Here is a 72,089-nt window from a genome sequence, read left to right as displayed (position 1 = left end):
CTGACCAAGACACGTGTCCCTGGGGCAGTAATGTAATCTGCTGCCCCGAACAGCCGGGTGTTGGCAAGTGCAGGGGCAGATGCAGCCAAAGACTCCCCGGTTGTGGGTCTGGCAACCAGGACAGTCACGGTCAATGACCCTGCCACAGCGGTTGTTGCTGCGCAGGGTCTATTAGAGGACACCCAGCTGCCACTGACACAAGTCAGGCCTTTGGTTGTCCCTCCACCTGCCACTCCCTTGGCTCAATCCACCGGTGCCACTAGCCATACTGATCAGGGTGGCATTTGCCAGCCAGGGTCTGCGCCACAATCCAAGAGGAGGAAGGTTGCACTTGCAGCACAGGCTGGGACCCCACACGCAGCCACAACCTCCTGCATGTCAAAGAAGAAGCCTTTCTGCAACCAGGAACTGGACTTCCTTGTGGACTACATGCGTGACCACAGCCGTGACATGCTAGTGGGTCCTAATTGTCAGACTACGGCTGCCCACCGTGATACCCACTGGAAGCAAGTTGCGGAACATGTGAGTGCATTCGGCCATGAAGTGCGCACAGCGCAAGAGTGCAAAAATCATTGAAATTACCTCAAACGCAGCGCTAAGGCTAATCGTGCCTCAAATTACAACTTGACTCTGGTGACTGGCGGTGGGCCTGCACCGGAGGAGGAAGACCTCACTCCGCATGAGTCACTCGTTGCGGAGTTCATACCATCAGAATCAGTCGAAGGAGTGGGAGAGATGCCGCACTTTGATGCCCAGTCCAATGAGTGTTGCTGCGTGTTTGTTGAGGACATGTGTGTTTTACTTGTGTGATATGTTGTGCATGACTGCCACTACATGTCACGTGTACATGGTTCTGATGTGCAAGTAATGCAATGCTTCCCTGATACATGGCTGCTCTGTTGGATGTGGACATGTGGAGCGGACGGGGACTGTCCACATCACCACTATTGCACCCTACTCACATGCTGGTCACCAGGATGCCCCTCCAGTCCATGTTCCAGCTCACTGGCCCTTCTGCATGTAGCGTGGGGTGACCTTCCTCTCAGCCTAGGGACTATGTCATAGCATGACTGACGTGCATGTGTCCTCTGCCTGCATGCGGGTACTCCATGTAGGCATGCTCCCTTGCGCTTCCACCCCCGATCTGCACCCCAATTACACCTTCGCACTGGTCTGCTTCAATTTTGCCCTTGAGTACTTCCCTGTTCATGGGTACTGTGTACATGCTAACTTCCAGCGGCCAATCTGCCAGACATCTGCTGTGTGGTACATCCTTTGTACTTTATGCAGGGTGTCTCACTTGGACTGTGCAGAGGTCACATGGCCCGCAGGTACATGAGTGCCCATTCATGGTCCATGTGTATTCCATGCATGCCCCTATGTGTCCTTGACTGGATGATCATTGTAGTACGAGTCCAGGGTGACCTACATTGCATGGCATTTCATCAGTCTTCCCATGTCCACTGTGGCTCAGTCCTGCGTAGCACACATGTTTAGGGTGTGAGAGTCTGTGTGGGTCACAGGCCTCAGTCTGTTTAATGGTCAATGACTCTGTACAACTGGTGTAGTGTCTTCTTCACACGTGGGTGTACACCAGAGGTTTCATCATGTGTCCTGCTTACTGTCCCATCATCATTTGCTGTGTTTTCACTTGACTCACATGATGCAGTTGATGCTAGTCAACACTGTCTGTCAATACACAGGTATATGGTCAGCCTTTTCATACCATGCTAAGCATCCCTGCATTTGCACTTGGGGGAGGGGTGGTTTGCTTGTAGCCATGCTACCCACTGAATACACAGTGCACGTGATGCCTGAAGTTGACCATGCACTGCCTTCACATTTTCTGACACACATCATGAAGTACTTGTACATGTAGATAGTGAGTAACGTACAAATTTGCTGCACTGCCTCGACCCACTTCTGTGCAAACTGACACCATTCTACATGCCTAATCACAGAAGCAATGTCGAGTTGACCCAGCATGCAAGGCAGGTTCTATTTTGTGTGTGATATGTCTGCTTGATGTGTTTGGTGTCTGTGTGATGTCTGTGTGTGTGTGTGTGTGTGTGTGTGTGTGTGTGTGTGTGTGCTTCTAACATGTGTAGTGACTTTTTTTCTCTCTACTTTTCAGATGATGACGCAATGGAGCCAGAGGATGGTGTAGTCATACCAGGCACAGGGTTGTTATCACTACAGCAACCCGGCACAAGTGGGGGCAGTGGGGTGGTAGGCCACAAAAACCCACATGTGCTACAGTCCATCTTGTCTCTGGCTGGCAATGAGTCCAGCCCTGATGAACACTCTGACGTCCATGTCGAGTTGGATGTGCATCAGGTCCATACAGGGGTGAGTGATTCTGATGTGGGCACTGCTCTGTCCGTGACACCTGCACTGAGGGGTCAGACAGTGTTGGAACCTCCGCCTGTGGTGGATCAGGACTCAGGGACACCCCCCACACCAGTCACTGATGTGCCTGGGACATCACGTCGACAGGGGCATGTAGTCGTGCAGCCGCGGGCAGTGCCAACAAAACAAGGACAGCCAGTCCTTGGTTCCCGAAGGGGTAAAGCCCAGCAACGTGGTCGCCGCGCGCAACTGCAGTATACTGAGTGGGAGCAAGACATGACTGCCAATTCTGAACGGCAGGGGGCAGTAATGGAGAACATCGCTGAGTGCATGGAGCGTGTGGCCCAATCCGTGCTCCCCCCTGCTAGGCATGTGCTTCTCCAGCAGCAGGCGGCATGGTCCACGGCCCGCTCGCTCAGGCTGGGCATGGTGACCTCAGACAGGGCACGCCAGGCTGAAATGTTGTCTCTGCGTAAAGCAATTGCTGCTCACGCAGAGGCACACATGGAGGCCCTGAGGCAGGAGTATGCTTCCCTTAGATCCACTCGGGGTATCCTTATTAGGTCCCAGAGGGAGTGGGCAGAGGAGAGGTTTGCACAGCTTGAGCGTACCTTCTCGGCTGAGCTACATGCTTGCCGGGAGGTGCAGCAGTTGTCCAGCCAGGCCTTGCAGGAGGAACTCCGTGTTACACATGCTACCTTGCAAGAGGAAGCATGTGCATCACGGGAGGTTCTGCATGCAGACCTACGTATCATCGCCAAACAGAACCAGGCTCACCCGTCCGGCAGACTTGCTCCTGACGAGGGGCAAGCTGTGGCTAGGTGTGGTGAGGCTCCTGTGTCATGTCCTCCTTTCCAGGAAGAGCCAGACTCAGACAACAATGTATCTCCCACATAGGTCGGGCTGTGCAGGCGTTGAGCCCATGGAGGTTGGAGGTTTTTTTTTTCCTCAACATCTTTGCATGTGGGTGTTGAGTAGCACCCTGTACCTCCCCCCTCCTGGGTGCCTTTCCCTGGGTCGTATGTGGCCATTTTTGATTTTTCTTTTAGTTTAGTTAGTTTAGTTTCAATTTGATAGTTAGTTTAATTAGGTAATGAAGGTTTTTCATAGTTAGTGTAATTAGTTAATATAGTTTAAAATTGCTTGTTTATTGTACTTTCATGTGACGGTGTGGTGCTTTGTGGCTTTTGAAAGCATCCGCTGTCTGTTCCAGCTGGGCCCTTCAAGCTTGTCTTGTGTATGTGTTTGCAGCTTGGAGTCGTGACTCACATATGCCACTCCTGCTTCCCTTATCCATGGGCTCGCAAGGATGGTTCGGTGTAACAGCCTATTACACAAGGGCTTTGGACTGTCATATCTGTAGCATGTCTGCTGCTGTCCAACTTGTGTTAACACCCCTAGTGGGGATGATAGGGGTGTTATTGACCACTGTTCTTCTTTCGGTAGATGGTGGGTTTCATGATTCATGTGTACCTTAATTGCTATGCATTGTGTAGTATGTTTTGTATCTTTACTGTACATGTGCTTGTTGCAATTCATGTCGTAGATAGTGTGTACCACACTTTGCCTGTGAAAGACGCACTGATGGTGTGATTTCTGATGTACGTCTCTGACATGGTCCAGTCATGAAATGCCTGAAGAGATACACAGATGATTTTAAAGCATTAATCATGTGTTTCATGCCCTTTCTGCAGGGGGATGAGCCTCCAGACGACATTTGCCAGCAGACATGGCCCATCGGACGTCTGGAAGCTGGACACGTTTGGTGGTGCCGACATGCGCATGTGTGCGCAAGCAGAGGCACAGGGATTGCGCTCATACATCCAAAAACAGCTGATGTGTTTCAAAGGACTCCAGGCAAGGTGAGCAGCACAGGGGGGCGACAACGCAGCAAACCTTTCACCAGGCCAGTTGCACATGCATGCTTAGTAGCAGCACTGATGGTGAGCTTGGACAAATATTGTGGTGAAGCACACAATACAGCTGAGATGCGTTGGTGGACTAATGGCTAGTTGATGGGAAAGTTGTCTGGGGCACCTGCAGGGGCAGTGGAACATACCCTCCGGTCCAATATGGTCCATTGAGGCACTTGTATTAGCCATGTAGCATTCCAAGACATGGAAAGAAGCAGCTCACATGGACAGACAGCGAGGGACAGACTCATGTGCAGTGCATTTCATTCCCTTGTCGAATTTGACACATGCACTACCTACTTTATTTCGGTCATGGTGGAACACGACTTGTTCTGAAGTCATACGTTGCTATATGCGTCTGGCTGCTTACCCTGGGAACATTGCATGTTGTGTGAATCGTGACACATTGGTCTTCCATTTGCCAGGCACCCACCGGCGCCTGACTTACTGCATTGACTGTGTATGAACCATCACAGGGGTAATGTTACGTATGGGTACGAAGGATCCACACCAGATTGTTTGTTTGTAGAGTAGTTTGTTACTTTGAGGCATATATGGTGGTGTGTTGTCCCGACTGCATATCCCTGACCCTTCTTCCCCACCAGGGTCTCAGAGGCCTGTGTGAGTTTGACCTTGCAGGCACACAGACAACGGTGGGGGTGGTTGGTTTGTGCCACTCCTGCGCTTGTACACGGGAGTTGTGACAGTACACATCAGTTCGTGTTGCATCATTCTGTGTTATGTACCACACATGGTACACATCCTGTTGTGACATTGTTTTACTGTGCTACCTTGGTTGTTACGTCATTGTGGTAGTTCTTGGGCTTTGTGACGTACTGCTACTTTAAGTCATCTACTGGAGGCTCTTCTGGTTTGTTTTTCTGCCTGCACGCTTTTTGCTTGGCTTCTGTGTTGGCCTGCTTTGAGTTTTCTTTGATTTGGTGTTTTTGCAAGTCAAGGTGGCCTCTGAGGGTGCTGGACACTTTTTAGACACAAGGTGGAAGATGGTGACATAGGGGAAGGGTGATCCTGTGGCCAGGTGAACTTCAAGGATGAAGGCTATATAACCCAGGTGCAGTTGTTCAGTGGGTCATGGTGATTTGTGAGGGGGGGTGTTTTGTTGTTGACAGTTGCCTTGCCCTACAGTGTGATGCGCACCCTGACATTGTAATTGTGGTATCCTATGTACATGATGTATTCTGCTGATCAATGCCTGCTCATGTGTTGTGTTTACCTTTCAGGTGTGAGGGAATAGTTGTGGCTTGACATGCTGGGGTGTACACATGGTCAATTTTCACATGTGATGTGTAGAGGACACTGATGGTCACTTGATTGCACAAGCATATATTGAGTGCATGTCCCTACTAACCCACACACTTGCACTATGGTCCACTACATGTACAACCACCCTTCCATGTCCACATGTACACTCTGTTTGCCTTCTGGTGCCCACTGTGTCCCTGCAGCACATGATCTATGACCAATTGTGGATCCTGTACTTGCGTAATTTGCTTTTTGATGTAGTTTGTCGCTTAGATGTGATGCTCAGGGTGTGCGTCTCACACACAATGGCTGATTATGCTGTGCGCTGAGCAGTGTGTTGCAGGAGGTGGACACGGCACACAGAAGCTGCAGTGTTGATTTTGCAATGCACAATATGCATGTAGACAGGCATTCGGCCAGCCCGGCTGGCTCCTGCACTTATCCCCTCCGGTCGGGCACCTTAAGCACACCCCCACTGCGTGGGGGCTTAATAGTCGGCAGGGAAGTGTTGTCTCCCGGGCCCGAGCGTGCAGGAGGTTGGTGCCTTAAGCCCCCGGACCGGGCCTGGAAGAGAGAGGCGGCTTAAGCCCCCCCACCCCGGAGCGGGTGGAACCGCAAGCCTGTGCCCCACAGACGGTGGGGTCGGGGCAGGCACGGCTGACGGGCCGGCGGGCCATCTAGCCAGGGGAGCAGGACCAGATTTGGGTATGACTTGTTTTGGGTGCGAGGATGTTGGTCAGTCATTTCATCTGATTCCATGTCAGGCATCATTGTCTGATGCCACTTTACATTTTTCTCATGTCAATGTGTACCTTATTGGTACTGTGTTGGTGTATAGCTATTGCTTGCCATGTCATGTTGTAGTTTGGGAGGGTTTGGGTGACGTACCAGTGATAGTCATGGCCTGTTTTGCAGGTCTGTGTGATTCACACCTTGCATATGTGCCTTTTGGACACACTGGATTGCTTATGTTTAAGTAGCTAGGGATGCACACAATGTGGCACTTCCATGGCAACATTCTCAGGGTGGTAAGGTTTTGACAGTTGATTGTCTCTTTGTCATCATCGATTGTCACCTGGTATGTGCCAGGCCTGCATGCACTCCGCAGGGGTCGGAGTTTAGTTGAAAAATGTGGCCAAAAGCTGTGCCCGGGCTCCCTCGCCACATGCCCTATCCCCTCCCATGGGCAGCACCTGTGCCTGTGGTTGGGGATGTGGGGGCACCACCATGTCCACCGGTATGCCCTGCCGTGTTGCAACATTGTGCAGGACACATGCTGCCACAATGATCCTGCACACTACTGGGGGTGCATAGAGTAGCTGCCCACCAGAGGGGTCAAGGGAGCAGAAGCCTGACTTGAGCACTCCGAATGTGTGCTCCACTATGGCCCTGGTTGCAATATGGGCCGCGTTGTATCTTACCTGGGGTGGTGTGGTGGGGTTCTGGATTGGCATCATCATGTGGTTGCTCAGAGGGTAGGCACTGTCCCCTGGAGAGGTGATGATGGTTGTGATTATTGGGGTTTGTGTATTTGTGTGTGTGTGACATGCATGCATGTGCACGGGCATTTGTACTCACCTAGAAGCCAAGTGTCAACATGCTGCCCAGCTTCCAGGGCCCGGCTCAGGGCGAACCTTCTGTATATGAAACTGTCATGGGTGGAGCCAGGGTAGTTTGCATAGACAGAGGTGATGATTCCCTTTGCATCGCATACCACCTGCACGTTGATGGAATGCCATTGCTTGCAGTTTCGGTAGATGTGCTCAGTGGCCCTAGGTGGACGTAGGGCCACATGGGTGCAATCTATGGCACCAAACACTTTGGGGAAGTGTGGCACCCTGTAAAGGTCCTGGACAACGGCCTGCCTTTCTGCGGGTGTTCTGGGCATGTATATGTGCCTGCGGACTGAGGGGCGCGCTGTCATGATTGCCAAGACCTGGTTTAGGCAGCGTGACTGTGTGGCCTGTGAGACCCCTCCCCCACTATGGCAGTAGTCCGCTGAAATGACCCACTGGCCAAAAAATGCAGGACATTGAGCACCTTCTCCAAGGGGCTCAATGCTTGGGAGCAAAGGGTGGGGGGTGTAAGGTCATCTTCCCACTCCCTGACCAGGTCTAGGATGATATGAGGTGGAAACCTATATCTGCCATAGCCCTGGTCATCAGGCATACCAAAAAGGCTTGTCTGGGGTGAAAAAAGGCGGGCCCTGGCTATTCTCCTCCTCCTGCGGTATCCCACAATCACTGCTGCGACAAATGGGGCATTCATCGTAGTTGTATATACGTGTTTGTTGTTTCTGTGCACATTTATACAGTGCGCGGGGACGCTTCCGCCTGCCTTTGTGTGGCGGACGCGTTGACACCTATGCACATCTTTTGCCATGCGTGGGTTTCCTGTATTCGAATCCATGAATACGGGTTGTTCGTGTGCATGTGGGTGTTTTGTGTAATTCCCTGCAGTACTTCCCCAGTTACGCTTTCTTTTTCACACGTTGTTCCCCATTCTGCGTGTTGCGCCGCGTCTTCGTCCACTTTTTGGTGCGTGCACGGACGTTGTGCGCTTTCCCTGTGCGCATCATGCACGGCGTTCGGGATGTTTCAATGACCTGTGCACCACGCACGGGTTTAGCGCATGTTTCGGGGAAAAACACGCGCTGGGACTTCCATGAATCACACGCGTGCGCGTGCTCTTCCTTTTACATGCTTGCGCCTGCTTGTGCCAGCTTGCGCCACTTTTTTCGGCGCATGTTTTTTCCAGGAGACGGCCCCTAAATCTTTTAAGGCTATGGAAATACTTTGTTCTTTACAATGTGTACTATGCATAGGAGAGAGGTTTGTAAGCGATAGGGCAAAGTACTAGATGGGGAAACATTTTGTACTTGTTAATGAAAAGCACAATGTTGAAAAATTGGTAAACCCTCAGAAGGAAATGTCAGCACTACAATCGGGAGCACTTACTATTCTCATACGATCACATTGCAAGTAGCATTACTGTAGGCCGTACAGAGTACAGAACTCTGACATTTCCACATACAAAATTGAGGTCTGCCCTAAATAGGCATGCTTGCAACGTATGCACAGGTTATGCGAAAGAGTGTAAGCAGCCGTGCGATTTGTGATTGACAAATCGGCAATCTTGCACTTTAAAGGGGAGCGTTGTTATGTATTCCCTATGGACATTTAGCAGCATTATTTTCTCTACTTTAAATCATAAGGCTTCCACATGTATGGTCTCTGATTAAAATATACATACCTGTACTCTATACTGATGCATGTGGACATGTATGGAGCTGTACGTAGAAATTTGCAATCCTTGCACAGTAGCTTGTGAAGTAGGTGTTTTGCAATGGTATTCGACTTCCATTCAGAATCATCAACAGTAATTTCAAGTGAGCAATGTTGATGACGGAGTTAAAATTAGCGATGTTCTATGTGATTGGTGGATGATTGTGCAACCGCTTAGTTGTGTGCGGGACTCGCTTTGGTACCGCTGTAGAAAGGGTGGAAGGACTGGGTAAGAGTTACGTGCCGCACGTAGGCAACACTTGTCCGCTGGTAGGGCATGTCACATGCGGGTTTCTACAGCAAATCCTGCATGGAAAGGCGACTGTAGGCATCAGCCAATCAGATGTTCATATTGCTCTTTTGTGTGGAAAGATGGTGCGCACACTGAAGATGACAGAGGTGGAGAGGGTCAGGGTTTCGATGCTTGGAGACATTTTTGTGCAAGGCTTACAACACTATGCCGAGAGTAGACATGTGGCACACCATTTCGATGTGTGAGTAGTGGAGGTGGTGTGGAGGGCTGACACTGATGCCAATAGTGCGGCTATTCTGCAAGTTTGCAGAGACATGCATAGAATGACCACTCCTCATGTGGTAATTCTGCACTACGGTGCTTGCCATTTGGGATATCTGACTTCACGTACTTTGTTGGCAGATTTGGCACAGTTGGTTGAAGCACTCATGACCATCTTCCCAACAACGCAAGTAATTTTTTCTGCTTTACTCCCGAGAGTACAATGGAACAACAATTCTGTTTTCTGTCCAGATCAAAGCATCGGGAGGTGTATCATCAATCGCAGCATGGGTGCATTCATGCTACGAGTTGGAATGTTTTTTTGTAGCCACGATAACATTGTTCCAAGCAATGTGCATTACTTTGAAGGAGATGGTTTTACGCTATCTTCTTTGGGAAATGCAATGTTCTTTTGGAACATAAGGCTTGCTTTAGCGAAGGTTCTGTAATGTTTGCAAGAGTAAAGCAAGGACAAAAAATACAAAAAAATACATAAAATACCAGATGTCTGTACAGTATCTGGCCTAAAACAAAAAAAACGGCTCTTTTCAGAGCCTATCTTAAATGGGGAAAAAGGGGAATAGTACTTTAATGTACTGTCATCACGCTCTGATCCTGTAAATGTCCGCGAACATGCCGGTAGTTAGCAGCCAGCACATATCACCACCGGGGATTCAAGGGTGGAGCCGCATGTAAATGAGAATGGGCAGAGCTAGGGATTGGTCCTTAAAGTTCAGTAGGCGTGTTCTGACCAACGTACTTTAGTAAGACCATCTTATCACTCACAGGAGACCACACAGCCATGGCTTCCCATGCTTGAAAACAGATTATCTGGATTTTGGGAGATTCATGGATACATTGGTTGAATGTGCATGCAGAAAGCTGCAGTTTATCTACAAATCTCTGATTTCCACATGCGGAAGTGCACTGGTATGGCGTGCGTGACATGAGAGGGCTGGACTTGGTACCTCTTTGTGTTACTTTACTGACAGAGCGTCCTCCAGATATACTGATCATTCATTGTGGGGGAACAGTTTAGGCCATGTATCTGGAATTTATTTGCAATTTGCAATGAAGGAAGGACTCGCGAAGCTCATGGACATGTTTCCAAATTGTCAAATACTTTTTTCCCGTATTGCCCAAAGACATATATGGCTGCGTTCTTCTGCGTTTGGTCCACAAATGGAGAAAGCGAGACGCAATGTGAATAAGGCTGTGTGTGCATTTTTAAGAGATGTTGGCATGTCCTCTTTCCACAATGAAAACATTTTGTTTCACAGCACTTTCATTTTCCGCAGAGATGGAGTCCACCTCACATATGCTGGCAATCAGATTTTTCTTCGCAATGTACAAAATGTATTGTAACCTCTTTTGCAATCACACTAACCTATCTGACAATCCGTTTTCCCCAATCCACTGTTTTTGACCCACACCACACACCACCGAAAGGCTCTTTTCAGAGCCGCCACTTACTCCCAACGTACACTTTATTGTGTTTGCTCCGCTTGCACCCTCCCTTTTTTCCTCGATGACTGTCCGCAAACATTTTCAGAACTCCGCAGGGGTCTACAGCCATCACTTCATAGTTCTATTGCTATACTGAAAAAGGCGTCTCAGAAAAGAGCCTTTTGTGTAATTTTTGTTGTTTTTATGTTCATTGCTTAACAGCACACGGCACACTAGGAGAAGAGGCGAAAGGAGGGAAAGGAAGGGACACCAGCCACAAGGATAAAAAAGGGCAACTGAACAGAGAAAGATTTAGAGTGAGTTTTATTTAGGTAAGGAGCAGATTTTCTGGTGCTCGGTGACTGCAGCCTCAAAAGCACTTCGAAAACTCTCCCCCCTGCAGAGTACTGCGTCACAATACGTGCACACTACTGTCACCTTTGAAAGGTAAGGGTCAACAGCATTGCGAATGCCTTGTGAGGCAGCTGGAGGGAGGCGCTTCCCCACAGGAGTGTCTCTTGTGGTGGGAGGATCGGATACCGAGGATGCTGTGGAGGAACTCAAACGACTACGCTCTTCACATGGCACCAACTTGCCGCAGTGTGGAACGAAGTGAGGTGTCGCTTCATGGTTGCCGTACCAAAACTGTACGCTCCAAATCTCCCGCGACTCAACACCACCTCGCACTGGTTACACTTTACCAGGTTTGCACGTGCTTTTGGTACTTTCCCATAAATGGAACACAACCGCCACGCCCAGGACTCCCGCCGAGTGCTCCTAGTGCGGAGTTCCTCCACTTCATTCTCTTCCTCCTCTTCTTCCTCGATCTCTACATCCTCACCCATATATCTCTCTGCAGGCTCTTGGTGAGGGGGTGGTGGTGGCGGGTTTGCGGGTGGTGCAGACGCTAATGACCCAATAGCAGCCATGGAAGCCATACAGATTAGTTTCCTTTTGGTCACTACAGCAGTAAAGGCAACACACCTCAATCTGCTATAGCTAGAAGGACAATGAAGATGCGCTCGTGGTGTGGCCTTTTGTAGGGGTACAGGGGTGTGCCTCGTGACCGTCTTCATTCCTACAAAACGGTATAGAAATTTTACACAGCAAGTCCTGAGGTGGCCTATTGTTTGGGCGTGTAAAATTACATTTTTACACTCTACAATACTTTGGCTTGTGTCTACAAGTTCATTTGTATTGTTGCGGAAGCACACCAACCACGGAAATTAGTCCCCACGCTCAGCGTAGGTGCGGACACATGATGACGTCCTGAACACATCCGCCCCAGTAATGAAAGCTCCCTGGACAGCAAATGGAAAGTATCAAATGTGTGCATGCGCACAAGTGTCCTACGGACATTGTTCGGGTTCTGAAACTACTTTAAAGTGCGACACAAGTGACACGGACAGTTAGGAACAGGCACAATGTTTGCCATATGTACATTTGTACTGCACATGTGCACGCATGCTATGTTCACTGTACGGACAGTTCCAGTGTGCTTAGGACAACTCCATTTTGTTTGCCTACGAACTTGCCGGCCACCGTGCCTGTTCTACGGACGGCACCATTTTGGCTGCGCCCGATACGGACTACTATACTGTCCTTCACACACTCCCATTTTCCTCACTTACATCCTTTCTGGACATCTGTTGTGTTCTACAAACATGTATTATCTTGTTTCCAAGCGGTACGCCGAGGTAGTATATCCTTTGGAAACCCCTTTCTGTTAATGTACGCACAATTTCAACAGATGGTGCAGTTACACATCACATCCATCTTACTTGCCATTAGACAGCACCCACATTCCATTCCTTGCAGATAGGTCGAACAGGCACGCTGTTCGCGAACATTTTAGGTTTAAGAAAAAAAAAAAATCTACACACAAACTCTTTCTCTACAACTACTGTATGTTAATGTTAATGTTAAAGGTCATTTGTACCGCACACTATCACCACCGGAGTGGTCCCCTGGCGCTCTGGCGGCTCTGAAAGAGGGAGGGAGGGAGGGGTGGGTTAGTGGGTGGAGGCTGGAAAAGTGCAAGATTGCAGTGATGTGCTGTTGGCAGCCTCAGCCCGGTGGTTCCGTCGGCTGGGCCTGGGGTGTATGCGGCCGGTAGTCGTCGTGTGCTGATGTGCGAGTCTATGTGTGTTTTTGTTTTGTTGTTGCAGTGTAGTGAAGTTCGTGCGGTTTGCTGTGCTGGAGGTTTGTGGTTGTGTTTGGTTTGGAGTTTGAGAGGTGTATGCAGAGAAGGAAGTTGTTAGTGGTATTGGTTAGTTGGCATCTCTATCCTGGATTGAGCCGGTTGGGCTCGTGTAATCTTACACGACGGGATGCTTGTACACCCTGTGCCTCAGGAGGTACGTGCTCGTTTTTTTTTTTTTTTTTTTCTCCATTCGAGGCCGTTTGAGGATTTAGCTGTCCCCTCCGCCCGCTCCCTTAATAACTTTGCATGCTCCTCACCCCCCCACATGACTAGCGCAGCTGCTAGTGTCCATACTTCCGTTTGTGTGGTGATTAGTTGTGTCTTGTCCGTTCCACAGCTCGTGGTACCTAGTTGTGGCTGTACGGGTGATGGGGGATGGTGAGGGTTGGCTGGAGTCGTTGCCTCCGTCTCCCTGGGTCTCGCAGGTGGACCCCTGTGTCAATGTCCTTTTTGTTGAGTCATTTGTCTTATTGTTGTTTCGGTTTTAGTCTCTGGTTTTGAAGAGCCAGGTTTTTAGTAATTTTCTGAATTTGAGGTGATCTTTGGTGTTCCTTATTATTTTTGGGATGCTGTTCCAGGTTTTCGCGGCTAGGTGGTAGAAAGCGGTTCCTCCGAGTTTCTTCTTGATGTAAGGTTTTTGTTCCAGTCGGATTTCATTGGTTGACCTGAGCGGTCTCGTTGGCTTGTAGATTGTTATTTTCTTTTGTAGGAATTCTGCTCCTTGTCCGCTGATTGCCCTGTGCGTTATGCACATTGTTTTGAAGATGATGCGCTGTTTTACTGGGAGCCAGTGTAGTGTTTTTAGGGCCGGGGTGATGTGGTCTCTTCTGGATAGTTTGAGGAGTAGTCTGTACTGTACAAAAAAATTTCAAACACACACACATCATTCTAAAGAAATACCGGGGAAGCGGACACTGAAACAAATATGGGGAATTAGGATTCAACAGGGGCTGGTTATGAGGAGAAGATTTGTGAGGGGAAGAAGGGATGGATATTTCATCAAAACGTCTATTTTCCTGTTCAAGGTTTGGGGAGGGTTCACTAGGGAATGGAGAAGCAGGGCAGGTGCAGGTGGGGCAATGATAATGAAATTTTCCTCTCACACAGTCCTCCACAAACTCCCGTAAACTTTGAAAATTGTCGTTCAATGTGTCAATTTTCTGCTCTATCCTTCATATGCAGAGCACTCTGTATCATTATTGTCACTGTCTTCAGACATTTCCCCATCCGGGAAATACTCCTCCAATCACTCCAAACTACTAGCCATTTCTGCGTCAAAACAACAGAAACAAATTATTATTTCTACACCACATATCACAAAAAAAACATCACCCATGTAAAAAAATGATCTGCACTCACTCTTTTGCTGTAATGTCCCTTCATCCTACTGCGTCCGTTCATGGTCGTTCCATGCTGCCGAGTTTCTATGAAGTGATTACGCTGGAGGCATCCTTTCTTTTTTATGGTCCCATCCACTTTATTCTACATGGTTATTAAATGTGTCGTTTTCTTCTCCGAGCTTCAGGTTTCCATATTTACGTATTATTACTTATGATAACTTTATGTCCTTCTTCTAGGTTGCACATTTTTTGTGTATAACAATAGCACATTTTCAGCTATCCCCCGCCTCTTTGGGTAATGTTGATACTGTCCAACCCCGTCTGCAAACAGGCACTCAGTCCGTCCATTTCCAATATCAATAGGGAGGTGGTTCTGTATGTTCTATGTTAAATGTATGCCAAGTACGTACATTATACTACATATCTCTCAAAATACCATGATTACAGTGTATATTCTGCTCAACGACTTCATTGCCACAATTTCATGCTTAAGTTCCACCTTCCAAAAACCTACACAATTCCGTACAAACAAAACTTTGTTACGGGGACGTTATGGTTAAGTTGCCCTCCCAAGAACCAGTGCAATTCACTACAAAAAAAACTGAGGGGACGTTATGGTTAAGTTGTCCTAACAAAACCTGTACACTTCACTCAAAAAAACTTTCCTCCTCCCCTTTATGCTTCAAATTAAAACTGAAAAACCCCTGAAATTCGACAGTTATGGTAAACTAAGCCCCCAACCCTGCCACCACCCCTGTGCGCTGCTGACACTAACACCCAGACCATGAAAGATGTAATCTCAAATGTCAATGATGACATCAAGGATGACATCACTTGTTTAGCCCCTTTCTTTTCCTTCCCTGCCATACATATATATGTGCATCCAGTGAAAACATTTTACTAAAGGAATGTTATACTTCACAGTGCAACCAAACACCACTACACATTCCCCCATTATAGTTAGCTAAGCAACCATAACTCGCACCATCTACGTGCATTGCTAAGACTAACACCCAGGACATCAAAGATGACATCACAAATATCATTGATGACATCACTGATGACATCACATGTGAAAATAATATTCCTAAAAAGTCCCTACTTACAAGGGGTTTTTTCTATTATGTTGGTAGCAAGATGTCAGGGGTGATTGCGTAATGTTACACATGTAAAAACTAGCTCACAAAAGTAGACTTAATACACACTTGTGCTACAACAAAGAATACATATGCCGACCCAATGTATCTAACCGAGCGGCGCATACAGGGAAACTGAAGTAGGGTAGAAAGAACTAACAACATCCCACAGTTTATCTTCCTTTATACAAATTAATTGTAATTGTGTGTTTGAGGCCTGCCATTGCCCAATGCATGTGCATCATGAGCTGACACCAGACCCTAGCGAAAGTACTTTAAGAACAGACAACAAGGGTAATGTTTTGGTATACATCTTTTCAATTTTCATATTGTGCTGGTCAGTGAATAAAACCACCTAGCCTACATTTTTCAATGCACCAAAATAAGTGAGGCATACATGTGATGTCATCAGTGATGTTATCAATGATATTTGTGATGTCATCTTTGATGTCCTGGGTGTTAGTCTTAGCAATGCACGTAGATGGTGCAAGATATGGTTGCTTAGCTAACTATAATGGGGGAATGTGCAGTGGCGTTTGGTTGCACTGTGAAGTATAACATTCATTTAGTACAATGTTTTCACTGAATGCACATATATATGTATGGCAGGGAAGAAAAAGAAAGGGGCTAAACCAGTGATGTCATCAATGATGTCATCATCGACATTTGAGATGACATCTTTCATGGTCTGGGTGTTAGTATTAGCAGTGCACAGGGGTGGTGGCAGGGTTGAGAGCTTAGTTTACCATAACTGTCGAATTTCAGGGGTTTTTCGGTTTTAATTTGAAGCATAAAAAGGAGGAGGAAAGTTTTTTTTGAGTGAAGTGTACAGGTTTTGTCAGGGAAACTTAACCATAATGTCCCCTCAACAAAGTTTTTTTTGTAGTGATATTTTACATGTCCATGGTAGTTGCCATGTAGTTATGGTTAAGTTGGTGTTTTCATAGGAAGAGCACTTTTTGGGCGGCTTATAACTTCGCCCTACCTGGACGAATCCTCACCAAACTTTGCAAAAAAAGTATTTGGGTCACTGAATTATTTTGCAAAGTATGGTGAGGATTCGTCCAGGGGGGACAAAGTTATAGGGGGGTCCCAAAACTTTTTTTTCCCCGTAGACATAATGGGAAAAAACATTGCTCACGCCTACAGCCCAAACCGCTGGACGGATTTACACCAAATTTCCGGCCAGAGCGGCGGCTTGGTCCAGAAAGTGTGCTTTGCTTTATTTGGTGTAAATTCGTCCAGTAGTTTTAAAAAAAACAACAAAAATGTAAGTGAAAAAAATGAGTGATATCTGTGTTCGCTTCACGGACACACTTCCCTATTCGCTCCACGGACAGGACGGTGATTGGGCAAGCAGCTTGCGTGATGTCCGCGGACATCTGACGGGCTCTCTCATTGGATCTGGCTTCAGAGACGCCCGCCATCTTTGTTCCTCGCATGAGAGGCTTTGTCAGCAGGAGCGGGATCTGCCGCCTGCACAGTAAGTCCGCCCCCGTCCGTGTCTGTTCCTCCCACCCCCGCTCATGCCCCGTGTGTCCTTCTTGTCCCCCTCACCCCCACTCATGCTCTGTGTCTCCCCTGTTCCTTCAGCACCCCGCTCACGCCATCGGCACACGGTGGGCAGCGGAGGGCCGAGGAGCGGGATCTGCCGCCTGCACACGAACGCCGTGTGTCTCTCTCCCTCCCCCCCAACCCCCCTCATGCCCCGTGTGTCTCTCTCCCCTTCCCCCACCCCCCGCTCATGCCCCGTGTGTCTCTCTCTCTCCCCCCCCACTCATGCCCCGTGTGTCTCTAACACTCCCACCCACCCCCCGCTCATGCCCCGTGTGTCTCTCTCCCCTTCCCCCCACCCCCCGCTCATGCCCTGTGTGTCTCTCCTCTCCCTCCCCCTGCTCATGCCCTGTGTGTCTCTCTCCCTCCCCCCACTCATGCCCCGTGTGTCTCTCTCCCTCTCCCCCACCCCCGCTCATGCCCCGTGTGTCTCTCCCCCTCCCGCCCACCCCCCGCTCATGCCTCGTGTCTCTCTCCCCTTCCCCCACCCCCGCTCATGCCCCCTGTGTCTCTCCCCTCCCCCCACCCCCTCTCATGCCCCGTGTGTCTCTCTCCCTCCGCCCCACCCCCCGCTCATGCCCCGTGTGTCTCTCTCCCTCCCCCCACCCCCGCTCATGCCCTGTGTGTCTCTCTCCCTCCCCCCACCCCCGCTCATGCCCCGTGTGTCTCTCTCCCTCCCCTCCACCCCCGCTCAAGCCCTGTGTGTCTCTCTCCCTTCCCCTCCACCCCCGCTCATGCCCCGTGTGACTCTCTCCCTCACCTCCACCCTCGCTCATGCCCCATGTCTCTCTTCCCTTCCCCCACACCCGTTCAAGCCTCGTGTGTCTCTCTCCCTCCTGTTGCCCCCCTGCTCATGCCCCGTGTCTGTCTCCTGTTCCCCCCACCCGCTCATGCCCAGTGTCTCACTCCTGTTGCCCCCCACCCCCTGCTCTCACCCCATGTCTGTCTTCTGTTCCCCCCACCCCCTGCTCATGCCCCGTGTCTGTCTCCTGTTCCCCCCACTCCCCGCTCATGCCCCGTGTCTGTCTCCTGTTGCCCCCACCCATCCCCCGTGTCTGTCTCCTGTAACCCCCACTTCGCGCTCATGCCCCATGTCTCTCTCCTGTTGCCCCCCACCCCTCCGCTCATGCCCCATGCCCTGTGTCTGTCTCCTGTTCCCCCCCACCCCCCGCTCATGCCCGGTGTCTGTCTCCTGTTCATGCCCCGTATCTGTCTCCTGTTCCCCTCATCCCCCGCACATGCACCGTGTCTGTCTCCTGTTCTCCCCACCCCCCCCGCTCATGCCCCGTGCCTGTCTCCTGTTCTCCCCACCCCCCGCTCATGCCCTGTGTCTATCTCATGTTGCCCCCCACCCCCCGCTCATGCCCCGTGTCTGTCTCCTGTTCCCCCCACCCGCTCATGCCCTGTGTCTGTCCCCTGTTCCCCCCACCCGCTCATGCCCGTGTCTCTCTCTTGTTGCCCCCCACCCCCCGCTCATGCCCCGTGTCTGTCTCCTGTTCTCCCCACCCCCCGCTCATGCCCCGTGTCTGTCTCCTGTTCCTCCCACCTCCCGCTCATGCCCCGTGTCTGTCTCCTGTTGCTCCCCACCCCCCCGCTCATGCCCCGTGTCTGTTCTCCCCACCCCGCTCATGCCCCGTGTCTGTTGTTCCCCCCACCCCCGCTCATGCCCCATGTCTGTCTCCTGTTCCCCCCACCCCTCGCTCATGCCCCGTGTCTGTCTCCTGTTCCCCCCACCCCCCGCTCATGCCCGTGTCTCTCCTGTTGCCTCCCACCCATCCCCCGTGTCTGTCTCCTGTAACCCCCACTTCGCGCTCATGCCCCATGTCTCTCTCCTGTTGCCCCCCACCCCTCCGCTCATGCCCTGTGTCTGTCTCCTGTTGCCCCCCACCCCCCGCTCATGCCCAGTGTCTGTCTCCTGTTCATGCCCCGTATCTGTCTCCTGTTCCCCTCATCCCACGCACATGCACCGTGTCGGTCTCCTGTTCTCCCCACCCCCCCGCTCATGCCCCGTGTCTGTCTCCTGTTCTCCCCACCCCCCGCTCATGCCCTGTGTCTATCTCCTATTGCCCCCCACCCCCCGCTCATGCCCTGTGTCTGTCTCCTATTCCCCCCACCCGCTCATGACCCGTGTCTCTCTCTTGTTGCCCCCCACCCCCCCGCTCATGCCCCGTGTCTGTCTCCTGTTCTCCCCACCCCCCGCTCATGCCCCGTGTCTGTTCTCCCCACCCCCCGCTCATGCCCCGTGTCTGTTGTTCCCCCCACCCCCCGCTCATGCCCCATGTCTGTCTCCTGTTCCCCCCTCCCCTCGCTCATGCCCCGTGTCTGTCTCCTGTTCCCCCCACCCACGCTCATGCCCGTGTCTCTCCTGTTGCCTCCCACCCCCCGCTCATGCCCCGTGTCTGTCTCCTGTTCTCCTCACCCCCCGCTCATGCTCCGTGTCTGTCTCCTGTTCCCCCCACCCCATGCTCATGCCCTGTGTCTGTCTCCTGTTGCCCCCCACCCCCTGCTCATGCCCCATGTCTGTCTCCTGTTGCCCCACACCCCCGTTCATGCCCTGTGTCTGTCTCCTGTTGCCCCCTATCCCCTGCTCATGCCCCGTGTCTGTCTCCTGTTGCCCCCCACCCCCCGCTCATGCCCCGTGTCTGTCTCTGTTGTTCTCCCCACCCCTTGCTCATGCCATGTGTCTGTCTCCTGTTCCCCCCCACCCTCCGCTCATGCCCCGTGTCTCTCTCCTGTTGCCCTCCAGCCCCCGTTCATGCCCCGTGTCTGTCTCCTGTTCTCTCAACCCACTCATGCCCCGTGTTTCTCTCCTGTTGCCCCCCGCTCATGCCCCGTGTCTGTCTCCTGTTCCCCCCACCTGCTCATGCCCCGTGTCTCTCTCCTGTTGCCTCCCACCCCCCGCTCATGCCCCATATCTGTCTTCTGTTCCCCCCACCCCCCGCTCATGCCCCGTGTCTTTCTCCTGTTCCCCCCACTCCACGCTCATGCCCCGTGTCTGTCTCCTGTTGCCCCCACCCATGCCCGGTGTCTGTCTCCTGTACCCCCTACTCCGCGCTCATGCCCCATGTCTCTCTCCTGTTGCCCCCCACCCCCACGCTCATGCCCCGTGTCTGTCACCTGTTGCCCCCCACCCCGGGTTATGCCACCTTGTCTGTCTCCTGTTCTCCCCAGCCCCGCTCATGCCCCGTATCTGTCTCCTGTCCCCCCATCCCCGCTCATGCCCTGTGTCTGTTTCCTGTTCTCCCCAACCCCCGCTCATGCCCCGTGTCTGTCTCCTGTTCTCCCCACCTCAGTTCATGCCCCGTGTCTCTCTCCTGTTGGCCCCACCCCCCACTCATGCCCCGTGTCTGTCTCCTGTTGCCCCCCACATCTCCCTGGTGTTCCCCCCACCCTCCCTCATGCCCCGTGTTTCCCTTGTGTTTCCCCCACCCCCCCGCTCATGCCCCATGTCTCCCTCGTGTTCCCCCCACCACCCGCTCATGCCCCTTGTCTCTTTGTCTCTCTCCTTTCCCCCCCACCCCCGCTCATGTCCCGTGTGTGTCCTGTACCCCCGCTCATGCCCGTGTCTCCCTCGTGTTCCTCCCCACCCCCGCTCATACCCCGTGTCTCCCTCATGTTCCTCCCCACCCGCTGCTCATGCCCCGTGTCTCTCTCGTGTTCCCCCCACCACCGCTCATGCCCCGTGTTTCCTTCCTTTTCCCCCACCCCCTGCTCATGCCCCGTTTGTACCCTGTTCCCTCTCACCCCCCGCTCATGCCCATGTGTCTCCCCTGTTCCCCCCCATCCCCCGCTCATTGCCTGTTGTGTTCTTTATACACCCTGCCTTCCCTTTCCATGGTGGCCATCTTGGTAAAAGATTTTCCTGCGGCGTCCCGGTGTAGGAAGGAAAATCTTTTTGTTTTTTTTACCACCCGGCGTTCCCACTTTGAGGACATAAGATGTTAGTGGTCTTCATCTATTGAAAAGGATGTTATGGTTAAGTTGCACTAAAAAAACCTATGAAATTCAATGAAAACATTTTGTTAAAGGGACGTTATGGTTATGTTGCGCTACTAAAAACCTATGAAATTCAGTGAAAAAACTTTGTTAAAGGGACATTATGGTTAAGTTGCGCTACTAAAAACCTATCAAATTCAGTGAAAAAACTTTGTCAAAGGGACGTTATGGTTCCAAGTAAAACCGAAAAACCCTTGAAATTCGCCAGTTATGGTAAGCTAAGCAACCATAACTCGCGCCACCACCGTGCACTGCTAAGACTAACACCCAGGACATCAAAGATGACATCACAAATGTCATTGAAGACATCACTGATGACATCACATGTCTGGCACACTCTTTTTTTCTTTTGCTGACATATCTAGGCCACATGGTTTTCTTCAGTAACAGTCAGAAACTAAAAATGTTATTTTATTTGTAGACAAATACTTCAAGTAGGTTCTTACAGTAATTCCCTTAGAGTCCAGTCACATCATATGAAACATATACATACGGAAGACACAAGCTTGAAAGACAGCAATCCTTTTTGTGCATAAAGATAATCAATAGACTTATGAGCACTTTCTGATAGTTCTGTTGTTTTTTTTATGGCTGTACTTTCCCTGTATATAGTCATATTTGTATACATTGTACTCACACTACTTTCCTTAGGGTCCAATCACATCAAGTGATACATATACCTAGAGTAAATAGCAGCTTTGAAACAGAGCAATCATTTATTTGCATGAAAATAATCAGTTAAATTATGAATTGTTTCTGCTACTACTTGTGCTTTTTTGCTAACTTCACTTTCCCTGTATATACCCATATTGGTATGTGTTCTTGTGTCTTTGTGTTTTGTCTATAGTAATGCAATTATGTAATACATGTGTTTTATTAGCTACTTATTACATATTTCACAGTACACAAAAATCTATTAAGAAAACAATTATCATTTCATTATTCAACATATTAACATTACGAATATTATACCTTCATCTTGTACACTGCACACAATGTTATGTTTCTGTATGAGTAGCTTAGTATACTAGATAGAACCCCATATTAGAATGCTATTTATATCAATGCATCGTTCAATGCACTAATTAGGGTATATTTATTGCAATGATCCTTGACACTTGTTTCGCAACTTTATAATAAGAATCCCTTGTACACATATTTCATGAAAAGTACATACACATGTGATGTCATCAGTGATGTCATCAATAACATTTGTGATGTCATCTTTGATGTCCTGGGTGTTAGTTTCAGCAGTGCACGGTGGTGGCGCGAGTTATGGTTGCTTAGCTTACCATAACTGGCGAATTTCAAGGGTTTTTCGGTTTTACTTGGAACCATAACGTCCCTTTGACAACGTTTTTTCACTGAATTTCATAGGTTTTTAGTGGCGCAACTTAACGATAACGTCCCTTTAACAAACTTTTTGCACTGAATATATATATATCTATACTCATTTATCAAGCTCGAGGGGATGAACGCTAAGTTGGCCTTGCTGGGATTGAAACCTGCGGCCTGCAGCTCGCAAAGAGATCACAGCAGTGAGCTCTCAACCCACAGAGCTATCTTGCTAGCCCAAATGTTGCTTGTTATGTATGTGCTCATGGGCTTTGCAAAAGTGGGGACGTTGAGTTAAGATGATCACTTCCCACATCCGCAGAATTTCAAGGGTTTTGTTGCGTTTAATCTGATCACCTTAACTGTCACTTAACAAAGTTTTGTTAATGAATTTCAAGGGTTTTGTTATACCACAGTTTATTCAAGGGCTACTGGCAATGGCCGCTGCACATGTTGCACCAGTACGTTTCTTTGGAGCCCACTGGCCCGGGCCACAGGCACAAAGAATCAATTCCCTCTGCCTAGTAGATGTGCTCACAACAGATGTCCACATTTATTTTTCCCCCGTTTCATTCACCTAATATTCCCCAAAAATTACTGCGGTAATCTTGCTGTTATCTTGTGCCAATTACCAAAATAATGCTCAAAAATTAAAAGAGTCCTCACATACAATCCCCTTGTACCTCCTTCCTTTTCTCTAGGTCAGCCTCACTCACCTCAGTTGATTTTAACCTCCTTTACCCCTTCCCATTACTCTCTTTCTCTCTTTGCTTTGTGTGATGCATTTTTTCCGTTATTACTGCAGTAATCTGGTGAGATTCCCTCGAAATTGACTGAATAATGCAAAAACATCCCACTTGTAACTTGCTCCCTATACCACCCCCAGTTCCCTAACTTCCCATTATGTCCTCTTTCCCCCTCCCCACCTCTAGCCTGATGCTATTTCAATAATTTTCTTCCTCCAAATAGCTTTTTTTGTACTTTCTAGTAATTTATTCAACCCAGTATTACTGCGGTAATAGCTTGCATTGAGCAAAAAAATAAATAAATACAGAATTCCCTTTCTGAAAAGATGCTCTGCTGCTAAGCACCATGACAAATATAGCTATAATTTTAGTGAGGGGGCACCACATCCCCTGTCAAATATTTAAAAAACTACTTGACTGAATAACCCCAATCCTGTCCCGGAAATTAAGTCAATGCTTCGTGCCCAAGTTGTTTCTTACTTCTTCCAATTCCATCCAGCGTTTTTTGGGCTTCAGCACGAAACCTTTGGACTTTTTCTCTAAGGGAAAATTAATGGGAGTAGGCCTAAAACATTTTTTTTTTTTTTTATTACTTTTTCTTTTGTTAACACATTTTTTACCAGATTTCCGGTCTTAAAGGGTTGGAGGTGTTTGTGAGGGGAGTGGGGGTGCGGGGGTGTTTGGGACAAACCGTTTATTTGGAAAATATCAGACAAATCCATCATGCAAGTCAGAAATTATTAGCTGTAGAATGTTAGGATTTCCTATGGATCTAGGCAATCACCTTAACTATAGTGGAGCACCACTGCAATATAATTTAACACCAACAAAGTTATGCTGGGTTTCAAAACACATAAACACAACTGCTCTTACAGCACTGTGTGCTCAGTTTCATCAGTAACTCCCAGAGCTTGCACAGAGGAAGAGGGACAGGCTTGACAAAAGTAGTCTGCCACATTAAAAATCAGAATTGTCCCTCCTGCCTTGCAATTTTGAAAACAGGGGTCACCATGGCACCAGTTTCTTTTCCCTTGAAATATCTTAACATGAAAGTGTGTGGACATGTCATATCTTTATGAATAACGGTTAATATGTTTTGCGTTGTAAAGCGTTGTCCCTTATACAATTCCACACCGTTTCACCAATCTGCACCACATTTTGCATAATGACCTGTTAGGACCCTCTGGACATTACTTGCTACATGGCATTTGGGCACCCCACCCCTTTTCCCACATTCCAGCAAAAGTTCAAATTTGTGGCTTTGTGGCTTGACAAAGCGTTGTTCCTTACACAATTCTACACCGTTTAGCAATCTGCACCACATTTTGAATAGTTTCCTGTTAGGACCCACCAGACATTACTGGCTACATTACATTTGGAAACCCCATTCCTTTCCCCGGATTTCAACAAAAGTCCACATTTGTTTGTGGGTTTGTAGTTTTGTGCTTGGTGAATAGTTGTTTGCTATATAATTGCACACTGTATCACCAATCTGCACCAAATTGTGCATAGTTACCTGTTATGACCCTATGGTCATTACTGGCTAAATTACATTTGGACAAAACCACTCATGTCCCTGGATGTAATCAAAAGTCAAAATTTGTTTGTGGGTGTGTGGCTTGGCGAAGTTTTTTTCCTTTTACAATTCCCCACCATGTCAGCAATTACACAGATTTTGCATAGTTACCTGTTAGGACCCTCCGGACATTACTGGCTACATGACATTTGGACACCCCACCCCTTTTTCTGGATTTCAGCACCTTCACACATGAGGCAGTCCCTTAAATTGGCGAAACATCAATGTGGTCGTAGAAGGGCCAGTCCCCACACGGGGAACAAAACCTGAGGTCCCAATGGGACCTCAAAAACCACGTTTCAATGCCCTAAAATGCAATGTTTCTGAGATATTTGCACCGCAATGCACCACAATTACCTGCAGCATGCCAGGGTGAGACGACAGGTGAGGAGAGAGAACAGAAGGTCCCAGTATGCAGCAGCAAACACACTCTCACCTCCCCCAACGTCTGCTCCGCGATATGTCAGCCAGCCACATGCACCCATTCTCAGTGTAGTTTACTTCACGGTGCAAAGCACATCAAGCAATAAGCAAATCGGAACAGCGACTTGCAGGATAAATTGATTTTCAGCAATTGATGATAGTGTTATCAGGTCTGTCTACAGAGAAGGTTTGCTTTTGCTACTAACAATATACAAATGTCACATCAGTGGTGACACAAAGATAACTCTGAATGGCTACCTCCCCTGAGCTTTTTGTAGAATTTTTAGAATTTACAGCATAGAAACACCCATAGTACTCATAACTATTAACATGCTCACAACAACCCTTGGACACATGGGACTTTAGTGGCCCCTCACTAAAAACTTTGGGTCATGTTGACTTGTCCTCTCTCAAGCTACAGAGCCATCTGTAGGCAGGTTAGGAGGCAGCTGGAAAACTGTGCCGCAATCAAAACCGTGATGGAATGTTAGCACTTGCATGTCAGATGAGTGCTTGTAAGGGTAAGAGGGGATACAAGGAGGCAACTGTCTTCACTGTTTCGTGCATGAAGGTGAGAGTTATGGCTGCTTTTAACATTGAAACTTCTGCAGAAGAGTCTCACTAGAATGTGTCAAGATGTTAAATCCCCTAAATACAACATTTGGTCCACAATTCCCACACAAAGAAAGGGACTCACATAATAGATACTTTTTAAAGCTGAGTTGATATCCTTGAGGTCTACTAGTTTAAGCTGAAAAGAAAACTCCAACCATAGTTATATACTCATGGGTTCATAGTACAATGATGGTGGATGTACACAATGAACTAGCAGCAGACCAAGCAAACCACACACTACATCCCAACCACAGAATTACAGTGCTGGCAAGTGCCAACAGAAATGTGCAGTGCCCTTCAATCTTATCATATTTAAAGGCAAGGTCAGTGACCTGATATCCTTTAAAGTGCACACTTTTATGCTCACTTGTTACTAGTTCCCACAAACATGCCTTGTGGAGAACACCACCACACAGACGAGTTCCCCCTCCATCCAGTCTCTGAAGTTAGCTCCTCTCCCAACATTTGAAGGGTTTGTAAGGTTTACTCTAGTTGCATCCTAGTTTGTTCAAAATAAATTCTGTTTTGAACAAAGAAAAAAACTGGAAAACAACCTAGAAGGATATTTTTGCTTGCACCATCGCACTGACTTGGTTTCTATCGTCCGACACCCCATTATCTCGAAACCCTTGCGGTTCTATGCCCGAGGATCCATCCCTTTATTCCCATAAGGGTCCCCAGTTCCACATCTTTTTTGTAAAATGTCTATCTCTGCTCAGAAGTCACAGATCTTCAGTGCAGTCTCCAGTCCTGTGGAATGCACTATACCCTGCCCTCACCTTTCCAACATTATTTAAAAACCTACCTGTTTTGCCTCGCCTACTAACCCAATTAATTTGCACTCATAATACATCAGTCTATCCCCACCCCCACTTACCTTTCCTGTACGCACCATGCTTGCAGACCGGTTTGTGCAGTAGCTTTTAGGTCACTGTTCGCTGGTCTTGTTACTTAAATTAAATGTATCATCTGTGTTTCTGCAATCAACAGGCAGGGAGACATTGTTCTTAATCTATGCCCTGGCCTAGGCATATGTCTGTTCTAGATGGCTACATATGGATTTACCTGGCATATAATATCAGTGGTTTTGAAGCATCTTCTTGTATATATCTGACTATGCCGTGCTGTGCCTGAGCATATGTAGAGTTTTTCTGGACTTCTGAGACTGCAAGTGACATTTAATGATGCCAGGCCTATTGGCATTGCTTGTTTTGCTGCTGTCACCTGTTCGAATGGGCATTTGGGAATGTGAATGCATGTATGGTTTTCCTTTTTCAGTAGTCTAAGCCTGGGGTTAATGTATTGTTGAAATTGTTACTTTTATAGCATTTAAATTATGTGATATTTTCGGAAATCAAATTGAAATAAAAAAAGATAAAAACGGAAAGGTAGCCACCCCAATTCAGTACCTTGGTGCATAGAACATTACCAGAGCAAGAGTGCAATTTACGTATATAGGTAAGGTAAGGGAAATCAATAGAGATAGAGAAAAGACTGTTGCAGATAATGTTAAACTTGTGACTTGTCTCTATGCGAGAGGCATCGCATGTGAGACCTCGTAACATGGGCTGTTTTTTCAAGTAAGAAAAAGGAATTGGTAATACTCTGGCTGTTTCCAAAAAGAATGGAGTGGCATGGGGGACAGATAGAGGGTGGTCGAATGGCATGAGGGGACAGGGCAGGGCAGGCTGGGCCTTGATCTTTGTTTGCAATGCTCAATGGATCTTTTTACATTGTAGCCAGAGTAGACATTGGCTTGAATAATAAACTAATGGCACTAAATTTGTCCCTAACGGAAATATCAACACAATATATTCATAAATAGAAATATTTTATACAAGTGAGTATGCAAATTAAAAAAAACATACTATCTGACACAAATATCTTTAGAACATGTTTAACAGTGTAATCTTTGAGACATCAGTTACCCTTACACACACAATAATAAATATAGTTTAAACATATTTTAACAATAAAATTCGAACTGGCTCGGTACGAATGTAATTTTCCTACATGAATAGTAAAGGGATGTAATCAATTTATGACAGGTGACAGTTTAATGTTCATTTTTTATTACTGTATCTTTTCTCTTAATGAATACCTTAATTTGTAAGTAACAGTAATTGAGGTAATCAGAAATTCAGTGCTTAGATCAAGCACATAAAAATACATTAAACTCAATGCACTTTGTATTTGCCAGTGATTATAATGCTGCATTCACTTCAATGGAATCCAAACATTGGCAAAGATTTGGCATTTGTGTAGGCGTGGGATAGGTATTTGCCAGGCACTGTCATCTTGGTACCACCTAAACATAGGATGCAACAGCTGGACCATGGTGGGACTAATACCTATACACAAGCCAAAACTGATGACTTTGTCATTGTTTGTTTAAACTGGATCTAAGCGCAAGGAACAAATGTAAATCAAGTGGTTGAAGGCACACTTGTGTATGACATTTATTTATTAAATCTGTAGCACTTTTGCAGCTGCAATTAAGCCATATACTCTTAAATGTCAGGAGACTACTTATAAATAACACGGGCAGGGCAATGGTTGATGTTACTGCTTTATAGAGCTAGCTCAAAGACATCCCAGGCGGATGTGCTTTGGGCGGGGAGGGAAGATCCGATAGTGGGCTGGTGAATAACTAACCCACACCGTCACACGTCCTCTGCTTCCTAACTTTATTCAATTGCAATACTTTTGGCTTAAAAGCACCCCCTTATACCAAAACTAAAAATGGATTGAAGTAAAACTATGGTACAAGCAAAGCTCTGTGGTTAGGTGTCCCTCTGGTCATTGTGTCTTATCTGTTCGAGTGAATCACTCTCCTCTGGACCTTGGCACTCTTGGGAGTTACTCCTCTGGCCCACCCCATGTCTGGTCCTTGACTCCCTGGTGATTCAGTGTTGGAAAATTGAAGCCTTTTGCTTCAGTTTGTTATTGTGTGCTGCTTTTGTTTCAGGTGCATTTTGAAAAGCTCAAATTCCCACATTGCATGGTGTGTCAATGCAATAACATTTTCCATAGATTTGAGAAAGATATTGTTACAATAGCTACTGCAAAATAACTCTACCTCCCGCCCCAACTTCAAATACATTGCGGCACTCAACCTGTATACTGAAAAAACACAGGTGACAAAATGGAACATACACCATCTGGACGCTTGTGTATATGCCCTACATTTCCCTGAACATCAAACAAATCCACCACAGTCCACCACCCACCGCAGAACACAGATTTAAAAGCAAGTGCAGGGTTACTGAGAGCAAATGGCATGCTTCTGGTACATTCTCTGACAAACTGGCCTGCCACCTGCTCCAAAGGCAATACTGGCTCTCTGTCTGCACCAAGAAGAGACCCCACAACCAAGCCTGCATCTCTACGGTATCGAACAACTCAGCCGAACTCTTTAAAATCTGCAAGGAGCTGGCCAATCCTTCTGCCACCTCTACGTCTCCTGCCCCCCCATGCCCTCTGCATGGCTCTGGCTTCTCATTTCATCTCTAAAACTCAGGACATCCTGTCCTCTCTCTCTCTTCCTCTCCCCCTCCTCCCTCTACACCTTGCTCTTCCTATGGCCCTTCCTCTGCCACCTCTCCTTCCTCCTTCTCTGCCTTTACCCTGTTCTCCAGGGACGAGGTTTCTAGACAAGTCTGATCTATGAAAGTCTTAACAAAGCGGGTTAACCCCTATTCCTCCAAAACCCTCTGTGCACCCTCTTCTTAAGAAACCCTCTGCTGAGCCTTTCTGCCCGGGACAACTATCGCCCAATCTCCATCACTCCTTTCCTGGGCAAACTCATGGGCAAGCTGGCGATCTCCCAGCTCAATCTTCACACTGAATCTGTTGGTTGTCTCCATGACCATCTGTCTGGCTTCAGAGCTGCCAGAAACACAGAAACTGCTCTCCTGAACATCCATGAAGACCTGCTCTCTATCCTTGATTCCAACACCCCCTGTGTCCTCATCTTACTTGATCTCTCTTCTGTCTTTGACATGGTCAACCATGCCATCCTGTTCAACGGTCTCCGTGATAACCTGGGTGTCACCGATCGGGCCCTGGCTTGGCAGACTTCATTCCTCTCTGATCGACCCTCCCAGGTCCAACTTGGGTCCTTCCTCTCCTCTTTCACTATCTCTACCTGTGGTGTTCCCCAGGGGTCTAACCTCTCTCCATGGCTGTTTAACAGATAACTTGCACTTCTTGCCCACCGCATCGCCGCTCTCTGCCGCAACTTTCAGTGCTATGCGGATGACACTCAACTCATTTTCAGACTCCCGTCCGCCACCTCTTCTCCTTCTCTCATCTCTGACTGTCTGTCTGCTATCCAGGAGTGGTGTGACACCAATGATCTCTGCCTTAATGCCAGTAAGACTGAGATTGTCCTCATCGGCTCATCTGCTCCCTCCTTTCCTGTCACTCTCGGTCCGGCCTCTCTTGGTCCTCTTCCTGCTCCCACCTGTGAGGCTAAAACATCAGAATCATCACTGACTCCACACTATCCTTCTCTCCTCACATCTCTGACGTCTGTAAGAAGTCACACTACCAGCTGCACCTTCTTCCTTTCTTCTCCTCCCCCCAGAAGCTCACTGTCTCCAGAGCTCTGGTTCTCTCTAGGCTGGACTACTGCAACAGCCTCTTTCTAAATCTGCCTGCCTCTACTTTTCACCCTCTGCAACCATCCAAAACAAGACTGCGAGACTTTTTCTTGTCCTTGGCCTCAAACCCATGGATCGTATCTCTCCAGGACTGAAATCTCTGCACTGGCTCCCAGTGGTGGCGATGATTAAGTTCAAAATCCTCTGCATTGTCCACAAGGCCTTATGGGGCTTGGGGCCTCAATACCTTCAATTCTCTCTTCCTAGATATCTTCCTTCTCAAGCTCTTCACTCATCTGCCTCCAACTCCCTCAGGGTCAGTCGTTTCTCCAAGCAACGAGTTGGTGGTCGATCTCTTTCTTCTGCTTGGTCTTCCCTCTGGAACAGCCTCCCTGCCTCTTTTAGGAGAACCATATCCAGTTCCGGAAGCACCTCAAGACCTTCCTCTTTGCTTCTGCTTCTCTCCTCCTCTCCCCTGCTGATCTCCTGGCTCCAACTGAAACTGCACTGATTACCTGGCTACCCCATGATCTCGGCCCCAGGTCCCCTCCCCGGCTGTTGCACATCTGCACTGCCCCCCTGGCAACCCTTGCACTCAGGGACTGTTTCTGTATCCCTTCAGCCCCCTACCTGCACTTGACACCTGATGTCTGCACTTACCCTCGCGCTTGCCACCAGCTGGCCACACTTTTTGTTTATTGACTTATTTATTTTACATTTATTTTACTGTTATCCTATCTATTGCACTGCCCCTCCACCTGGCCCCTGCACTTTTTCCTTCCCTCCTCCCCTGCGCTTGCCCGATCTCAATGTCACCTGGCCTAGTAAGATCGCTGTCTCTGTCTTCTCTCTGTTCCCCCTCCCTGGCCTTGTCACGCCTTGAAACACTTGTGTATAGGCGCGTTATAAATGCCATATCATATCACAGATAAACCAACACAACTCCACTAACTCCTTAAGCACCACTTTGACAGGCTGACAGACAAACACACAAACACGTACCTTAGTAACCTCGGATACATATTAACTCTTGCTCCAGACAGCTCACAAAATATCTAAAAGATACACCTCATAGAGCCGCATCTTCAGATCTGAACACATCAACAGTGTAATCAACAGTGTAACAAAGCAATTTTGCTCTGCTACCCCGCTACTGCAATATACTTCTGCCCCACTGCAAGCTCCTAGAAAGTGAGAAAATGGCACCAGGTGTGCTATAAAATATGCAATAGAATAGCATAAGAGGACATAGCAAAGAGCTTTATTAATTCTCCTGTGGGGTAGTACTCTGTATGGCCCAAGTAACCTCTGTGACTGGCAGCAACAGGGGAGAAAATGAATGATGGCTCCGCCACAGTTACTGCACCAAAGATTCTAGTGTAGCGGACTGACTGGCTGATTAGACTATTTATTTGACTGTCACATCAAATGATACTGAGGGAACGCCAGCGCACCAATAGTGAAATTCTAGGTGACGGCTTGTGGTACACTAACAGAGGAGCATGAGTGCACTCTATTTTCTTCCTACTCATTAAATCTGTCCCTCTGTAAGGGTGTCGTTTTCTCCAAATAGCGTGATTAATTTCACACTATTTCAAATAAGGACTGAAATGTTTGTAGGTAACTCGTAGTGGTATTAAGTAATTGACCAGGAACACACATTGGCTAAGCAAAGAAGCAGTGATTTTAACCCACTCTGCAAATTTGTCTACATAGCTTCCAAGCTTCACTTGGTACAGATATTCAAGTGTTGGATTTCAAGGCCTACAATAATACTGTCTTATAGAGTTTACATAGTAAAACCACATGACAACATGTAAATCCTCATAGCAACATGTTAAGCCACAATAATATCATTGTGGCTTTCATGTTCAGATTCTGAATGGTAAACTATAAGTACCAGAATGCAAGGAACTGCAAATATGACAAATCTGTTCAACACTACAGTATTTTCAGTTATATAAGACACACAACAAAAGAAGTTGTGTAATAAACTCATATAGATATGGAGATTCTTTGTCACAATCCTTCAGCTCGGCGTTATTCATGATGTTGGGAAGATTTGATTAGTGACACACAACAACTTTATTTGTTTGCATGTATATAAATACATCTTTAAGAGGGTGTTCTGAGATGCTCACTTCAACCTGTGCTTTAAGTGGGATAACAAATCAAGGAAGGACTCTAATGCGTGATGATGCAATTATTTGGGGTGGGGTATAAAAAGGGTCTCACACAGCCTCATATCCCAAGTGGCTAATGAACCATTAAAAGAGAAGTGGCCTGTGCAATTAAAGAGTGACCTGATAGTGCCAATCAACTTTACATATGAGCCATGAAATGGAAAATATTCTAGCTATGGTTGTGTGCCAAAATTAATATTTTCAAATATGAAACAGAACATCCAATCAAAAGGGGTCAGCAAACCAGGCAATCCCACAGTTCTTTTGAAAGAAATCCATTATTCGTACATACTAATTAAAGGTATTATAATGATAATAATTTAATAATTTAATACAATGTGTGACAATACATAAACAAATGTATTCTCTTATAATTTACATTTCCTGTTTGAAAAGTATCTGATTTCAAATTTCTTTAACTGATTTTGTGATTTTCAACATTACTGAAGGTGACATCTACTGGCGAAGAGCAGTATTGTCACTCATATTTTTAAAGATGTTTGGTAAGGGAGGTCAGTTTGGAGAGCCCTGTCAGAGCGCTCGGCTCAAGGGCAGTATTTGGAGATGGCCAGGACTGAGCCCAGGCTAGCCCTGTCCCACTTAACGTTCTGACTTCAACTATCGCAGATTAAAAGGTACCTGCTGCTTTTTGAAGTCTTTCAGTGTGAAATGTTCCATCATGCATATGAAATCCCTTGCTGCTGATATAAGAAATGTTTTGCAAGGTTGCTAAGGTTCTCAGGCTGCAGAGCAGCAGGTTGACGTTGTCTATGTGTCTATGCCTGGCCGTGACTTGGGAAACCAGTAGAGGTGGAATGTACAGTCCGATCTGGTTCTATATTTGGCTCGGGAGAAAGTAAAAGCCTCCAGGATGCTGTTCTTGAGCCTTTGAACTAATGGTACACTCTGTAAAAGCAAACAAACTAATGGTATGGCTTATCACTGATTTATATTACACTTCCATCTCTGTTTTTCCCCTGTTTTGCAGACCAGGGCTGCCAATACCAGAGGCGACAGACCTACGGCTTCCAGAAACTCCCGCACAGCGCTGATCCTGAACAAAACGGCTGTGGTGCTTGGAATCAAAGTAACTGCCGCTTGTGTTGCGGGTCTAATATACTACTACACAACAGGAGGGACTGCTTACAGACCACCTGCTACAGCTACTTCTACTACCACTACTGCTGAGTGTAGAGGCCGGCTGCCTCCAGGCTTCCCACATTGCAATGTTCTTATGAGGCCTCTCACACTTCATGCTAAGCCCACACCTCTGCTGTTTCTCTCCATGCTTCTCCGCATGACATGGAGCTGTATTCTCGTTTTCCAGCCATGCAGGTCTAAACAAATGTCGTTATCATGCATTGAAGTGTTGATTGTCAAAGGCATATTATTTACCATTTTCACAAATTCGTCCCATTGAGCGTCTGCCGCATCGATGTGATCTAATTCACAACACACGTATCATGGGTTTCACTTAGTGGCGAGTGTGAGTTGCTGCATCGGCTATTTTCATAATATGCCTCCCATCATATGGGTGTCTGTGATGCACCCAATTCTTTATTTGATGCACCTTGTATTTTCTGCCATCACGTGTTTCGCACACGTCACTTTTTTAAGGGGCGAAATGACTACATATGTAGGGCGGTGTGTGTCCCTGCGGCTGCCATGATCATGTGCATTCTGTTGACCTTTGCATGCTTGATGGCATGAGATCGTCATATCTGAAAAAGGTGCTTCAAAGACCCCAGGTTGGGAGTGTCAGTGGCCACTGAGAATAACAAGCCCACCTGCAATTGCTCCTGGCCATGGCATACTGGCATGCTGGCGCCGCATCTGCCCCTGCATGCAGACACGAGTTGTGGTTTTGAGACCAAACAGCAGCGGGCTAGGTGCTAATTCCTGCACTAGATCCTTTCTACAGTAAACGACTTAGGCAGCAGCAATACCATGTGGATCTTCCAGGAGAGCGTTGCACAAACTGTAGATGGCGAGTCATTGCCTGGTCCTCTGATATGTTTTGGTACTGTGTAACCATCTAAAACTGCCCGGTGTAGCTCTGGAGTTACTGTAGAGTCATTAAGCACAGATATTAAATAAATAATTATAGGGTAGTTTGCCAAATGTTGGGCAACTATTTAGGCTGGCTGGCATAAAAGGAGCAAGCAGGCAAGGTATAGAAACCTGCCTTGATCAAATGGCCTGCAATTCCAAGAGATGTCAAGGCTAGGAAAAGGCCCAGCATTTTATTCAGTTGCATCATGCCCCTTCTGGATGCCCACGCTTTCCTGCAGTGGAGCCAGCCCTTTTCTGGGGTCCACCTACCATGGAGGAGAGGACTACCGCACGCCCGCCTTGACTGCTCTTAACTGCTCTTAATTGTGTTATATGCAAATTTAAACTTATATCTGCATAATTTCTGACAATTAATATTAGAATAGGGTCTTTACATTGCCCTTATTTTGTCCATTTATTTGTGCACAAAAAACTATTGTGTCAAGAAATGATGTTAAATTAATTGCATGACAAACTAGAGCTTGAAATTTAGGGTAAGAAAATGATTATATTGTTTTTCTTTGCATACAATATGTCTCAGTCTTTTTTATTTCATTGCCAGTGGCTACTTTTGTTAGAGATGATTCCAGCTCTACCCTCCACAAGTGTAACAGCATGTGACCCTCCAGTGATTTTCTTCAAAAACTCTCTGACTTTGTGCAAGACTTTTTATCTAAGAGGTGCCTCAGGTCCATAGACTGTGCTCCAGCTGTACTGACTCCCTGTAGACTCTTCTAGTCCATTGACTTTGATATTTTTGGTCCCTCCGAGGTGATAACTTGTATTTTAGACTATTATTGCTGGGAAAGGTTTTGTCTAGACTTCATTGGAAAATTTAAGTATACTAACATGCCCTGAGAACCTGTTTAACATTTTTCCTTCCGTTAACCTTTCTTTATGCAAACCTTAGAATCTGCAAAGTGTACTACTAATATACAAATGCCATTACTGTACTTGTGAATGAAGTCACCTCAGGGTGTAGGAAGTGTGTAAAAAAGCATCTCCAAAGAGTATCTACTAGCTTTGTGCCGATTCTGGAAAAGTATTTTAAAGTATATTTGATTGTTACATATACTGCCCTAGTTAAATAATGCTTATTTAAAAACTGATGTTAAATAAATAACTATTAATAAATGAAACCTTGAATATAAGTGTTACTTGGCTTCTTGTATTTGTAAATTTCATTGCTACAGCTCTACAGCTCACATATACAGCTCTTGAGATAAGCATGGCTGCTCAGTCACACTACCAATTTGTCTAGTACAGGCCAATACCAAAAGGTGGAGTACCTAATACCAAGAGGGCAAGTGTTGTTTAGTCACCCACAGGGTTACTACATCAATTATTGCCCAACACACACGGATGCCACCAATATTCCAGCCAGTTTAGTCAACGGTAAAATGATGCTCTTCAAAATGGTTGAGGTTCAGCGGGGATTGGGATTCTGCAGCCCTGGAAGGGTTTCAGGACGTTGGGGGATTACTCAAATTGAAGATCGTCTTGAGGCTGGTTATGCCCACCAGCCCAAAGGAGGATATCGTCCTTGGTGTAGCTTCCCTGTCGATTCAAAAAAGGGGCCAGGACATCAGCGATGCTTCTGCTGGAGGTGCTGCAGGAGTCTCTAGTTGTCTTCTTCAGAACTTCAATTCCAGTGGTCACCTCAGACAAATGGGTGCTATCAACCATAGCTGGTGGTTATCAGCGACCCTCAAACCATCCCCTGCATCAAAAATCAACCACGACGGAAGAACAGCGCATCCTTCTCGAGGAGGATGCAATGCTGCTACTCAAGGACGCCATCGAAATCGTCCAAGCGAACCAGGTAAACAAGGGTATCAATTCAACCTACTTCCTTGTGCCAGAAAAAGATCTAACAATGTGCCCAGTATTAGACTTACGCCCTGCAAACACCTATGTCAAGCCACAAAAATTATGCATGACAATGCTATAGGAAGTAATCCCTCTGATAAAGCGGGGGAACTACATGGCAACATTAGATATGAAAGATGCATATTTTCATAGTTCAATGTTCCCAGCACACAGAAGATTCTTGCGTTTCAAGATAGAAAACCAGCACTACCAATTTAAGGTGCTACCTTTAGGAATAGCATCTTCTCCAATGGTATTCACCAAGGTACTGGCAGTGATGGCAGCACACCTGCACAGTGAGGCAATCCCAGTGTACTCCTACCTGGACGATTGGCTGATTACAGGGAGCCCACCCAAATTTGTAGGCAAAACACTCAAAGAACGAGAAACCTTCTCTTCCAATTGGGCTTCTCAATAAACGAGAAAAAAAATCAAGCCTTGTGCCTAGCACAACCAAACAGTTCCTAGGAGCTGTCATAAACACGGAAAAAGGGTTAGTCTTTCCATCCTAGGAAAGAGTTCAAAACATGCTACTGCAAACAACTCAGTATCAAGCCGGTCACCAGATAAGTGTACGCAAAGTAATGCGTTTGCTCAGCATGATGGCATCTTGCATTTACCTGGTCCCACAATCACGTTTGCGCATGCATCCCATGGAGGAATGGTTGGCCAAACAGTGGTCCCAGGGAAGTGGTCAGTGGGACGATCTAGTGGTCATTTTGCTAACACTATTAGAAAACGTTTGCTGGTGGACAAAGGAGAATCTGTTGAAGGGAAAACCCTGCCACGATCGGCTGTGGAGGCAGTAGTAACAGTAGACAAGTCACTCTCTAGGTGGGGCGCACACCAGCTTCATCACACGGCACATGGTCTGTGGACTCACATCATGGCACAGAACCACATCAACCTGCTTTAACCTCTGGCGGTATTCAAAGCGCTTCAAGTATTCAAAGCACAGCTGACAAATCAGTCAGTACAGATCCTCACCGACAGCACCACTGCAATGGTCTACATCAATAAGCAGGGGGGCACACATTCTCCAAATATGTCCAAGCTGGCACAGAACATATGGAAATGGGCACTCAAACGGGGGATGTTTCTATCTTCCCAACACGTTCCAGGGGAACTCTACACTCTAGCGGACTAGCTGAGCAGAGATCACCTACCAGAGGAACACGAGTGGCAACAAGACACAAATGTCGTAGACCATAACTTCTCACAGTGGGGTTACTCCACGCTAGACTTGTTTGCTACAAAAGAAGACAAGCAATGCCCAGACTTTGCATCCAGGTTTCCCCAACCATACTCCAAAGGGAACGCCCTATGGATGAGCTGGTCAGGAAATGTTTTCTTTGCTTTTCCCCCAACTCTTCTAATGAACAGGGTGGTGATCAAGATTCACAAAGAACTGATGAAGCTCATCCTAGTTGCTCCTATGTTGGCGAGACAACCATGTTATCCACATCTGCGCAAACTGGTGATGTGCGATCCCATCAACTCCCATGCCAGACAAACTTACTGACCCACCACGGGGGAATAACAGTACACCCTCAACCTCACTCAATGAACTTGGCTGCATGGCTCCTGAGGTCTTAGAGTTTGGACACATAAACTTGCCTCAGTGGTCTATGGATATCCTCAAGGAGGCTCGCAAACCAAACACCAGGCACTGTTATTACGACAAGTGGAGGAGATTTGTAATTTGGGGCCAGTCTAAACAAATAAAGCCTGTAGAATTTATTCCATCCCACTTTCTTCATTATATGCTCCACTTGTTAGACTCAGTGTTAGTATTCAACTCTATGAAGGTTCACCTGGCGGCTTTATCAGCTTACACCACCTCTCACAGTAAAGTATTGTGGTGGAAAGTCCCTGTCATCAAAGCATTCATGGAGGGAGTAAAGAGACTCCACCCTCCAAATCCAAACCCACTGCCAGGATGGGATCTCAGTGTAGTTCCTGCAAAGCTCGTGGGACCTGCCTATGCATAAGGCAAGTCTTAAACACCTTACTTATAAAACTGCCTTCTTAATGGCTTTCACTTCCATAGGAAGAGTCAGGGAACCTCAAGCATTGCCAGTGCAGGACCCTTTCTTTGTCATCTACATGGACAAATTGGCTTTATGAACACACCCTAGATTTTCACCTAAATTTATATTCAAATTTCATGCAAACCAATACATTGAGCTACCGGCCTTCTTTCAGAACCCAACCAGATCAGTTGAGGCAAAACTCCATACACTAGATGTAAATAGGGCGGTCCTTTACTATGTAAACAAGACCAGGCCGCTCAGAAAAAAATACCAACTGTTTGTCTCCATGGCAACAGGCAGAGAAGGAGAATGCCTTTTCAAGAATTCCATCTCTAGATGGTCAGATGCATACAGCTCGGTTACTCATTATTGAGCAAAACACTGCCTTTCACACCAAGAGCTCACTCCACAAGCGATACAGGAGCTACCCTGGCCTTTATCGCAAATGTCCCACTAGACACAATTTGCAAAGCAGCTAGATGGAGCTCAGTACATACTTTCACTCAACACTACTGCATTGACAATTGTTCCAAAGCAGATACATAGGTGGGACAAACGGTTCTAAAACATCTATTTGCCATTGGACCTTCTCACAACCCACCACCTTCTGCTAACACTGCTCACTAATCTATGCATATCATGTGATCTAAGCAGATTCCACAAGCCTTAGAAGGGATACATTACTCACCGTAATCGTATTTCTGATGATTTTATCAACTTAGATTTGCATGCGCCCACCTTTCCTTCCCTTGGAAAGAAGTTGTATAGATGATTATATGAGCTTTATCTTATACATATATGATTTAAAAATACACCTGTACTCACACTGCACTTCATGCTACCTCATGTCATAAACAAAACAATCTGAGGGACCTCGGAGCGAGGAGGACCCGGGGGGCAGTGGACGTAACACTGGGGATGGTGTTGCTGGCACGCCCTGTCATTGTCTTTTTTTCGAGTTTCGAGAGCAATGACTGTGGTGCTCCGCACATTACACTGGATGTCAGCCTGCGCATGGCATGTGAATTTAAGCAGTTACAAGCATCAGAAATATGATTAGGTGAGTAATGTATCCCATATACATTCACTTGTAATAGGGCATAATACATATCCCAAAACTCCTGCAAAGGAAAGGTTACATTAGTATTATGCACTTAAGGTCCACAGAGAATGATCCCTAACTAAGATTGTCCATCCCCAAATTGCCCAATAGTTCAGGTAAAAGTTCCACAGAATCTTTGAAGCAGGACAAAATGCAGGTAGGGTCTCTGGGGTCCAGTGAAGGCTTCTTATGGTTAGAGTGCCAGTTAAACTAGCTAACAGAAGTAGCCCCAACTTTCAGAAGTCTTGCACAAGCAAGCATTGGCAAAGCCAATATTGTTAGAATAAGTTTATTACAAGGCAGCACAGTTATAATGGGAGTTTTGGGGGCAGGTAAGCACCACTGTACCTTACCTCCATACTCCGATTCATCCCAAGACTTGGCAGGTCAATAGAGGGTCCAAGGTTGCTTTTCCCATGGTTAGTCGCAGTCCTGGATCCACAGGGGTTGCAGGTTCTAACTGATCTCTGGTTGGTGTCTTTCGCTGCTGCAAAGATTCTCGAATGAAGAAATTTGTAAAAAATAACAATGCAGCACTCCTCTCAGGACTGGCCTCAACGTAGGTAAGCAATTTCAGGTGGTCACCAAAGCACGGCAATGCAAAGCGAATCAACTAAAGCGGTCAGACTTTCCCTCCTATCTCGGGTCCCCTTGAAGCTAGGGTGCCAACATTTCACTGAGGTGAGTCTTGTGCGACAAGCTGAGTGTTAGGGGGAATTTTCGTTTTAGTGCTTAATTCTTCCCACCTTAGAAACCCGCAGCTCTTTTGCTGGACTTAAGAACTGTTTAATTTTAACCCTAGAGTGAGTGAGCCCTTTTTCTCACTCTCTTGCGTTTTTTGCCCTGATTTGGATTATATGTTTCCTTTGTTTTTGATGTCTGACAAACGCCATAGGCATCTACTTTTTGTATGGTGACACACCACACCTTCAGTGCAGTGTCACAGAGAAATCCTTTAAATTTCTCATTTTTGATGATCCGGAGATGCGGGTGAGTGCTCCCCCACAGGACCCTCCTGGGCTCTGGTTAGTAGTGTTTTTGCAAATGTATTCCAGCCCCCAGCCCCATTCAAAGTCCTCTCTCTCCCTCGACTCATCCCCGCTTCCTGATCCCTTCTCCTGCCTCCCAGCCCACCACTGTCCCCTGTCCTTTGATTGGTTGGAATTTCTCCATGCGTTGAGCCTACTGGCCCACTCTGCACCATGCTCTCCTTTTCATGATCCAGAGATTCAGGTGAGTGCAGCCTCCCAGGACCCTCCTGGGCCCTGGTTAGCAGTAATTTTGCAAATGTATTCTGGCCTCCAGCCCTGTTTGCAGTCCTCTCTCTCCCCTGTCCCATCCCCACTTCCTGATCACTCCTCCCGCCTCCCAGCTCACCCCTGTCTCCTGAGTGGTGGTATTGAAGGTCTGACCCGAACTTCCCAGGGCAGCCCTCTGCCTGTGCAGCCCTGCGGCTAAGGGCCCCAAGGCCAAGTGCGGCTCCTACATTGGCGCTCCAAACTGTGTCTGCAGGTATCAGCAGGGGAAGCCAGTGGCCAGCCGTCAACCAGCAGCTACAATCAAGGTAGGAGTGGTCAGGATGAAGGATAGAGCTTGCACTCTACCATGGAACTTCTACCACTTAGCAAACTAACCGACGTTGTGATAGTATGTTGAGTGCCAGCCTGCGCCTTACCACAGAGATTTGTTCATATTGACACGATCCATATCTAGAATGCTCCACACTTTGAAGATACTGTTAATGTTAACCTGCATCACACTGTTTAACGTTGTAACTACTAGACTGCATCATACCACAGACAACTGCGCAATTGCCTCCATACCTATTCCCTATATGGTGCACCTACTGCATTGTTAAACCTAGGCCTATACGGGACTCTCAAATCTAGGGGTAGCCCGATCTCTGTTTAGTATGAGTGCTACTGCATTGTGAAACCCTGGCCTCTCGCCCACTATACATGACTCTTAATCTAGGGGTAGCCTCCATCTCTGTTTAGTATTTCGTGAACCTACTGCATTGTGAAACCTAGTCCTCTCTCCCACTATACAGGACTCTCAAATCTAGGGGTAGCCTCCATCTCTGGTTAGTATTTGGTGAACCAACTGCATTGTGAATCCTAGACCTCTCTCCCACTAAACAGGACTCCCAACTCTAGGGGTAGCCTCCATCTCTGTTCAGTATTTGTACTACTGGCCTCTCTCCCACTATACAGGACTCTTGAATCTAGGGGTAGCCTACACAGCTGTTTAGTATTTGGTGAACCCACTGCATTGTGAAACCTAAGCCTCTCTCCAACCATACAGGAGTCTCAAATTGAGGGGTAGCCTCTATCTCTGTTTATTATATGTTAAAACATACTGCATTGTGAAACCTATGCCTCAATGGTATTGGACTCTGAAATCTAGGCCTGTTTCCCCTACTGCACTGGACATAGTTTGTCCCCCTCCCAAACAACTTCAAAGCTTACGGTACATATATCTCACACCACCAGTGTGGACACAGGCCACAGGCACGGCCAAGCATCCATGCACGATAGAATGCTGTTATGGCTAAGTACATCTGGTCTAGCTTCCAATATAGCCATCAAGACTGAAAGGAACTCATTACAGCTGGCCACACATCGATTTTCTCAAGAATGGCAATCTGTTGCAAACCTCCAAAAGCACCCATCCGCATACCTGACCTCTCTTCGGGCGGCTTAGTCGTGCCTTGCCAGCCACCCAAGTCCTACACCGGCAACATGAACACATGCATCTCATAAGCTGAACTCCTTAGAATTTTCCACCACATCGACTAGTCACAGAGGGCTTTCCAAAAGGAAGAAAGCGCATTGAGGCCACTCAAGTGGGGAAAGAGCGCTATATAAATAACCAAATACAATACAATACAATACAATGTATTAGGAGTTGGGTATAGATTTTTTCAACCCAAGGTATTTTTTACTTATTGCCACAGGGACCATACTTTGCAAGTTATTGCAAAATGCTTTTTTTCTCCTTTTGTTTAACTTTGGAGGATCCCTACTTGTTTTGCCCACTTTTTGGTGATACCCAACTCCTGCAGCACACCTTTCTGTTTATACCATGGTCACACACGTTTCATCACACTGTTGATCAGTGCTAGAGAATGTTGCCCATATCCGTGCCCTATACTTGAGAGCAATATTTGGACATATCCTTCTTTTTTTCTCACCAGAAGCAGTGGGGGCCTTCTTCACCCAGATGACCCAGGGCTCTTTTACTATACTTTTACAGCACCAATGGCTGTTAGCGTACCGGTTTTGTGTCATCCAGTAAGATCTTAAAACATGCATCTGCTGAGGTGCAGCACTCCATCAGAGGTATCACCAGGGATGGCGTCTTTCATAACCGCTAATTAACAGCACCTTCGGTAAAAGGTGCCACTCACCTTGAGCTCTCTTCCTGTCCATCAGAACAAAAGCACTGCCCAACGGTGCATACAGCTACAACGTAAGGGCCACAAAGTGGACTTTGTGCCTGCATTGTATCTCAAGTAGACAGACATACCTTCCATGCAGTTTATTAACCTACAGCATAAGGGTCTGTAAACCATATTTCACACAATACCGCCTGATAATGAACATTGGCCTAAGCACATTCGTATTGCACTAAAAACTGTGTTCGAATGAACCTGAATGAGGCTGAATACGCTGCCATTTTTTAATCATCCGCTATTTTGTTTAACTTCTGTTTCTATCTCATGTTAAACTGTGTTTTTGGCTGCAACAGGGAAAAATGAACTTTGGACTATGTCAACATGTTGAGGCTGCCGAAAGCAGAATGTTTGTCCTGCACTAAGAAACTTTGGAGCTCAACTGAACTGCAATTTAGATGTTGTCTGCATCAATAGCTTCACCCTTGTTCAAACAGTAGAAATGAATGATGAACAACTAAAACCGTGTGCCTTTGCAGAAACCCATTGTGTTAGTTTCTTGAAACTGGATTTACTTTAAGCTGGAGAACCAACGTTACCATTACATTTTGTGTATGGAAAAACAAAACATCTCAAGTGTTTGAAGACAACGTTGATGTATTTGTCATGTGAACTGGGTATGAACCCTAATAAATTGTTAACTTGGAGAAGGGTTGGAGGATGTAACCGGGACTGTGTATAAAAGATACATGCTTTGTAATGTCCAGGACTCTCTTCCCTCACGGTGTCTGCTGCCAGGGGCGTAGGAGACCAAAATCTAGGGGGGTACAGGGGACACCTTGGGACTTTGTTTTTTTTATTTATTTATTGTGTATTAGTCAAAGAACTCAACTTTTCCAAAAATTAAAATAGCAGTACGTATTAAATCACATATGTCATCACTGTATAAAACAAGAGAAAAGAAGAAAACAGAAGAAAATTAAGAAAAAGAAAAGCAGTTCAGAGTACAAAATCCTTCAATTTGGTGTCTCACTTCAGAAGGCTCAGTTCATGTAAAAATGTTACCACTTCACAGGTCAAAAGGCTTTCATGGCCTGGGTATAGGTCGTACCAAAAAGATTGGGTGTCCACCCACCATTCGTGGCTTGTCCTGTGCTCTGGTCTTTCCTGCACCCCTCTCTCCGCTGCACACACTGGTCACGCAAACCATCTCTTTTATCTGCACTCCGTTCTTGTTCCCATCTCTCCCCTCCCTTGCTCCTCTCTTTTTCTGTCCTCTGCACCTTTTCTACCCTTTTTTCACTTTGCAGTCCCACTGTTTGACAGAACTGGGGAGAGCACGCAAAATCATTGGTCATACACTTAGAACGGGCTTTGCGTGTCTTCTCTTTCTTACACCTAGAGATTTCCAGCCTGACTTGGGCATAGCTTTCAGTGGAATGGTAGCCTCATGGCGCGGTTAGATTGTTAGGCTACTGGCGATGTCTTCTTGATGTGGAGGGCCTTAATTATGATGTAGAGTATTGTGTAGAGAAGGTGAGTTGGGAGTGAAAGCCTGTGAAAAATGACCAGTGTGGAGGCACAGGGAGTGTGATTGTATTGAGAAGAGCGTGTGATTACGCAAGCTGCCACATAAAGTCCTTTTAAAGGGGGTAGAGAGGAGCCGAGAGGAATGTGTTGCCTTATTCTATGGGCAAGATGATGAGAGTCTTGCTGTCAGGATCTCTTGCGGGTCTTGCACAGAGGTAGCACAAACTCCTACCTCCCCGTAAGGTCTTGGCACCAGCACTTTAATTATAAACAGAGAACCGTCCATAACCTGCCCAGGAAAGAGGGTTACGGTTCACTGGATTGCTATTTCTGAAAGAATTGAGGCATAGGAACGCGACACAGTACAGGAAAGCACCAATATGAAGCGTTGGCAGAATAAGAGTCATCCAAGTGGGCTCTGCAAGCAATACCCCTGATTAGGCCTTTTGTGATTCAATGCACCTGCATAGCGGGCTAGAAGCTGAGAAGGGCTGCACTGTTTCAAAAGTAATTGACTTAATGGAAATGTATGAACAACAGAAATTAGATTAAAGTTCACCTGAGTGGGGGGCGTGGCTACGAGAGCCATGTAGGAGGACGCGTTCCAGCGGAGCTCCCGAGATCCTGAACAGATCCGGGTAAATCAGTGCAGTACGACTGCTTATTGAATACCGACGATATGCATGCCAGCGTGTGAAGGTGCTACCGAAGTACTGTGAACTTTTGGAGGTCATAGTAGCTACGACGGCTAAGATCGGAGAAGAAAAGTCGAGAGACGCTGAGAACAAAGGGCGACTCAAAATGGCCGACATAGGCCCGAGACGGGATTGAAAAGAGTTGCGGGAAGACCTAACCAGGTCAGCGTGCAGTGCGCCCACTCATCATTCGGCAGACCTGCACATCCTCAGAACCATGTCCAGTAAGGCAGTGCGACCTAAGGCGAAACAGCCCACGCTGGACGACTTCACCAAAACGTCCCCGGGCACGGACGCCACCAAGAATAAGGATGCACCGGCCGTGGGTAGCGCGACGACTTCGAGCTCTAACCAAGAAATCCTGGCAGCGATTGCGGACCTGAGAGCGGCCTGGGAGTCGAAATTAGAACTGGCTGTCTCTGAATTAAAAACGGCATTGGACCTCAAAGTTGGGGAGGTCCAGGAGGACCTCAATCTACTGAGACAAGACGTTAGGGTTCTGGCGGAGCGCACAGAGTCCCTGGAAAAAGAAGTTGGCCCGAATACGGCGGACTGTGCCACCCACAAGGCTAAACTGCACGCCCTAATCCAAAGGGTGGGCAACTTGGAAAGTAGAGTGGAGGAGGCGGAAGGACGGGCCCGTCGCAACAATATCCGCATTGTGGGCCTACCGGAGGGGACGGAGGGCCGTGACCCTACTGACTTTGTTGAGACCATGTTGCTGCAAGAGATATCCGGAGGGGCCTTATCCCAAGGCTTCGCAGTGGAGAGAGCACATAGAGCCCTAACGAGGAGGCCGCCTCCCGGAAACCCGCCCAGACCCATCATTGCCAAAATTCTTAACTATCGTGATCGGGAAAGAATATTAGAACATTTCCGAAAAGGAGGCACGATCAAGAGAGGAACAGCAAACATCACGGCGTATCCGGATTACACCCTAGCTGTGCAGCGGAGCCGCATGAACTTTGGGACTGTGAAGCGGAGGCTGAGGGAGGCAGGTTACAAATATATGTTGCTTTACCCTGCAAAACTGAAGGTCATACAGGCGCATAAAACTTTATTTTTCGAGACCCCAGAGGACGCCATGGAGTGGCTCGATGCACAGGGGTGCCCTCAAGAATCGGCGGACCGGCCCCAGAAGGACTCGGAGGAGCTGCGGAAGATGTAAAATGGCGTCGCAAGATGGCACGACTCATGGATCCTGAGACTTGATTATAGTCGGTTCGGAACCTTCGGTATGGAAGGTCAGTTGGTTGTACTGTTTGTCACAAACACTGAGATTATCATTGAACGGGAGCCCCATGGAGCGATACTCTCTCCCCACAATAGCTTAGGTTAGGTGGCCATTAGGGCGACCTCACCCTACTGGGCTCCGTGCACGGACCGGTGTTTGCGGAACCAGATGTGGGGGTGCCTGAGCTCTTTTGTTGAAGCTGGGCAACAGTTGGGGTGTGTGGTGTTGGGGGGAGGGTGGGAGAGGGAGGGGAAAGGGAGTTGGAGTTTGGTTGTGTGTGTGGTTGGTTACGGAATGAGCTTATTCGCGGAGTGGCTGCAGTGGGACGCCTTCTGTGTCATGAGAACCGCTGGAGGTTCCCGTAAGTGGGGTGGGAAGACACATAGCTGCCATGGGTGACCTCAAGATTGCCACCTGGAACGTCCGAGGCCTCAATAATTACCTGAAAAGAAATAAAGTCATGTTGTATCTTAAACGACAGAAGATCGACATTGCCCTACTACAAGAAACGCACCTGGCCCAACATAAACTAGACCTTGTAAAGAAAAAATGGGGTGGTACAGTGGTGGGCTCCCCGATCTCGGCCTATGCCAGAGGTGTGCTGATCTGGGTGGCCCCGCATGTCCCACTCAGAATTGTACGAGAGGAGGTAGACACGGAGGGTAGGCTGGTAATACTGAGGGTACTGATCGAGAACAGAGGACTGAGTATTATTAATACATATGCCCCCAATCAGAATACTGCTGTATACTTCAGGACTCTATGTACACGCCTGGGCCCGTGCGCAGGGGAACCGATCATCTGGGGGGGGACTTTAACTGTATTCTTGACCCCAAGATAGATAGGTCCGACAGTAAAGTAGACAGGCCCACCCCAGCGGCCAGGGCTCTACGGGTACTATTAGACGACTATGGACTAGAAGATGTCTGGAGATTAAAACACCCCACGGCCTTGCAGTACTCTCATTATTCGGCCCCTCAACAGTTGCACACGAGACTAGATTACTTCTTTGCTACGCCAGAAGTGGCGATAACAACTACACAGGTTGAATACAGAGCGAGGGTCCTGTCGGACCATTCGCCCTTGGTGATGGCCTGGCAATATGGCCGCCCCAGAGGGCGGATTCCAACATGGCGCCTTCGGGCGGAGCCGCTCAGAGACCCGGTCTTTAGAGAAGATATTAGAGAGACGATTACAAGGTATTTTGAGGAGAACACGGGCAGTGTGGATTTGGCTGGTACACTTTGGGAGGCCTTCAAGGTGGTAGTGAGGGGCGACGCTATTTCTAAATCAAAGGGCCTTCAGGGGGGAGTTTTAGCTGAGCTGGAGAAAGTGGAGAAATAATTAGAGCGTGAATGTACCAGAGGGGGAGGGGACACAGACCTAGTACTCGAATTACAACAACGATGCTCAGAGCTTTGGGAGTGGCTTTGTGACCTCAATTACAGGAAATACGTGGAGAGGCAACATGCAGGAGGTGACAAAACTGGTTGCCTACTGGCATGGCTTTATAAGAGGGAAACCCCCAGGGCCCCGGTCATGATGATAGAAAGGGAAGACGGAGAGGAGGCTCACACTCAGGAAGAGGTTAACGCTGCTTTCTTAGATTATTATAAAGCGCTGTATGAGGACAAAGGGGAAGACAATCTGGATAAAATCAGGGACACACTGGAAGATATAGAACTGCCCAGGATTAGTGCAGAGGAAAGGGAGGAGTTAGATGGCCCCATTAGGCTAGATGAACTGGAAGAGGTGGTGAAACGGCTGCCTACTTGCAAGACCCCGGGCACTGATGGACTCCCGAGTGAGTTCTACAAAACGTATAGCGCAGAGATACTCCCCCCTATGCTGGAGATGTATAACGAATCATTCGAGGGAGGCCGATTGCCAGACACGCTCAGAGAAGCGCTGATCATACCACTACCCAAGCCTAACAAGCCGAGACAACACTGTGGATCGTACAGACCGCTGTCGATGTTGAACCAAGACAGTAAGATCCTGACAGCGGTCTTGGCGGACAGGCTGCGCAAGGTCATCGGCAGACTGATACACTCGGATCAGACAGGTTATGTCCCTGGCAGGAATATAACTCATAATCACAGGCGGCTCCACCGAGTGATAGAAGAAGGGAACAGAAGAGATGAGGAAATGGCAGTGATCTCCCTAGATGCAGTTAAGGCATTTGATTCGGTGAGGTGGCCGTGGCTGTTTGCGGTCCTGAGGGAATATGGGTTTGGGCCAGGCTATATCAGATGGGCGAGACTACTGTATAGCCAGCCAACGGCTAGGGTGCATACGGGATCAGTGATATCCGATAAGTGGCACCTAAGTAGGGGTACTAGGCAGGGATGTCCTTGGTCCCCGATGTTATACATATTGGCCTTGGAACCCTTAGCGGTATATCTTAGACAGCAATATGACCTGTTGGGCATCGAGGTGGGAGGAAAGAGCCATTTGATATCCTTATATGCCGATGACTTGCTGCTGTACCTAAAGTATCCGGAAGAGAACCTCCAGTATGTTTTGGAGGTCATGCAGAAGTATGCCGAATTGTCCGGCATAGCGGTTAATCCCGGCAAGTCGAGCATGTTCCCCCTAGGGTACTATTCGAGGGTCCCCACGGAACGCTTACCGGTATTGCCTGTGCCTTGGGCAGCCGAGTCCTTCCGATACCTCGGAATAGACATATATCACACTGTGGGAAACGAACATCTGCATAACACCGAGGTTGCTGTGGATAAAATCCGTGCGTCCATGCGATTTTGGGAAAAGCTGCCGCTAGCGATGATAGGGCGAGGGGCGTTGCTTAAAATGGTTGTCTTGCCTAGACTGCTGCATTTCTTCAACAACATACCATACTTAATAGCTAGGAAGTTCTTTACCAAACTCGACAGCATGTGCAGGGACTTCCTATGGCACGGCACTCGTAACCGAGTGGCGCTGTGGAAGCTACAAAACTTCCACGATAAAGGAGGGATTAAATTACCACATTTTGAGGCCTATTATGTAGCGAGCCAATTGCAATATGTTACACAGTGGCTCTCTGATGAGGAATCTCCCGAGTCCATGTTGGTTGGGACAGATTGAACCCCGTTTTATTTGAAGGAGATCATCTGGGTCCCTAGACAAGACCTAAATCTTCGCCCTGGTATGCTGTTACTTGGGTGGAAAATGTGGCGTAGAGCATGCCGGCTACTGGAAAGCCCGGATCCGTGTTCGCCACAGGTGCCACTGGTTGCCTTGACTGCGGGGGATGGTCAACTTAGAAAAACGATCAGAATGTACTGGGAATCGGTTGGGTTGGCCACGCTAGGAGATACATGGCAAGAAGTGGCCATCAAGGATTTTGCAGACCTAGAAGAAGAAACTGGGTTACATGGGGGCCAATACGTTACATACCTCAGGTTGGTACGGATTATCCGAAAATCTTGGCCTGAGACGGTGTTAGCGGAGGATCCGGACGCCCTGATTGATACAATATATGACATATCAGAGGGCGGACACGAGATCTCCAGATTGTATGAGGTGGTGATGTCCCGAGTGGGAAAGGACTTGACAGACTTGAGACTAGATTGGGAAATGGAGGTGGGGGTCCAGATGACTGATGGGATGTGGGAACGGGCTCTGGGATATCATAAAAAAAGTGTCCAGAAATGCTAGATTACAGCAAATCCAACTATATATCACACACAGAGCGTATATGACCCCCAAGAGAATAGCTAAATTTGCGAACTCGGGCAGGCAGGCATGCCCGAAATGTAACGAGGAGGACGCGGACATGACGCATATGTTCTGGTCCTGCCCAGTAATCGAAGTCTTCTGGAGAGAAGTGTCACAGAAGTTGGCTGACAAAGGGGTCCCGATAAGCATTGACACGACCTGGGCTTGCCTTCTAGGGGGGTTCCCCAGACCGAAGAACACCAGACATCTGGGGAAACTGAGAGACCTAGCGTATATACTCGCTAAGAGGAGGATAGCTATGAACTGGAAGCAATGCTACAAACCTAGGATAGAGATGTGGTGGAGGGATCTCCAAAAATGGGCGGAAGCCGAAACCATGGTCTGGCAAGGGGCATGCAGTAAATGTGGGGAGGAGGATGTGGGCAACCTAGTAGCCTGGAGGTTATTAGTCACTGGTCTGTTTGGGGTACGAGGCGAACCTACTGCCTCGGAGGAGGAAGTCATCCGGCCACACCAGGTCGATACAGAACTACCCTGTGGATAAGCTCTTGGGGGGGAGGGGGGGAGTGTAGTGTTGGGTTTTTTTAAGTGTTTATTGTCTTATTGTATATAATGTCACAAGTTTGTTTATACTGTTTTCACTTAAAACAAAATAAAAATATATTTAAAAAAAAAAAAAAAAAAGTTCACCTGAGTCACCAGGCGATTCACCAAGCAGAAGAAGTTGGTGTAGACAGGTAACAAACTACTGATGCCCATCAATGCTTACCCTTATCTGACCTCAGAGGGTGAAATAATACCCCACTCCGAGAGAAGGCATGGGTGGTTGCTGCTCATACTGGCCAGGTGACGGTCACTGTCTCCCTTGTTAGTATTAGCACTGTAGTACTACTGATTGTTGCTGGACATAAGTGTAACACCCAAACGGCACAGCATTTCCTTTATTTGTCACGTTGGGCGCGTTATCCATGTATGTAAGTGGAAATTCCAGGCTGAATGCACCGCTTCATTCATCACTTTCGAGTTACTTAAAATGTGTCCCAAAAAGACTAACTTCAGTACCATGACATTTGTTTGTACACAAATCTGTGGTTCAAGAATATTTTTTGAAATTTATTTGATGTATTAGACACATTGCATGAAGGTAAGCAACTTAAAAGTTAACAACAAAGTGGTGCATTCAACCAGAAATGTCTATTTACATCTTTAACTTTACGTGATCACTATGCATGTTTTACTGTGCATCACCAAAATGCAGACATTTTTGTTTTATTCCATTTCACTGCATATATATGCGGACGAGACCCTGTGCAGCCTTCCCCCCATAACCAATCACATGTATTATTAACTTTACCTCCCCAATATATATATGCAGTGAAATCGTACTGTGGAAATTCAACATTTTGGGGTGCGCAGTGATGGGGTGATGCCCTTTATGACACACATTTTGAGTACAATGTTCTGGTTTAACGTGTGTGCAGCCTATTTTTGGGACCTCAGCTTAAAATTACAATATTTGCTAGTATTTATTTTTGAGTGTGTGGGGGTTAATACTTGTTGGGTGCACATTAATAGGTTGACATTTTTGGATTGGAAGAAAGATGTTCTTCCCTGGGGGGCGGTGCAGGGGGAGGAGGGTTGGGGTGGTGTTGTGAAGAAGCTTGTATGCCCATTTCTCCATGGATAGATGTAACAGTGATGTCTGTGCGTCTGGGGGCAAAGACACTGCCACCTTGTAAAGAGATTTAAGTTTGGATTCAAATTCAAAACTCACCACGTTCCTAGCAAGAAACACAGTAATGCTACAACCAGAGACAGTCAGGGACATGCAGCTAGCAAGATTCAGTTGATTGTAGTGCAATGCTTGTGGGGTCTTGTAGGGGCAGGTCCTGCACAAAAACATGTTTGTTTTTCTGAACAGTGCCTAAAGGGCAAGACAAAGATAGCATAGGTTTATCTTTGGAGGCTAGCAGGGTATAAGAGGTCTGGAATGGCTGCCTTCAACTTTTGTGCAAACAGCATATCCCCAGACTGACAGCGGTTTTGGGCCTGTGAACCTCCTCATACTTGCCAACCCTACTGATTTAGGCAGTAGGCAAGCTACTGCTTTTTAAGCAGTCCTACTGCCTACAGATTTGGGTGACAGATCCTACTGCGTTTTATAGTGGCAGGTAATTCATGTGACTCTAAGGCAATTAATCTGTCGGTGCGGTGGGTGGATAAGTCATACATTTGAGTGATGGGCTCAGATCAATCCACTGACCTGACAGCTCAATGACTCTGCCCTGCACTCTTGCAGGGACAGACCGTAGGTGAACCACCAGTGAAGGCAAGTGGCAGAGCGTACCACCAGCACACAGCATCTGCCTATCAAATTGAGGAGGGTATCAGTCTCCATGTTGCTCAGTGTTCCACCTCCACTGCAGTAATAAATATGGGTTCCAGGTGTTAATGTCCCTGCAAGAATATCACCATACAAAAATATCGCCATATTTTTGCGGCGATATTAAGCCATGGAACCTGCGGGGACACGCCTACAACCCCCACATTTTTTTAAGGCGTGTGGGACCCCGCCGCAACGCCAGGCCCATTTACCCCATAAATTATCCCCACCAATAATATTGCCTATGGCCTTACCCCATGACCATATGTATGGTAATATTATTGGTGTGGATAATATTAACTGACACCTAAATATGTACTACCCAGGCTGATGCTACAGAGGAGTAGCTAACCTTGCCTACCAGCTCTGTGTGATTACCTTCTGTGAAGGTGAGTAATTCAATTTTGTGTTTATTTACCATTCAAAATTATACATTGTAAACATTTCAACATCTCTCCATGTTGTGCTGTTTGAAGGGTTGTGCATTTTAGAATGCTCCTGTGGTGCCAACAATGTATGGTTAGTAATTTTCTGTGATGTCATTGTTATGCTACGTATTATTTTTGAAACTTGAAAAATCCTCCATCTTAGACTTTTTGGTCACAGAATGTTGGCAAGTATGCCGCCTGCCCACGGGGGGCATGCAAGACTTCATGGGGTTGGCCCACACTGAGGAAGCACTAGCAGCTCCTTCAACTTCAATGCGCCACGCATTTTAACTGTATAAATATCATATTCATGCAGTTAACATGCATGGCTTGTTAAATATGACGGTCGCTCATTAGTTCCCTCTAATTAAATCCTCCTCCCCAACACCCGATGCCAGCCCGGCCTGGCCTACACTGCACCTCCCAGGGTGTCAGACAGGACATAGGGGTTCAGGGAGGGCACTTCACAGCTTTGCAAGATCTTTTGCTTAGACCCACGGTGTGGGAACGAGCAGCTCTGGTTTGTGTGGTCAGAAACCATGCCGCACAAGCCCTCTTTTCCCCCGCTCAGCGCCATCAGCAGTTTAAGCAGCTTTAAAGGTGCCAGACAGGAAAGCCGGGGAAGTGTTACAATTTATCACGTTCACATTAATTAACAAGTGGGATGAATTAAGGGGCTTGCTGGCTTTTCCTGAATTCTAAACATTGATTAAACAGGCAGCGTGGGGCTACTTTGACTTGACTTACCTTACTTAGTAGGCTGAGTAAGTGTGAGGTCTCTCCTCAGGACTCCAGTCCAGGAGGTTGAGTTGGCAGAGTCACACTTCTCTCACGCTGTCAGTAGTCAGGAGAATGCATCGTTGACTAGCTAGCTGCTTCTGAAGCTGAGGCTGTGCACTTGAGGGCACGTGCAGGATGCCAGGCCTGGGCACGTGACGCTCCAAATGCACAGGCGGCAGGCGCGGGGTGATGTGGAGGGGGAACACATGAGCAAGATGCGCAGCAGGCAGCAGAGTTAAGAATCTTGTTTGTTTACCATTACCAATACCCGGGCCGCAGCGCTGTAGCTCACTGTCTGAACTCAGTGGAGTAACACACAATGTGGGACCCCCCTGCCAGCCATGCTGAGCAGGCCCACCATCTCGGCAACATATTATGGATCGTACCAAACTCTGGGCCGGCCTAGATTATGACGTTTGCACAATACGCACAAACGTGCTGCTCAAGGGGTATGCCACACACTGTACTAGGAGAAATCTATACGTATGTGTTTTAATGAAATATACAGCACACTTTCTGAGAAAAATTGGCTAAAAAGTCAGAGTGTTTGCAATTGGTGTGTAGGGTAATGCCAATCCAATAAATGCAAGTCATCCACAGTGCAAAGGAACATTAATGCTTTGCTGTTACAAATTCTATGCCACATTGAATACATGTTCCACTGGCTGCACAATGTAGAGCAGTGTGGACACATAATAACACATAATAACATTACAGTAAAGCATGCCAGGCCACATTTAGACAAACCTAGACTGGTTGCACCAAAATGCCAGTCGAAACAATAACACTCATCAAGAAGAGAGCACACATTCAAGCCCAGGTCTCTGTGGCCTCTAACAACACAGCCGAACTCTATAAAATCTGCAAGGAACTGGTCAATCCTGTTGCGGTCTCCACCCCTCCTGTTCCCTCCCAGGCCCTCTGTATGGCTCTGGCCTCTGGCTAAAACTCAGGACATGCTGTCCTCTATCTCCTCTTCCTCTCCCTCTTCCTCTTCTGCCCCCCTTTGGCCATCTCTACCTCTCCTCCACCTTTCTGCTCTTTCTCTCTGAAAACACCTGACAAGGTTTCTAGACAAGTCCGATTCATGAAAGTGTCATCCAAGTAGCATAGCAAGTACCTGTTGAGCTGCAGGAGCTGCTATGCTGCCACTCAGAACTAAGGACTCTAAAGCATTATAAAGGATTGATGTGAACTTTCCTCAGGCTGATTCACAAAGTTGCGTCGATTGGCCAAGCATGCCTCCTGAAGCGTGTCCTTGATTACATAAGGGGAGGTACGCACGCATCGCACACGCACATCGAAGTTGCATAGCAAGTAGCTGGTAGCTGCAGGAGCTATTACACTGCCACTCGGAACTAAGGACTCTAAAGCATTCTAAAGGATTGACGTGAACTTTCCTCAGGCTGATTCACAAAGTTGCGTCTGTAAGAGGAAACATTGAACACTCCGTAGCACTGACTATCTATAAGTAAAGTGCTGCCCAACTGAAGATACTTTGTCTGTTGGTGTTTAATGCAGCGAACCTAGTTCAAGCTAGCTCAAGCTGCACAATTTGTAAGGACTGCCTTGACTCTCCCCTTAGAATTGCACTTTGTTGTTAGGGAACGCCGCCATTACGTTTGTTATACTTATCTGCTCTTGCTTCCTCTTTCCAGATTGGCCAAATTTGCCCCGCCTCCTGCCCGCCTGCAGCACTCCTCCTGAAGCATGTCTTTGATTACATAAGGGCAGGTACGCGTGCATCGAATTAGCATAGCAAGTAGCTGTGGAGCTGTTTGGATGTGCGGCAGGCGCCAGGAGGCAGGACGCGGTCTTTGGGTTATTGTGTAGGTACATACAAAAAAAGAGAGGTACTGTTTTGCTCATTTTTTGTTGCGTAACTTACAAGAATTACAGCGATTTATCTACTGAAGTTTTTTTCTTGTACATTATCTCAAAAGGAGGTGGATTTTCCTCTTGAGGTGGCTTTTTCTCATTCTTGATAATCATGGAAATTGTTCTACGGAATGGGAAAAAAATGAAAGCAAATCAAGGAAAATCCCAGGTGTCTGTGAGCCCCATTAAAAATAAAAACAAAAAATAAATCATTACTCCTGGGGTATCCATACATGGGAAGTGCTCTTTTATGTCTATGTCTGACACAACAGAGGAAACAGTAAATTATAGAGACAAAAGTGAGTCCTCAAATATGGATACTAAATTAACTGAGACGAAAGCGCTGTGTTCTATAAAAGTAGCAAAGGAAGATATCACAGCTGACCCTTTTGCTGCAAATGTAAGCATAAAGAAGGAGCACATAGTGGCAGCTGAGATGCACGAAAATAAGTTTACCCCACTTGCAGATATTTCAATGTTGGCCCATGTAATCATGGCGGATCTGGATAAACAAATCTGCCTTTCATTAGGTCCATCCACGCCTGTTGCGACAGGGGGACATTTTCGTGAACATGTTCACTTCCATAAGCCTCATTTTTTAATTTTTTTTTTTAATTTGTTCTTGGTTCAATTACATAAAAGTAGAACCTTTACAAAAATGTATCATGTTTATAACAGTTCATATTTACCTTGTGTATCACGACAATTATCATAGATTTACACATCAATTAAGATTTTCCTAAAATTTTCCTATAACAAATGTCACATTACATTGTATTTCATCTGTAACATAATTGTAAAACATTTACAAAATTTAGTATAGTTTTCACAGTTCATTTACTTTGTAATACATCACATTTAACATAAATATAGACATAAGTTAAGGCTTCCTAAAATTCCTAAAACAAACCTTACATTTCATTATATTTTGTTGCATTACATTTCAATAAAATTCTATTAAAATCCAAAGACCATCACTTGTATTAGCAACACATAGTTCCTGCAGGCCATATATATCTCGGGCTTAATTTGATGCAAGAATTCGACAGTACATAATTGTGCCTAAAATCACTTAAGTTCATCAGAGCTGAAGATACCTCAACAACAATGAATATTAACTTGGCCAATTTTCAGTTGCTAGAATAAGTTGCATGTTCTTTTTGTGTACATTTACAGAAACTCACTAGTGCATATACTAGTGGTTTATGTGTGCCTTGCATCATTCTGGCCCATAGGAATTTTAAGCAGTCATCATAATGGATGTCAACAAATTCCATCAGTAGTCTTGTTCACATAGTTTTACAGTGGGGACAATATAAACTCAAGTGTTTCAAGGTTTCAGTGGATTCAGTGCAAAGGGGAAAATGACATTTCCATCCATCTATTTTGTTCTTATTGTCATTCCTATTTGAGATCCTCTCTTTTGTATAATATAAACTCAATTTGTACCACAAAAATACTTTTCTCGTATGGTTACATGGAAATAGAGTAATGTAGTCAAATCTTGGAGTACGCTTCTTAGTATACAAATAGTATTCCTTATACAATTTATATTTACCAACTTCTTCAATGGTTAGGTACCAGTACATTTCAAACAGCTTTTTCTTATCTTAACCAGGCCTGTGATGCACATCATCCACAGTGATGTTACTTCATTCAATAGTACACGTAGTTTGGCATGGTATTTAGCAAATGATAATGAGGAGGTGAATTCTGAGATTTTTCCCATGTTAGAGTATAAGGAGTTATTTGGGGGAAAATATATTTTTACATAATTACTAAGCAATCTCCATTTCCAACGACTAGATAACGCCACCAATCCCAACTCATGTCGTAGAACAGCATTAGGTACTGACATGGAAAGCCACATGGCACTTTTTAGCAGGGTGCCTTGCAATTGATCTAAAATTGCACTTATTTCGCATAAGCAGATATCCAATGCATATAGGATTACACTTTCAATTTTTAATGTTAAAAATCAATGATGGGAGTTAGCGAAAATGTACAGTATTTCAAGTAAATCAATTTTAGTTGTGATAGTAGTTGTCTGCTCTTGCATTTTATTAAGTCAGACCACACTTTGATTGAGTTTTTTTCCAATAGGTAGTATCCCAAGTAGATCATGTTTGAGATACAAGGTATCAACGTGTCCATGATTCGCCATTGGTATCTTCCTCGTTTTTGCTGAGCACCAAATTTCATGACAGCTGTTTTGGCAGGATTGCGAACTAGGTTGTGAGCCGTAGCAAACTCCTTGAATAACCATAGTTTAGATTGTAAATCTGCTGGAGTAGGGTCAAATATTATGATATCGTAAGGAAAGGCGATCCATTTAAGGTGAATGGCACCAATTTTTACGGAGAAGAGATTTTTTTCCTGCCATATTATGTCAAGATCTGCAAGGTACAGATTAAAAAAGGTTGTAGCAAGATTGCATCCTTGTTTAAGACCCACATTGGTGCTGATTGGCTTGGTGGTTCTTCCCTCTGCTGTTATTTTAATTTTATAAGAGGTGTTAGTGTGTACTACAATGAACCAGTACACTAGGGCCTTCGGGATTCTCATGTTGATCATTTTCTTCCACAACATATTGTGCACTACATTGTCGAAAGCTGACGACATGTCGATCGAAGCAATGTAAACTGGATTCAAGGTCTTGTTTTTTGCTCCTGCTATTGCATGTGCCATGATTGTTGCATTAAGCATAGTACTCATCCCTTTACGAAACCCAATTTGATGTTTTGAGTATAGGGCATTCATTTCAATATACTTTTCTAGGTCGTACAGCAATAAGATCGCAAAAAGCTTAGCCTCAGTATCTATCAAGGCGATAGGGCGATAGTTCTGTGGTAAGGCAGGATCACCTTTTTTAAATATGGGAATGATGTTTGCAGATAGCCAAGATGGAGGAATAGTTCCCAACTTGACTATGGCTTGAAATTTAGTTTTTAAGAGTGCAGCCCATAGATCAGGATCTGCTTTATACAGGCATGGGGGAAAACCATCCGGGACTGCTGATTTTGAGTAATGAAGTCTGGATATAGCCCACTTGATGTCTTCAGTTGACCAGTGCAACCGGGGGAATCTCATTGTAGCACAGAAGAGTTCCTGGAACATTTAGGAATTTATCCGGGGGTCGATATTTCTTGGTGATATAGTTTTGCCATACAACTTCTGAAATACAATTTGGCAACACCAGGAACATTTGATTTCGGTTACTTTTGATTGTGCGCCATATTGTGCATGTATCGTGTGCCGCTATAGCTCTGATGAATGTAAAATTGTCTTCATTGTATCTCAGTATACGTGCATGTTTGAGATTCTGTCTGCATGTAGCCAGGATCCGATTCTGCCGTGTATGATAATTCAAAGTAGTAAGCTTTGTTTTTTTCAGCTGTCTAAGTGCTTTATTTTTTTCTCGTTCATGCACTTTGCAGATGGGATCATATGGATGCGGATGTTTGATATTGGACTATTTTTTGCCGAAATGTACTAAGGCAGAGTTGATTAGATCAGAGTATGACTCTGCCATTTCGAGCGTCAAATTTCCCTTTATCTGCTTTAGCTTGTCCATATGCCACGACACATGTTGAACAAATTGTTTGCATAGGCCTTGGTTCCACCTAAGTGATGTTTGGGGTCGGTCTATTTCTGAAAGTACTGTAGAAGTATCAACATCAAGTAATAGATATTTAAGTTTCAAATTGATAGTAATTTGTGCGTGATCGGCATATATTATTTGATTAATTGTCACAGGTGTTGTGTGTTACAAATATAAAATCAATCGTTGAGCTCTTTGAGCCCCTTGTCCATGTACTCCATGAGTTTTTTTGGTCCGCTGCAGCAATGCCCATGTCTCAGTCGCTTAAAAAGTTCCTCCGTTGTGTACCTCTGCTCTTAGACAATGCATTTACTTTGATTCGTCTCAACTCATTATTTTACCTGCAATCAGAGTTTAAATCCCCACCTAATATTATTTCTGCATCTTGATATTCATTTGTTATTGTTTCTAGGCAGGCATTTACTTCATCGATCATAGCTTCAATTGGTGTATTTGCATGGTTCCAGTATAGCTTAAGTATGATTAAGTGCAGGTACTTTGGTATCTTTGTATTTGACAATACCCCTACAAGGTTGCTGGCTTTCCATATCATCTTTGAGTTGAGCATTGTGACATTGTCCACAGCTAACCCTAGCCTCCAGATGGACGACCTAGGGATATTCTAGTGGCCGAAGAGAAGTGTGTAGTATAGCCAGGCAGCGTCAGAGCAGTTGTTTTCATGGTTTCTTGCAGCAAAATAATTGCTGGCCGATTGTTGGTTTCTAACATCATCTGCCATTTCATTAAGTTAAGGTTTCCACATGAGTTCCATGATAACACACTTAGTTGGTCGCTATTGAGTGGCTATGTTGAAGAAACCGTTTCTTTACATTTTAATATTGAGTGCAACATCGGTTCTAACCAAGGTAGGCCTTTGGAATTACCGACTATGTTTAGTAATTCCTTAATTACACTGTCTTCACCGCCTCGTAGATTCTGTGGCGATGTTGATGTTATGGTGGACTGCACCTCATAAGGGCTAATATATCCAATAAATTCCTTTGCATCTGATTCATTTTCAAGGGAGGTTAGAGTGAGGCCTTCGTCTTTAATTCCTTCTCTGTTAAACCATAGATATTTCATAATTGCTTCAGAATTAAGATAGCAGATCGCGCTGTAGTTGTTTTTTATTGACAGTGAGACCCTGAGGATGTCCTCTGATTTGATCATTCTAAACTGTGGCATTCGTGTGATGAGTGCTAAGAGAATTGCTCGATTGATATGATTTTTTCCGAGCATTGCTCGGTTTCCTTCGAATCCAAGTAGGTGTAGCGTATTGTTTTTAATTCCATGCTGTTTATTAGGAGCTTGCTCCATTACCCCTGGTAATGGTTCATATGTTTCTGTTTTCATCGTGTGAGGCCTCTCTATGCATGTTGCTCGCGAGGGAAGGATTTTCCATCATAAAGTACTTTCCCCAGAATTTCCAATATTTCATAGCGATTGATAATAGATTCGCTTTTGGTTTGGACTTCAGGTATGGATTTAGACAATGCTGGACCATGTATTGATATACGTTTGTTATCATGTAAAGATTGCAGAGGGACATTAGTCGGTTCTTGATTTGTGGTCTCTGTGCCTATTGATGTCGGAGGTAAGATATTGGCTAGAATTCGTACTTTACCTCCTCCATTCACTACTATTGAAGTTCTTTTTTCCTCAGAGGTGTCGATCTCTTTATTAGCCATTGTGGTGCCGTTTTTTTCACTAAGGCATACTTCACTGTTGGTTTTCCTTGTGGGCATCATAGAAGTTTCATCTGTAAAGTTGCCATTGGTTGCGACTTCTGCCACATTTTGGAAAATAGTTGTCCAAGATTATTTTTGTTCTATTCGATAGGACAGCTGGTGGAGTATTTGAAGTCGCAGAGGGTGTTGTCAAACCCTTTGCAAAAGGATTATCAATTTGATTTGCAGTGTTAGTTATCGTTGGCACTTTCTTTGGGTGTGCCTTGTTCTTTTCTAAATGTTTTACCGCATGATTAGAGTTTTGATTTACTTTGTTAGTGCCTGTAGTCTCCGTCTTTGTGGTTACTTTATTCATTTTTATGTTAATTTTGGTGTAATCTTTATTGATGGAATTAAAGCCTCCTGACTTTCTTTTGATAGTTGTTGGAGATCTATGTGATCCTCGTCAACAATTTCGGTTGCTGATTCCCCATTGGCATCAATTTGGTTTGATTCATGTGATATATTAACGTCAGCATTGCTCTTGTTGCCTTCTAGTGCAGTGTCCTTATGTATTTTAGCATATCTTTTGACAGCTCTCAGGTGTAGTTTTTTGGCTCGCCGTGATATAAAGCAAGGACTGTCTTCTTGTAATGGTTCCTCGTTAACTTCTGGCTTCATCTAATCCAATAATTTCAATAGTTCTGCAGGGCCATCAAGACAGTGACTAGGTTGAACTAATTTTGATAATTGGTAAGCTTTGGTGATATTGATTTCTTCTACTGCAGCCTTTAGTTCTTTCAATTCATTCTGGCAGGTGCACGGAATGGGTATGGATGAGTCCACTGATGAAGCAATATTGATGATTGTGTTGCTTCCAGACAGCATTGGGTGTTTTTATCTTCGCATTCGGGAGAGGTCGTCGGCTTCTGGTTTAAGTTACGATCATCTTTAAGATTTTTCAAAGTCTCTGCTGCCATTATAAAACCTTCCATTTGGTCAATCTTGGAGGATATATGCAGTAACATTGCTTTGATCTCCCTCAGTTCCAGGTGGGTCAGGTCATGCCCTTTGTCGAGGAGGTCTAGGATTTTAATAATCACCAGGGATGTACTCGGCGAGTGCTGGGCATCGTCTAACATTGGGCTTGAGCCCACAGAGAATTTAGGCTGAGAGGCGTTGATGTACAGTTCAGTTTATACAGGGGAGTATGTAAGTTGAGGAGGTGGTAGTTCCTTGTTTATATCTTCAACCAATTCACTGTTTGTATCCAAAGATCCTACCGGAGGTCCAGGTGATAGTGATGGTAATAACATTTTCCTTTTTACAGAGCCGTGTACCAGAGGCGTTAGCATCCCTATGGAGCGGCTCACTGTTTGGTCCAATATCGTCATTTTCTCCATTGTCGTTTCATATTGTGCTTTGTCATTTGTAGAGCCCACTGGCGATTGTGTGAAACTCCCAAAATCGTCTGCTAATTTTCGCACCTCAGGACTAGTAGAATTGCCATATGGATGTAGTTCTGAGTGTGACATTGGTAGCGCGAGAGTCAAAGTTTGCGGTCATTCGGAGGCATGGATTTGGGCAGCATGAGACGCGAGTCTTATGTGGCTCATGTGTTCTTTGGGTACACTCGCCACGAGTTCTTCGAGCACTGCTGGTTCTATATATGATGTTCTCCCATGGCATATCAGTGAATCTATGCTCATTGATGATAATGGGACTATGGCAATCTCGTTGCACTTGCCGCTTCTCAAACCGCTTGCCATCCATTTTCTTATGTCAGCCTAGCGGACTATTGCGAGCGATAATATTGGTGGACTTGAATAAACACTTTGTGGGTATTGTAGACAAATTGCTCGGTTTACCCTGCCAGACCCGAGTTATTCAATTGCAGCTTTGAACTAATGCACAATAGTAACTGGCAGTAAAGGCAGCAAAAGAGAGTAAAAAGTGGGGTAGTCAAAGCGCAATACAAAGTAAAAGGTTGATCAATTTTTTACCTTGCAACCAGCTAGCCAGCTAACAGCAAACAGCGCTACTTATAGCGTGTACTTAATGCGTGCGCGCAAATGCGCTCGGGCTGCAGTTTATGTTGGCTTCCGGGTTGAAGGGGCGGGGCCACCTACAATAATGAAAAAAGGGAAGGTATATGAGCATATATATACTTATATTTACTTAGAAGTATATATTAGTAAGTTATGAGTTATACCCAAGTCCAGAGTGTAACGGAAAGGAGTCCAATTATATCCGTCGGGCGGAATGCACGTCTTGTAGAGCAGCAGGGCAGCGGGAGGGTCCAGCAAACAGCGCTACTTATAGAGCATACTTAAGGCGCATGCACAAATGCACGCGGCTGCGGTTTATGTTGGCTTCTGGGTTGAAGGGGGCGGGCCACCCAAGTCCAGAGTGTAACGGAAAGGAGTCCAATTATATCCGTCGGGCGGAATGTACGTCTTGTAGAGCAGCAGGGCAGCAGGAGGGTCCAGCAAACAGCCCTACTTATTTGCACGTTCTGCAACTAAAGATCAATCAAAGAATTTAATGGAAAATCTAGCATCCCTTACAACTGTTTTAAATGGTCTTCCATAAGCCTAATATAAAAGTGCTTGGTAGAAATGGACTGAACTCTTCACAATATGAAGCGCAATGTGACAAACCCACCTTTCTCTCAACTAGCTCGCCTACTGCTGAGGCCGAGATGGGAATAAAACCAATTTCCCTCAATTCTGATCATCACAACATAAATACCTCGGCTCCGGTATTTAATTTCTCGCACTCACCAGAACATCTTTTAGCCCCTGAAGAAAATTATTCGGGGCACTTTGAAAAGGAGATTCAGGATTTTCCAGTCATCACAAGAATTCTGAATTTCCTTGACAGGGACCACACATTTTCTCATCTACTACTAAAAGAGATAAAAAAATAGTATTGCTGCCAATAATGAGAACTTAGCAAAACTGGAAGGGTTTATGCTGGCTCAAGAGGCCTGTCATAAATTTCACATTGATTGCTCTGAAAGAGCCGCTTTGTTAGTAAAAAATGCTCTACCCAAAGTTGATAATTGTCTGTCAACAAGCCATTAGAGCACTCAAACTTTATATGACTCGCTACTATTAAAGTGAAAGCCCACTTATTTTGCTCAAAAAACGCAGTTACAATTAAATCCTCTTAAGGAAACTCCCATTTGTGAAACCATTGATTACCTGGAAGTTGCGAAATTGCAACATGATCGCTTGCTCCAGGTTGAACATATCCTATTCAAAATGCACCCCAAGATTTGTCAAAATGAAGCACTTCTGCCTTTGGAAAGAGCAGAGACCAAGACAGACCCACAAGTCCACTGGACGGATAGCCCTTCAGCAGTTCTTGAAATTATAGAACACATTTCAGACTGAGAGGCACCATTTAAAGAGCAACAAAATGAAGCTGAGTCCAGAGAGAGCTTCTACCATATATCTAGAAGATCTGAAAAAAAATAAGAGAGCATTAAAAAGAAGACATAAAGCCTGAAAAGGTGAGAGTGTCTTGGAGACCAGACCTAATGATAAAAACATAGATCACTCTGTCACGAGCATGAATCAAAAAAGCAAAGAGAAACAGTCTCCTAAATTAATCACTGATGAACAAGTCCTTGATTTGAGTCAACTTGATGAAGAAAGCAAAAGGGCTCTTCAGATTAATTCTCTCTCCAAAAAATGCAAAGGGACAGAAAAGATTGTTGGCGCAAAAAATCAGCCAGATGATCACATCAAAGAGGTGGATATTAAGACATTAAGAGTGAAAGTACCTCTGGGGGATGTGACAAGCTGTAAAGATCCTAACATGATACAGCCAAACAAGGTTGTATACTTTTCTGACATCACGATGAAGAAAACTGATTCATCCATGAGAGGGGAAAAGCACTCAGTAGGGATTTCTGATACTAAAACAAGCTGCCTTTAGTAGGTAATAAAGGGGGAAAAGCAGTTATGTGTAGGAAAAATCCCAAACAATTTCTACACATAGTCAGACATGTCCTGATTCTGAAGGTACCAAACAAGAATATTGCCCTCTGAAGTTCCACTCAGATGTATGTACTACTGAGCCTGTCCATACTGAGGAGGTGGCATTTCCTGCGCCTTCGGTGTCATGTCCGATTCCCACTGGACTTCCGGTCCCGACTTTGCCCACTTGTGCACCTGTAAAACGATGTGTAACTATGGGAGATGGGAAATAGGCGCCGTCTCAATCCATGATAAGCAAAAATAAGCAGTTAGTTGAGGGTAAAATGGTGGATGAGGGTGACGTAGATAATCCCATAGCCACACATAACAACGAACAACTATCCTTTAATACCATTTCCATGGAAATTAAAAACCCAATTGGGTGGAGGAGTGATCCTAACGTAAATGGAATGGTACGTATTAATCGATTTTTCCTAATGAATGCTCTCTATAAAATACCCTCTCTACGCAGCCCTGTCATGAAAGATATCGAATGGGTATGTCTACCTATTCTAAACAATAACCACATGCTCTCTAAAATGTTTTTGCCAATAATTGCAAAATTAGTGTGGGAACATAAAAATGATCTAAGTATGCTTGGTCTTGACATGCAAGTATTCACTACTACAGAAGATGCAATGGCTTTTCTGGAATATCATCCCCCTGTGGTCACAGCTGCTGAACACAACTGGCAGAAAGGTTCTGCAAATAAAGATCAATCAAAGAATTTAATGTAACAACTAGCATCCCTTACTACGACTTTAAATGGCCTTACATGGTTAGAACCCCTCATTAAAGCAGCTGCTACCATTATTCCTCAACAAACAGCCTCATAATTACATGAGCTTAAAATCACTTCGTGGAACTGCTGTGCGTTTAATAACTTAAAGAAATGGTTGTCGAAGACCGATTCGGACTCCCTTCCTCACATTTTCTTATTACAATAAACTATGTCTCTTGTGAATATGCAATTTGATGTATTCACCATGCAGTTAGAGGCATTGAAGGTAGACCCGCTGGTGGTTTAGCCATACTTATTAATAACAACTTAAAATTTGCGATTAGCCACATATATGAAACGGATCTTTATCTGCTAGTTGACCTAAAACTTGACTCACTTCATGGCATGAACTTGTTTTTGGTTTCCCTATACTGGAATCCTAATATATTGGCAGTACAATCAGCATGCAAAGCCCTTGATAGTGTCTTTTCAGAGGCCTTTAAGATGACTCCACATGCTGAAATTCTAATAGGGGCGAATTCAACTCCTCCTTTAGGGATGAAAACATTGTTAAAGCGCAGGCTTCAAATTATCATCATGTGGCAAGACAAAAAGGAAATCTTTGGAAGAATTTCTTAAAAAGTTGGGATGCCCACTTGAGTCAAACGGACATCAAACACAAGGGTTTTACTTGGAAAAGAGGAAACTCTGATTCATGGATCGATCACATTTTTGCATCCAAGTCCCTATCAAGAGTGCTTATCCCTGTTATCACTGTGTATCAATTTCTGGGTGATCATTTAATGTTGGTAACGAAAATGACAGGGCAATTTAAAATTTTGTAACAGGACTCTTGTCTCACTCTACTCCATGTTGAGAGACCTAGGCTTGCGATTAACTGGAACAAATTTACATGCAGAAAACTCACTTTTCTTGTTAATAGGACTTATGGAAGTGTAACCCGTTTTCTGCTTTTGACACCGAATGTACGTTAAAATGGAATATGAAGATTATTGCGTTTCATCTGCACGCAATTGCCGCCCTACAGAAGGTGGAATAATCTCACTTAAAGTCTGTACTTACAATGTCACACGAGTTGAACATTATCAAACAGAAAAAACATTATGAGCTAAGAAATGCAAGGAAGTAAATTTTATCCACCAATATAACTTTATACTTGCAGACAAAAATAATCATGTTAAAATACAAGAATGACATGCGCACTACTCGTGCCTCAATTGCTCTCAAACATAATCAGGAGTTAGTTAGTTTTTGACTTATGCAAATGCAAAATTAAAGACATCTGGAAATTCATTAGATCTACAGATAAGGTTCAGAATCTGGAACTTGAATCAGCAATTGATGGTTCAACATGGACTTCCTTCTTTCTTAATAAATTTGTGATGCCTACAGCGTTTGTGAATAGTGTAATGATAGATTGTTACAATAGCATTGCCAACACCTGTCCTTGGGGGATTCCTGAAATCTTGGTGGCAATTTCTAAACTGAAAGGTAAGAAATGTGCAGGCCCTGATGAGCTTCCTCCATGCGTTATTAAAGATGACCCTCATTTTTGGTCCAACATTTTGTTGGATATATTTCAGGAAATTTTTTTCGAGGGAAAATAATTCCATCATCCTGGCTCACCTCCATAATAATCACATTACACAAAAAAGGTCCTATCAACAATCCAAACAACTTTAGACCTATAGCCCTAATAGACGTGGCTGCTAAAATATTTGCATCTCTTATTCTACAAGATGTATAAATATTTATACGCAGCAACAAGTGCTTAAGCAAAGCGCAAGTATGCTCCAGAAAAGCTATGGGCACCCCTCTCAATGCTTGTATATTGGTGCATTTGATTGCAGATGATAAGCTTTCAGATAAATGTCCACTGTTCATAGCTTCGTTAGACCTCAGAGCCGCCTTTGACAGCGTAATAAGAGGCATTTTGTGGCAGAAAATGCGTAAAGCAAAGTTTCCCCCTTATCTGATTACTTTGGTGGCTATGCTTCATTTCAATACCATCTTTAAAGTCTGAATAAACCGTGAAGGTACCTTGACTGAAGCTATCCTAGCTGGATAGGGGTTAAACAAGGCTGCAATTTGGCAGCCATATTGTTCAATCTGTATGGCTGACCTAGATAACATCTGGAACAAAGAGAAATCTTTTGCAGCCCGGCTAGGGTCTCTGAACCTTTGGTGGCTAGCCTATGCCGACGATGTTCTTCTTTTTGATAAGACACAAGCGGGACTTCAAATTAAACTGGAAAGCTTCCTACTGTATTGTCAGGAACATAACCTCACTGTTAATCCGCAAAAATCCAACATCATAATTTTTTGCAATCGAAAAAAAGTGCACCACTTCACTTGGGAGATTGACTCCATGGCCATTTCCAGCGTGCAGAAACTAGCATATCTAGGCGTTACCTTGACAAACAACACATCACAAAAAAGAGTGAGAGAATTATTATTGGAGAAATTGCTGCCCTTGAGAGGACAAATTAAATTAATATTTCATAAATTTTGCTGTTTTTCACTTCTGCCTCTTTCGAATTTTATGGCAAAATGTAGAAGCCATTCCATTATATGGCGTGGAGCTCTACCTAGGGGATCTTGGTCCGATTTTGGATCAAATGCAAGGCTCTATCTGGAAATATACTTTGGAGCTGCCTGCATATCTTCCAAATACAGTGTTAAGGCACGAATTAGGTTTGAACTCTCTATCAGCACGACATAAGTGGCGGCTCCTTATAAATTATTCAAAAATGTTGCACCCGCCTAAGAATTCAATCTACGTGGAATTTAACAAGATGCTCAGTGTAAAAAAGCCCGACTCTGTTGCATTATATAAAGAGAGAATGGACAATTTAGTAGAAAAGATAAATATGTCTTCAAGTGATCTTCAAATGTACATGAATAATGTTAAAAAAAACGATTTGAAAATGATTCTTACTCGTCCTTTGCTGAATACTCAAAATTTATTCACACACAATTACTGCGACTGTCATATTTAACTCTTTGTCCTAGCAAAGAGGCGAGCAGGACTTTCATGTTATTTAGACATACTGCATACAAAAGTAAGGACCAAGGACTGGTATGGGAATGAAGTCGAGCCATTTGATGACTCGTGTAGATTCTGTAATGTCTCACAAGAATCATTAAAACATCTTGTCATTTTCTGTTCTCATTTTGAAACAGCATGATGTAAATACATGAAAGAATTCACTCAAGCAAATACATTATTTGCAAGAAATGGTTGAAGTGTATGTGGGGAACAACCAACACATCAGTTTTAGCAACTGTAAGGTTGATAAACCTCATAGTAATGGAATTGGAAAGAATGGAAATTACACTCTTAGACAAGCAGCTCATCAGTTTCATGGTCATAGTTTGGCTCACTTTTTACATTGAGAATTGCATGTAATTGTAAAGAGTCCTTATTGTTTCGTAGGAAAAGTCAGATTGGCTCTTTGTATTTTATACAAAATTGTATGAGTCCTATTTATTTATGTTTCATGCTTTGCTTTGTTAAATATTGATTGCGTAATGTATAAAATTGGATGTAATCAATTGTTTTAAATTTGTAAAGGTGCTGTACACTAAAAACAAATGTGTTCTTTTTTAAATAAAATTTTTTAAAAAGTGTCATCAAAAAAGGTGCTCCCCTGCTCCTCTAGAACCATCAAGGACCATATTGACGCCCTCGCTCCAGTCTTGGCCGATTTCTGATATCACTCTTTCGCCACTGGAACGTTCCCCTCTCCTGTTAAGCACTCCCTTATGCACCCACTCCTCAAGAAGCTGTCTGCCGAACCTACCTGTCATGATGCCCGCTCCCGGGGAGCCGGTTCAAGCCCGGCGTCCCCGAAAGCGGACATCCAGTCCCCAAGGAAGGACCCAGCAACCCCATATAGGGGCCCTTTGGACAGTGTCCTGGCGCCTATGGCGCCAGGCTCATAAAAGACATCAGTCCTGGCGCCATAGGCGCCAGGCTCATTATGGGAATGCTTGGGTGCACTTACCTGATGCAGACCATGCTGCAGGATCCTGGCCTCCTTGAGGCCTGAAAGGAACTACTTTACCTGTGGGACTAATTTACCATCCGGGCGTGGTCGGGGAAGGATACATACCTGATTGGAGGAAGGATACATACCTGGAACTTCTTCCAAGGCTATTTAAACCCCACCCGAACAGCCACACGTGCTTCGCGTTGTTCTGCATCAAGCAGCTGGACGCTCACCGTGTCTGCTCCTGCATCCTGACTTCTGCCACGCCTGCCAGCATCCTGGATCACCTGCAAAGGAAGAGAAGAAGAGAACAGAAGAAGGATAAGTCCTTACCTGCTAAATCCGCATCCCAGAGACATCTCGCCGACAATCCTGAAAAGGAAGACTTTAATTCAAAAGCTCATTGCGTCGATCGCTGCAGCGCCGCATTCCACTCACCTTTACAGGGCGCCTCCATGTTCAGCAGCGATCATCCGGATTCGCATTCACGCCCCAGCGCCTAGGGAGAAAAACACCCGAACAAAAGGTGAGAGAGAGAAGGGAATAAGGAAAGCTAAATCTCCATGTTAAGACTTACCTGTTGATTCATTCCCTCTTCATTTCGGGTCTGCGCCGCATCCTGGCATTTCCGGACCCCGGCCCCTAAGGGGAAAAAAAAACATCAGCGTTAATGAGCGAATGAAACGACATTACCAAAAAACGCTCATTAAAGACTTACCTGATTTCTACAAGGATTTCACCTCTCATCTCGGGTCGGTGCCTGTTCCCCGGCATTCCATACCCCGACCCCTATGGGGAAAAAGACACTAGCATTAGTACATTAATGCATGGACACAAGGGGAACCTCTTATCAAAAAAAAACTTACCTGGAAGCCAAGCAAGTTTGGTTCTCACCAATCCGAAAATCCAGTGAAGTAACTGGATACCAACGTGCCCCTGCATCAGAAGCAGGATGGAGAGATCGTCTTTCCAGACCCTAAGGTGAGACGCTACGAGAAATCACAGAAGGGTTTCAAGGAGGGTGAGAGGGGAAAGTGGGAGGCCGATTGCATTACCCCGCAGACAGTTAATCCCCTATTTTCGCCTGCAGAAGGATACTTCTGCGAGCCAGACAAGCCAGATTTGGGGGCCCGGTCCAGTCCGTCTTCCGAACCCTGCGCATCACCTTAGAAGAGGTCACAGCAGCGCGAACCAGGCCAGCGCCTCCGTGGGAGTCAGGTGAGCGTATCACTACCTGCCCGGAAAACTATTGCCCAATCTCCATCACCCCTTTCCTGGGCAAACTCTTGGAAAAGCTGGCCATCTCCCAGTTTATTAGCCACACTGAATCTGTTGGTTGTCTCCATGACCATCAGTCTGGTTTTAGAGCTGCAGAGGCACGGAAACTGCTCTGTTGAACACCTGTAAAGATCTGCTCTCTAGCCTTGATTCCAGCATTCCTCCTATCTCAATCCTCTTTGATCTTTCCTCTACTTTCGACACAGTCAACCACTCCATCCTGATCAATCAGCTATGTGAGAACCTGGGTATCATGGATCAGGCCCTGGAGTGGCCAACCTCCTTCCTCATTGACTGCCCCTACAGGTCCAACTTGGTCCCTTTCTGTCTGCCACCTCTCTCTCTACCTGTTGTGTTCCCCAGGGCTCTATCTTCTCACCCGGGTTTTTCAACCTCTACTTGGCCCCATTGGACCACCTGATCTCTACCTTCTCCTCTACCTTTCAGTGTTATGCGGTTAACACTCCGCTTTCCTTCAGGATACTCTCCTCTCTCGCTCATTCGTGACTGTCTATCTGCGATTCAGGATTGGTGCGCCTCCAGCGATCTCTGCCTTAATGTCAGTAAGATGTAGATCATTCTCATTGGGACCCCTGCCCCTGCGTTTCCCTCTCTCACCGTGGCCGCCCACCTTGGGCCCTCTTCCTTCATCTACCTTCGAGGCAAAAAACCTCTCTCTTTCTCTCCCCACATCTCGGACATCGTCAAGAAGTCCCACTACCAGCTGCTCCTCCTCAAAGGGACAAAAAAAGAAGAATACTGTAGTCTGTAAATATTCACCTATTCTGTTTTTATTTCAAATTAAATTAACACATCATTGTCACTTAAATTGACACATTGTATCTTGTTTGTTCTTTGTAAGAATGTTGGATTATTGTCATCCAAGTAGAGTATTCTAATATCGTCCTTGCTTTCATGTATTCTTCACTGAATTATTTTTTCATTCAGTTTCTTCATAGGTTAGTAGTACCAATTTGTAATAATCTGTCCAATTTGATAAAGGCAGAAAAGTTTGTTTGTGAAAGGCCCCTCAGTTGTGCTAGTTCTTTTGTTACAACAGCCTTTGTTTGTGCTCTTTTCAGTTTCTAATTGTGCTGTGATTCACATGGTTGAAGGTTTGTACTTGTTCCCAGAGCACTTGTTTAGGCTCTTTTTAGTTTTTGACATATGTTGTCTTAGCTTGTGTTCAGTTACACTGTCATGCATATAGTTCGATATTAAGACTTATTTTTAGTCTTGATTTTGGTTTCAAAATGAGTGTAATTCACTTTATTTATAAGCCGC

The sequence above is a fragment of the Ambystoma mexicanum genome, chromosome 1p, assembly GCF_040938575.1.
Source record: "Ambystoma mexicanum isolate Mex_15411 chromosome 1p, UKY_AmexF1_1, whole genome shotgun sequence".
NCBI classification, from domain to species: domain Eukaryota; kingdom Metazoa; phylum Chordata; class Amphibia; order Caudata; family Ambystomatidae; genus Ambystoma; species Ambystoma mexicanum.
Note: the sequence above shows the minus strand (reverse complement) of the source record.